Genomic DNA, 65,326 nt, shown 5'->3' on the forward strand with positions numbered 1-65,326 from the left:
AGAAAGCCATTAAAGAGTGGCAAATTTTTTCATCATTGTCGCAAGGACAATTGATAAAAAAATATGGTATAATTAATTTTAACAAAAATAAAGACGAATTAAATGCTTCCATCTTTTCGTTTTCTGTATTTGATTGAACAAGAGAAACTTGGTAATACAAGCAGAATGGCCAACATGTTTCAAGAATCGATTGTTCCTTTCAAAGAATTACTGAATCAAGGTTAAAAAACATGTCTTCAATTCCTTTTGCCCTTGATCTTTTCATTGATCTGAATGAGGACTGAATGCAAATACAATGTAAATAAAACGTCAAGGAAAACTAGTATATCATAAAAGCTTTTATAATAATTTTGTGTCCATTTGCACAAAAAAGTGATGAAAACAAAATGAACAAGGTCTTCGTTTCGATTTTTCTGACATCACCTTTGTCTTAATAGGTTAAAAGAGAATATTAGAATTTTTCTCTAGAGTGTACGCCTCGTTTCACAGTAAAAGGATGTCAACAGAAGTGCAAAAATCCCAATTATGGTGTAAAATGTCAGTCAGAATGTAATTGCTTGGAAGAAAAATGTGATTACGGTACTTGGTTGTGAAGGTCAGGTAAAGGAAATGGGGTGTTGTAAATGAAGAACTATCAAATAAGAAAAATGGGGTGTCGTAAATGAAAGACTATCAAAGAAGGGAAATGGGGTGTTGTTAATGGAGGACTATCGAATAAGGGAAATGGGATGTTGTAAATGAAGGACTATAGAATAAGAAAAATGTGATATTGTAAATGAAGGACTATTGTATAAGAAAAATAGGGTGTTGTAAATGAAGGACTAAATTTTTTTCCCGGATTGTAAAGCGTAAACTGACCTAAACCAGGTTATACTCGAAAAATTTGACCAAGAATTAGAGTCATTCCTAAAGTAAATCTAAAGTAAAATTATGTTATATAATTAAAAATAATTTGTGTTAAAATGTGTCCGTAGTACGACACGTGTTACTTTTCCCGTCAGGGAGGGCAAAACTTAATTTTTGATATTGGGGATATGCCAGGTTGCCGGCTGCCCCACTGTTATATTGACCACTGTTGATAATATCTGCCAACTCAATTAAACCAATCAATAAACAATCAAGATATTTGTTTTGAAATATTGAATATATTTAGGACTTTGATAACAATTTTAAATATGAACGAAGAGATTTATTTTTTAAAAAAGATATGACTACAGATATTATCAAAAGCATTGTTTGTCAATTACTAAACTTTGACTCGCTCTGCGATCCCATTTTCGCAGTTTAAAATGTTGGATGTTTAAAATATATATAGTGATATATTTAAACTTTTAGATTTAAACCTTTGAATTTATTGTTAAAACATGTCTACCAAATCTGGATATAATGTGACGTTAAATAAAAATGTCATGACAGAAATCCTCTAACAGCCCTTATATACCGTATAGTTGGTTTTCATGTTACCTTGCTTATTTTACGTTTCAATTTCAGAAAGAAAAAAACGCATTTTTCTTCCATTTGCATAAGGGAAAAGTATTTTCTTTCTGGTTTGTCAAATTTATTATTAGTCCCCTACCGGTGAAACTGGAGGGGACTATAGGTTTCCTCTGAGTCTGTCCGTCTGTCTGTCTGTCTGTCTATCCGTCTGTCCCTCTGTCCCTCTGTCTGTCTGTCAGCCTGTCCCACTTGGTTTTCCGCACTTTTTTCCTAAACGCTTGCAGATATCGTGCTGATTTTTGGTATGTGAGTGTATCTTGGTGAGTTACAGATCAAGTTTGCATTTCGTTCCGCTTTAATGATTTTTGAAGGAATTACGGCCTTTTCAATTTTTAAGGGTTTTCCACAATTTTCTTCTAAATGCTTTCAGATATTGAGCTGATTTTTGGTGTGTGACTTTACCTTGATTAGTTATAGATCAAGTTTGCATTTCGTCCCGCTTCATTGATTTTTGACGGAATTATGGCATTTTCAATTCTTAACGGGAACCAGATTACACATGCCGGTAGGGGACTAGTATTGCTAATGCAATACTCTCAGAATGCTTGTTGAATATATTAAACTCCAATCTTTTATCAGATGTTACAATTGAGAACATTTGGTCCATTGCAAAGTTTCTCGGCATGATCTCTATCATTTTTTGATAGCCAGTAACACTTCTAATTTTGTGTTTGAAAATTTTTTTTATTATCTTATTTTGTCTGATCTAGAAATTCAATGTTTATTGAAAGACATTTGGTGCTAAATTCTTTAATCTATAAAGGATTTAAATCCTCTAAACAGCAAGTTTTCATCACTACCACAGGACAAAGCAATACTGTATCACTCATGAGTTTTGCATAGAGGAAAATTATAGAAACTAAATATCGTCTGTTTCGTTTCTAAGTTGAACTGGAATTTCAATCTAATGTTCATATGCAACATAAATTTCTTTAAAGAACAAACATTTGTCAGATTTGTAATGTCATAAGAGAGATTTATATTTTAATGCCTTAGAACTCTTTTATCTTTTCTCTTCTGCGGAAGTCTATATAAATCGAATTCGAAATATGAAGTTACAGGAAAAATAGGACGGGTTCACCAAACTGCTCTTAAGATATTTTGTATGTAACTAAGTAAATCTTTCACAATGCATATTCCAATTCCGTTTAGCATTACCACTTTATTGTTTTTGATTAATACTGGAGAAGGTTTCGCATTGCTAATGCATGGAAATTCTAACGAAACAATCCTTTCGTCTGGTTTGCATACTTCCGATCCAGCAGAAATCAAGCAAATGTTTCTGAACCTAACAGCAGAGTTGGAAAATCTCAAGAGACAAATAGATGTACTTGGTGATGAAAAAAAGTTGCTTCAAAACAGAGTATTCTTCTTGGAAGTGGAATTGAATAAACTAAATTCGTCTAAGACCCCTTCCAGTAATGAATTAATGGCGTATCTAAGAAGCACGAAGCACATAATTCAAACTTTGGCGGCAAATGAAGAATACGACAAAAATCTAACTCTCCGACTTAATGAAGCGGAGAATAATTTGGCGATATGTGTTAAGCAAAACAAAAACTTAACTCAGCAACTTAACGAAGTAGTGAATAACATGGCTGCAAATGAAGTGTATGACAAAAACGTAAGTCAATGGCTCGGTGTTGCAATGGACAACTTAAATGACTTAAAGATTCAAATGCGATATACAAGCTTATCACTACTAGACGTTCATTCTAAGACGGAAGAACTAAATACAACGGTAACCAGAAATTATGACGATCGAATAAAGGATCTCCATGGGCGAATAACAAGTATGTATTCAGGCATTGCCGATTCTTAAATATTAAGTATCTAGTACATTTTATTACGATTTAATGTCAATGTCATAGATAGCTCCTCATGCATTTAAGGATATTTCTCAGTTTTGTGTGAGTTATTGGTATGTAAATCACACAGACTTGTCACGTAGGCATATTTCATGAAGCTCGCTAGCTCTTCATGAAAAATATGCCTACGTGCAAGTCTCTGTGATTTACACACAACAATAATTTACACAAAACTGAAATGAACATTCCTTATATATATATATATATATATATATATATATATATATATATATATATATATATATATATATATATATATATATATATATATATATATATATATATCACATGTTTAAAAGCAGCAAAAATGCACTCAGTGTTTGAATTTTCCGATGCCCTATATCGTTATATTTTCACTAACGTCTCTGTAGCCCCATTGTGACGTACTTAAGTGTGAATTTATCCTTGCATATTTCTGCGCGTGAGTATACATGCAAATGGCATTCAAATCAATTTTTAGTTGGTTAAGGACAAAAACACTGTAAATGTTAATATAAAAAAAAATGTGCTGTTTTTTTTTTTTTTTTTTCGAAATTGTTTGTTGTTGTTGAAGCTATTTCAATTTCAGCTCAATCAATTTAAACCATAGGCTTAAAGTGCTGATTTGATTTTTAATAACAATAACATATGTGAAGTACTTCAAGTAATATTTATTTCACGATTAGTTGTTTTTTTTTTTTTTTTTTTTTTTTTTTTTTTTTTTTTTTTTTTTTCATTTCAGTGATTTACGCCATATAGAAAGTTGTTTCATAAACTCAAATAAACCTTGCAGATTTAACCAAAAAGGTAGCCTTTACGGTCGGCATGAGGTCAGCCAGCAGCTCCTGGAACAGCGGTACATTGGTGTTCGATAGGATTGTTTACAACATAGGTGGAGGGTACGACTCAGGCACTGGTGTCTTCACAGCTCCTGTCAATGGACACTTTGTTTTTTTCGTGAATGTACAAGCTTATAGTTCCAATGCAGTATACACACATCTAGTACTAAATGGCTCGAATAAAGTCACAACTATGGCAGAAAATGGTTCTTACATGCCAGGACCAAATTTGGCGGTATTAGGACTTCAAAAAGGAGATCGAGTATGGGTCAAATATTACGCCGGGACTGGTTATTACAGCGACAGTACAGCTCCTGCTACCACGTTCTCTGGATTCCTTATTTAAGCTAAATTTTATAATGGACATAAAAAAATGTTTGGTTAAAATCTATTTCAAAACTATAATAATGATTAATAACTTTTCATGCAATTTAGTCTATTGTAGAACTCAATATATGATAGCTTTTGGTTCTCTTTGGATGGTGAAGTGAATGATGTTTTGTGAATAAATGACTTGAAATGAAGGTAAAGAAGTACACAGACTAGATCTTGTTATATGAAATATTATATTCCTTTTTTAAAAGAAATACTAAAAGAATAGACAGTGGCAAACTATAATGCGATTGAGGATAGTTTGCCAAGAGCAACATTAGAGAGGTTAAGCGTTTGACCGCGTGCGTCTACGTGTACGTGTAAACCTAGAAGTGTTTTTACAAGTACGCGTAACTAACATCGTGTTCTGTTTAACAAACAGCACGTGTACGGGTACGTGTAAAACATTTTGTAATAAAATATTCCATTGGATAAAAAAAATCGAAATAAACAAATCAAAATAAGTTTTCCTTCTATGTGATTGTAAATTAAAATGGCGCAAAATATGATGTTACTTGCATCTTTGGAGGATGATGATGACCTTTTACTGTTGGCGAGTGTGGGCGATAAAAAAAATTCCTCAGTTTATCGGCAGTTAAAGTTTGATGAAATAAGCAATGAACAGTTCCTTAATTTGTTTACAATAAAAAAAGGGGAGATATGAATGGTTTGTGTGAAGCGTTAGATTTACCAAGAAAGATTGTGTGCCAAAACAGGACTGTATGTTCTGGAATAGAAGGTTTGTGTATTCTTATTCGCCGATTAGCGTACCCAAGTAGATTACAAGACCTTTCGCATATATTTGGGAGATCAACTGCTGAATTATCATACATTTTTAACACTGTCCTTAATTTCATTGATACAAGCCACGGACACAGACTAGAGAGTTTAAATCAGCCTTGGTTGTCGCACGCAAAGTTGGATGAAATGGCCACAGCCATAAGTAACTGCGAAGTCCCGCTGTTAAATTGCTGGGGTTTTATAGACGGAACGGTGAGGCCAATATGCAGACCCTAATCACATCAGCAGTTGGTGTTTGATGACCATAAGAGAGTCCATGGTCTTAAGTTTCAGTGTATTACGACACCTGATGATGGTAAAAATATTTTCAAAAATACCCCGTACACCGCGATATACATAGAGAATAATATATACCCTTTAATTTCCGTATCACATCCTGTATCAGCTCGAGACGCAGCCAGTGGGCCGAAGGGCCGAGGGCTGACATTGGTCGAGGGCATGTTTTATTATGTTTATTACATACATGTAATAAAACACAGCACACATGAACTTGAGAAAAATACAAATAAATAATCATGTGTGCCCCCCCCCCAACTGAATAATTTTGCCGATATATAGAATACTATAAAAAAAACATGGCTAATATATGCTTGTGCCCCTTCAATTAAAAGGTCTGATGATTTTTTGCTTATCAAGGAATTTTTGGTAGTTGAAAGTGCCCCCCCCCCCCAAAAAAAAAATAAACTGAAAATGTATGGCTGTGTCCCCCGAACTAAAATTACTTCCTACGGGGTCATGCACTGACAAATGACATGTAGCCTATTATATCAAAACAGTAATTTAAAATTAAGAGAATATGAACAATTTTTTTTTAAAAAATAGATGTATTATCGTATGTACTGTTTTTTAAGGTTTAATCTACAAGGAGATATAAATCTGTATCAGCCCTGCAATTCTGCAATTATGACATCAGGTAAATCGCATAAGCAAGAACCCTGTTTTTATTACTAAGTATGTTGTAAATGTATGCAGTGTAATACATGTGCATACCTTTCTTTGGTGTCAGACACTCTAAGGCTCTCTTTCTTATTTCTTACCCAATGTTCTCGGATTTTTCTTTCTTTTCTTTTTCTTCTTTCTTTCCCCTTTCTTCCTCTTCTTTCAACCCCAGTACTTCATCAAGTAAAGTGGTTTTTTCTGTTATTTCTTCACCAACACCAGATCTTAAAAATAGTACTTAATAATGAGTTTTCAAACTGTCTGAATTTATTATAAAATCAGATTTTTGGTCCACCCGCAATGTTGTGTAACTAAAAACATAAACAAAGAGAGGATTCAGCTAAAATATAATTATGTGTAGTATTTATTCAGAAAGAGAAATAGAGAGATGTGTACTTTTTGAGATTCTCTCGGTTTTCTCTCTTATGCTGTTCAATGAGTAGATGTGTCCGCTCTCTCACTCTCCTAGCATCTAGAAAAAAATCAGGTGATGACAGGGTTGCAGCGATTTCTGCCCATTTGCTCTTGTTTTTCAAGGGATTACTGGCGACAATTTCCCTCAAAAGCCCGATGTCATCCTCACTTTTAAACCGAATTTGTTTTTTCCTCTCGATATTCATTTCCCCCCTAATTTTAAAAGAAGATTGAAAGAAATACAAGTATTAAAATAAATATAGAAATTGTATTAGTGATTGAGGATTTGGGTTCTACAGAGGGGGTGGGGGCATATTGTGTAAATAAATATTCTGGACCATCACCCCCATCTTCCGGAAATAAAGTTTGGAATTTAAGCCGTCAACTCAACCGGTGCTAACCCAGAGTTTAATAGACCTTTTTGTACAGGGTTCTGTACCCTTTCAATGGGGAATTTTTAATCGAAAAAGTGGCAAACCTTGGAAATACTGATGTCTGAAATCAAGTTAAAATGTTGATTAAAGAATATCTTTTAAGGCTTATGCCTTAATCAATATTCAAATCTTCATTTCTATTTTCTAATCATCAAAATCTCAAAATTCATGTCTTATTTAATTAAACAAAAAGCACTAATTAATGCAATGTGCATGTTATTTGGGAAATTTTAAAATTGGGAAAGGGCCCTTTTACAGGATCTGAATGCAAGGGTTATTAAACCCTACCCCCCCCCCAAAAAAAAAAAGAATGTTGGAGGGCAATTCCTTTTTTTTTCGCTTGTCAATTTCACATGGATTAAAATAAATAATATACTTCTGAGCATTTGGGAAAACATGAAAATAAATAAAAATAGATAATGTGTCTCACCCCCCCCCCCCCCGTCCCTTAAATATGCGTGAATCGACATAATTCAACAAGACGGGTACCAACAATAAAAAAACAATAATAATTAGTTCTTTGAGTAATGAATGTATAAACATATATCATATTGATTCTTCAACACACGTTGGAATTTTTCTCAGGTCATTCGAAATGACGTCATTTCAACATGTCACTTTACAATCCATTTTTATCTAATATTTCTATGACTTTGATCAAAAAAGGTACACAGATGTACGTAATAAATTCTCAACATCACAACAAACACCACATGAAAAAAAAAATCCATTATTTGAGTTTAAGAAGCTACAAGTTCTTACCTCCGTGTACTTGTGAATTCACGCGTTGTGCACAACTTGTAGAATTACGCGGTATGCAAAACTGATGACGTAAATCGCAGTAAATTAGGGGATTTCCCTAGCTACACGTACACGTAGACGTAGACGGTCATTTGCTTAACCACTCTATTGTCTCTGATTTATTGGTTACTATGTTTCTTAATTTTTTTTTATCAGTTTTCAATGTTTTTATTTTTTATAGTAGGCATTTTGGAAGAGCTGTCTCCTATTTTTTTACTGGTCAGAATACCAATTATAACAAGAGGCCCAAGGGCTTAACTTGAGTATAATACAACACTGTGAAGGATCCATAGAAGTCTTAATAAAATAAACTCTGACTTGTTTGCTAACAATTGTTTCGTTCGATTGTCATCATTTTTACTTTTGTTTTCATCGGTTAACACTGCTTTTATAAGATCCTCAACAATGAAGCGCTTATCTCTCTTTCCATGACGTTACTAACTCTGTTAAGGATCCATAGCTATCTTTTAAAAAATAGATTTTTGTGTGATGATGTTTTTCATTATTGAATTAATTAAACTAAAGAATGGTTTCTTTAAACTTGGTTATCACAATTTTATTGGAAGTTTATGACTAAGTAACAATCATTGTTTATTAACATTATTGCAGGTGCAACGTTGAATATTGACCCGTGTTGAAAATTGACCCGGGGTTCATTTTTCAACGATGGATACTGAACCTGATGTGCTTTTTCTCCGTTAAAATTTAGACCAAAAGTCGTGGAATGGAATACATACCCGGTGTCATTTTTCAACATCTTTGTAATTTATTTTTTCGGCACTTATGACCTAAACGCGTTGAAAATTAACCCTATTGAATATTGACCCCCGACTACAGCGTTTTGTCCTCTGTTCGATCTGGAAGTTGTTATACATGATTTATATGTATGTGTAACTACTAATATATTTATTAATTTCATAATTTGAATTTCTTCTAACATAATAATTAGATCGGGCTGAAATCATCCCTAAAATACAGGTGTTGTTCAATACACCTCATATCTTTTTTCATTGTTGTCTTTGACATAAGTTATTAAAAGATGAACTACGTATTGTACTAAAATGACCATCTAGAGGGCCCTTTTATCGCCCCCTCTCCTTCAGGTGTCTATTATGATATACAATTCATTATTAATTGCCGCCTAGGATAAAAATGCATGAATTTATTTTTTTTTTTCAAATTTGGGACAGTCACAAGATGAAACACTTCCTTTAAACTTGGCTCAATGTTGGCTTATAGGTCCTTAATGATGGCTTAATGGTTGCCTTTAAGTCACCATCAAGCACCATAAAACTAGCTTTAAGTATAACACCACCATTTAGTTACCATTAAGCTATTTCAAAGTCCTTAATGGGTACTTAAAGGTAGCTTAATTATGGCATAATGGTGGCTTATAGGTCCTTAATGGTATAGACAATCTTTAAGTCACCATTAAGCGAATTGCAAACTTATAGGTGCTTAATGTACATACTCCATTAAGCTACCATTAAACCACCTTTAAGCCACCATTAAGTCACCATCACGCAGTCGATAAAACTGCTTTTATGGGTAAAATATTATTTTTATAAAGATTTATCATCACAAATTATAAATGTCGAGTTTACACTTTTGTTAATTTGGCAAAAATAATGTAAAAGAAAGAAAAGTTTAAAACAAAAAAAATCAAATATTAAATTTTAAAAAACGGTTCCGTCAGGATTCGATCCCAGGATCTTTGGTTTATGGGGCGAACGCGTTAACCTTTAGGCTATAGGAGCTGCTGAGATATGATGGAAATATAAAACCTTTATTTTTAACAAAATTTGTGGACTCGAACGTGTATTTTTAATGTTTATATATATTATATTTATATCTTTATAATCAATAATATAAGTAATATATTTATATATATATATATAAAAAACTTTTATATTACGTTCAAATGTCCTACCGTGAGTTCGGTGTAAAATAACATTTTGATTTATGCTATGATTTCCTCGCTCTGTTATTGGAGTTTTTATTAGCATGACAAGATTGAAATTCAACAGATATAACCCAATTTGTTATTAAAAAGGAATATATCCTCAAAAGAGAACGATGGAAAAACATATTATAATTCTTTTTAAATACATGTATGCTGCGGATAATAATTGACAATCTTTGCGTAACACTTACGTTTATAAAATATTTTTTTCATCTTCAGTTTGAATTCTTTTTATTTCACAATGGGTATCAAAATTATTGTCTTTTCGTCTAGAATCATAATCTTTAATTTGTTAATGCTTGCGTTTAATTTTAAGTTTTGTAAAAATAATTCATCATTAAAATCTGTCATTGTACGTTGTGTATAGTAACATGTTAGCTGACCAGGGACTGGTGGGGACACCTAAATAAGGTATATTGTCTAATTAAGTCGATATATTGTACGCTGTATATTTTTCCCCGCTTCCCAATGTGTATGTCTGGTCGGTTGTCATGTTTAATCTGATCGACTGTTCTTCTGAAAATCGATTTTGAAATAACAATCATTGAAGATCGACTATATTTTGATAAATTCTTACTTCTGCATTATTTTAAAAGGGAAAAAAAAATAATGGCATTTAACCATGGATTATTTCAAATTATTCATGATAGAATTCAATGATCGGCAATATAAACCATACCTATATATTTGTTTTCATATCTTAAACATTTCTCTACCCAAAGAAAAATTAAGAGACAGAGATAATATAACTTTTTTTTTACAAAAGAAAATGACTCTATATTACAATATTTCCTATGAATTCGGCAGCGGAACGTGGCTCTCCAAACACGAAAGAAAAATACAACGTGATTTTTTATTTAAAAAAAATCAATATATATTATGTGCTCAAACTGAATTTTGGTAGCTAAAATTTTAAGGCATTTGCTGAATCTGTTTTCAGTGTCGAGTTTATACGCATTGACAAAAATGTTAGAAATAGCGAAACAAAATTTTGAATTTAATTGAATAAGATTTTGCGTAAATGATATTGAGACAACTTAAACCTTAACAAGTTAGTGTATAGACTTAATAAAGGATGCATTCAGGTGGTTTAATTAAGTTTGGACATTAAGCCACCATTAAGCTGCAGCTTAAAGGTGGCTTTATGGTAGCTTAATGAAGTTTGGACATTAAGCACCTAGAAGCTGCAGCTTAATGGTGGCTTAAAGGAATTAAGTTCTATAAGCCATCATTAAGGAGGGATTCTTCTCATAAGAACACTTATTTCTTATATTTAAAAATCAATGAAATTTTCACAGAATCAAGAACACAATATCACTAAGTGATGGTATCAGTTAGATTAAATTTGACCGTTTTATATTAGAGGCAAGGTCAGGTCAAGGTCAGTACCTTTTCCGTGGACATTAAGAATAAAAAATTACTGCATCATGCGATAAATACTTCTATTTCAATAAATTAAATGTTTTTCTTTTTGCATAAAGAGATATTACCATATAGGATCTATAAGATGATATTACCAAATTGACATTAATAATTTAACGTAGGTCGCGGGGTTAGTGACCTTTTAAAATTGCTCGAAAACATATTACGAAAATTTGTTATTTGAATCTCCTATTTCTGTTGTACATTCCCTGAAAATTTTATAAAATTCGTCTGCATCGTTTTTGCGTTATTAAATCCCAAACATGCAATCGTTGTCATACCATTTTCGACGCTATTCTATTGAATTCTATAGGAAAAACGTCATTTTGACTCGTTTTTAGGCAAGATTTCGTCTAAAAAAATCTCAGTAATTTTTAAATGGTGCAGACGAAATTGTTCCCCTTTTGGTCATTTCACACAGAGATGATTTCCTATAAATCTATGTAAAATAATTAATATGTCTTCGAGTTAGTTTTCTCGTAATTTAAATGCAATTATTGCTTTTACTTCGCAAAATTTAACATTTTAAGAATGACGCTATAAACTATCGCGACGTCACGTTTCCCGTCGAGAATGCGGTCTGGTATAAAATGCAGAAAACAAAATATAATAGATAAGAAATAAATTTATGTTTATATACATTTACTGTAAAATTAGCACAGATGTATGAGTTAGGTAACAGTGTATCTTGTCTGAAACACTTTACCGGTTTTAATTAATTGTTTATAAGCTGTAACTAAAGAGAGAGAGAGAGAGAGAGAGAGAGAGAGAGAGAGAGAAGGCTTGGCTTGCAAGTACATCCTGGCGTAATTCAAAGACCTTTTTTCTTACAAGATTGGGGGAGTGAATATTAATCAGAGAATTAGGAGCTAGTTCCTATATGAATGGATTTTTTGTATTTAATATGGATGGATTATATTTCGTATTCTTTAAAAAAGCTATACAAAACCCTTCTTTGTATACGGAATTTTTACATTGGTAATACTTGAGTACACACGCAGCATACGACTGCTCCTTTAACAGGACATGTTTAACGCTGTCGTATTACCACATGTCGTCAGCGTTTTTTCCAAATTAATCCCATTCCGTTGGTATATTAAAAAATACCAAGAACTACTCTGTCTGAATATTTCACAATTTTTCACCGAACTTTGTACATTTTTTGAACGTCCGATTTTTCATTCTCGACGCCGTTGGATATTGTCAAAGTATTTGCAAAACATGGTGTCAAAATATTCTAAAGAATTTTTGGCCTTTGATGAGCTTTCTTTTAAGATACTAAGATAGACAGGAACAAAGAATGCAAGTTTTAGTTGGGGGGGGGGGGGGGACAACCCAACAGATATAAACAAGCTTAGGCCCGTAGAAACGGTTTCAATTTTTTTCTTTTTATTGGGGGGTTGGGGGGTTGGGGGGTTGGAGCCAGCTCAAAAAACACCCCAAACAAACAAACCTAATTAGCTGTCCGAATCCTGGATGTGCCAGTGCTCGACCTTACAGGAACAAAAAGTGCCCCCATCCCCCCCCCCCCCCGCTGCGTTTTACGGGCCTGAAGCAGGCGTTCTTGAGGGGGCAGGCACAACCGCAAATTAGTTCTGTTTTCTAATTAATATTTTCATGAACTGGCAAAATTATTGAGGGGGTCAACAACTGTAAATTAGCTTGATTTCTAAAGTAATTCATATACATTGAAAAAATTATGGGGACACGCCCATCCTCCGATTCCTACCGCACTAATATCCCTTTCTTCTTTAGCACGAATTCCTCACAAGTCTGGCAGCGATCTTTTAATTAAATCAGGCGAAATAACACACAAGTGCCGCTAGCTCCGAGACGTTGTAATTTTGGACCTTTCATTTCTTCGACGCAATACTTTTACTTTGTTCAATTCCAAAGTTATTAGTTATTTTTTATTTGCTTCAGTATATACTTTAAATGCCTTTGCAAATTCCGGGGGGGAGGGGGGTCTGCCCCCAATACCCCCCTCCCCCCACTAGATCCGCGCATGAACAGTATTGTAAGGCGTTACTTATTGAAGGTCTGTTATCGTTTTTTTTTTTTTTTTTTTTTTTTTTTTTTTTTTTTGCTTTATGCTTCATAGCACCTGAGCAGTTTTTCAATTGTAATATAAATATACAAGTATTTTAAAAATTTCCTTTTAAAAAATTAAGTTTAAGCTTTTGATGTAACAGCTGTAATTGCTGTTGATTATATCATGACAGTTTATCAGCGTAACAAACTTTATTTTTTTATTAAAATACGTCAAAGGGAAAAAAAATCATTCAGTTAACACTTGTTTAGTTGTTCCATATCTTTTCGTGACACTGTTGTTGTCTCAATGTGATGATAAATAAACGCTTTCTAACGCTTTCGATTTTCCAACATTTAAATGTAAAAAAGTTTTTCTATTTGTGATAACTTCAATTTGTTTGTATTGAAGAATTAAAAAAATCTTACTCATTGTGACGTCATAATCAATTTTGCACAAGAAAGTCATTCAAATCATATAAATTGCGTACCCAGTTTTAACGACGTCAGCAAACCCGCAACCTACGTTAACTAAAATGGATATTGGCTAATCTGAATTTTCTCTATTTTTCTTAAAATTTTAAGATATTTTAGTTGTTTTTATATGCTTCCTATATTTATTTTTTTCTTATTTTCACGTATGGTAAAGTTGTCACATAAAGATACAAAATGATATAAAAACAAAAATTTTGACGGTTTACTACGAGAGAAAAAACACTTTTTACAGATTTTTGGCTCAATTCTGAACTTAGATTGGAAGCTTTTAAAAAGTTAATATAATTGTAGTTTGTTTTGAAAATCATATTTATTTGATATATTTTAAAACTTTAGTCCCTTATTATTAATTTAACTTACATTTAAAACTTTTCTCCAATCTTTGATTGTGTAAAAATTATAACTGAATTCATTGTTCTATAAATATTTTGAGAGGCAAAAAGAAGATAGTTTCATACGCCGCCATTCCACCAAAAATATAGTCCCTGCTAGATTTCAAACTTAGTTTACCATTTCTATTTAAAGTTGTACAATTGTGATGAGGAAAGAAAAAAATGATCTTTTAAATCCCTTACATCTAAATACATAAGACATACAAGCAAATATACTTTGAATATTTCATCTAGTCAGAAACCAGACAAGAATCCCTCCTTAAGCTACCATATGCATTAAACCACCATTAAGCGATTGCTTAAAGATGGTCTTTCGTCCTGTGTCTGGTAGAATTTTTTTCCTGTATTGATTATACAATTGTATGTATACTATCATGTTGTAAATTTTGAATTTACCGGATGGCAGTACATACAAAATTTTCAACATGATGTAGTTGTCATGTAAATTTTGTATTTACTGCCACCCGGTAAATTCAAAATTTACATGACAATATACATGTATATCGACATTAGAACAGCAAACTTGTTTGAAAAAATAACCAGTTTTATAATATATTTACCTGTATGTATTTGATACCTAAATTTTAATATACCTTCATCACCTGCATACGGGGTATATATCTCTCAGTTGATTCGATACGTAAGAGCATGCTCTACGTATGTACAATTTCTAAAACGAGGTAAATTATTGACAAATAAGTTGATGAAACAAGAATATCAGCTGTCTCGTTTAAAGTCATAATTTCGTAAGTTCTATGGTCGATACAATGACCTTGTCAGCAAATACAATTTATCATTGAGTCAAACACTGACCGACGTTTTTCATACTAATTGTTAGGCCATTATTTACACACTGAATTGTCGACAGATTTTTCCGTTATTTCCCGATCATGACAAGGAGCACACGGCTGGTGTGACCGGTCGGCAGGGGATGCTCACTCCTCCATGGCACCTTATCCCACCTCTGATGTTTGGAGGTCCGTGTCTGCTCTGCTCCTATTTTGTATTGTTTAATGGACTTTTGAGCTTAAATACTGTTCGTTATCTCCATATATTTAATTTGTATAACAGCAGAATTCATATCCATGCACAACTTGGATTACCTACACATTTCAAGAACATCTAATTAGCGATCTGCTAGAAGAACTTGTATTTGATTTTTATTTTCGGATATTCAACTTATACTCAAAGGTTTACTCTATAAGGCTGAAATTCCTCGAAATCACGCTTCAATCTTTAAATAGTCTTTATGTTTCAGTAAAGGAAAAAGAATTGGATTATTCTATCTATACTGGATTCTTAAACTTCAGGAAAATCCTAAAAAAAAAAAAAAAGATACATACAGGTTGCAGCAAATGCTCTACCAATCCCCTGTTTTTAACTTCTCACTAAAATATTTACTCCTTAGAAGGAGAAAATTAAGACGCACTATGCTTCAATCTATTCATAAAATTGTGTAAATTATATAGATGATGGATTTTAAAATCTCTTACAAACTTACATTTTAGAAACATTTAAAATCACTTTTTTCAAAGTCAATAACAACAAAATGCATGATTTTACAACACTTCATATTCCTCACGATGAATTAAAGATTAGGTGTTTTGATAACTTAGAACACCTTCTTCAAGAAAAATGGAACTTGGAACTTTCCTGTCTCGTGACCAGTCATTAAACAATTAATTGTTTTAAAAAATCAGTCTGCTTCTACAAACAAGTACTCTGAGCTAGATATTAGAAATATGCCTCTTTCACAAGATCTATATAATCTTTGGAGACCAAGCCTTCCAACAGGCTGTTAGAATTTTGATAGGACATAATATCTTCTTTATTACCAGACATGTATGTTTTTATAATCCTAAGAAGCAAACTATTCGATTACTACTACATGACAACAAGAAAAATTATGTTGTGGGCTTTCACAGGGATATATTAACGACGTTTTATCAATATTTACAAGAATTACTTTCATTCATATGTTGACTCGATATATCCAAGTGAACTCGAAATAAATATATCTGTTTCAATATCCGTTTTATATTGGGTGTTTTACACAGACGATGATGCCCACTTAACGACGACGGGCCTAATTCATTTCTGCAATAGATTTTTATTCAAATTCTAATATGAGGTAAAGTGACTTTTATTGAGTTAACATCAATAAAAAAAAATCATATGGTCATCGATGTAGATTTTTTAAAGGAGAGCGTTTCAAAAGTTGGCGATGGAAATCGATAATTACTATAGGAAGTACTGTAAGTCAACTATTATTCGCGACATCTTGTGTTCGCGATTCTTCAGTAAAGAATCTATCCTGCGACTACTAATATTCGCAACCTAGGCAACATTCTACAATAAATACGTAGGTAAAGAAAGTGATTCGCGACGAGAAATGTTTGCGAGTTAAAGAAGGTCGCGAAACTCGTGGATATTTCTCGCTCGCGAATAAAAGTTGGTTTACAGTAATCGAAAATTGCCAGTGTAGGGTAGAAGAGTGATCATTGAAAAAAAATCTGCAATAGAATTTTTATTCATATTAAAGGACAATGCTAACAAGACAATTTACCAGCAAATTATACCAAAAAATAAATGGGTCATCGGCTTCGATTTTTTCAGGGGGCCTGTCAAACTCAGGTGTAGGGCACATTTTGAGGGAAATTTTCAATAAAAATACCTTGGCCAACTAAATCATTTATTTATAAAATTAACAAATGAATATAAATCGAAATATTTAAAATATTTTTAAATGGAGAGGAATCGTTTGAATATCTTTAAAAGAATTAAAAAGGTATATATTTTTATCTTTTGCAATACATAATTAAGTCAATTTGATTCAAGGCATATGAGCAGTTTTCTGTGCAGTGGCGCGAAATTTCGAATTAGGTCCGTTGTCCTTAACGACTAATCTGCATGACAAACGAGATGACAACTTTTCCATGAAAATTGAAGACAACGAACTGTGATCATATTGAAGGGTAAATTAAACAATACAAATTGTGAGCAAACTTTTACAACATCAGAGGTGGGATCAGATGCCATGGAGGAGTAAGCTTTCCCTGTCATGAGGTCACACCCGACATGTGTCCTTTGTCATGAAGGTGTAAATGATGGAGAAATACGCAGTCAATTCAGTATGAAAAAATGGTCCGTAAATTTGAATGAAAGACGTTTATTTGGTTATATTATTGCTTACATTTTTTCATACCTATTGTTAGGCCATTGTTTAGTACTAAAATGCTCCGTCTACCTGATCAATACATAGAGCTCATGGTGGGTGTGACCGATCAACAGGGAATGCTTACTGCTCTTAGGCATCTGACTCAATCTCTGGAGTTTCAAGGGGTCCGTGTTTTGTGTCTTGTTCACAAATTTGTATTGTTTTTAAGAATTTTGAGGCCATTCACTGTTCGTTATTTCTACCTTTTTAATTTTGGTTGAAAATATCGTGTACCGGTATATGTTGTAAAGAAAATTCACTCGGTGATTTAATCCGTGCCTCAACTTATAAACTATCGTGGAAAAGGCTACTTCTTTTTTCAATTATTTCATTTCATAGAGAAAGATTGCCGAATTTCAGATCTATAGTATTTTAATTAGGCCATATGCCCTTGTCATTTCCGATTTCGTTTTATATGTTTTAGCAGTCGTCAACCCAGCGTGTTACTTTTCCCGTCAGGGAGGGCAAAACTTAATTTTTGATATTGGGGATATGCCAGGTTGCCGGCTGCCCCACTGTTATATTGACCACTGTTGATAATATCTGCCAACTCAATTAAACCATTATAAACAATCAAGATATTTGTTTTGAAATATTGAATATATTTAGGTCTTTGATAACAATTTTAAATATGAACGAAGAGATTTATTTTTAAAAAAAAGATATGACTACAGATATTATCAAAAGCATTGTTTGTCAATTACTAAACTTTGACCCGCTCTGCGATCCCATTTTCGCAGTTTAAAATTTTGGATGTTTAAAATATATATAGTGATATATTTAAACTTTTAGATTCAAACCTTTGAATTTATTGTTAAAACATGTCTACCAAATCTGGATATAATGTGACGTTAAATAAAAATGTTATGACAGAAATCCTCTAACAGCCCTTATATACCGTATAGTTGGTTTTCATGTTACCTTGCTTATTTTACGTTTCAATTTCAGAAAGAAAAAAACGCATTTTTCTTCCATTTGCATAAGGGAAAAGTATTTTCTTTCTGGTTTGTCAAATTTATTATTGAATATATTAAACTCCAATCTTTTATCAGATGTTACAATTGAGAACATTTGGTCCATTGCAAAGTTTCTCGGCATGATCTCTATCATTTTTTGATAGCCAGTAACACTTCTAATTTTGTGTTTGAAAATTTTTTTTATTATCTTATTTTGTCTGATCTAGAAATTCAATGTTTATTGAAAGACATTTGGTGCTAAATTCTTTAATCTATAAAGGATTTAAATCCTCTAAACAGCAAGTTTTCATCACTACCACAGGACAAAGCAATACTGTATCACTCATGAGTTTTGCATAGAGGAAAATTATAGAAACTAAATATCGTCTGTTTCGTTTCTAAGTTGAACTGGAATTTCAATCTAATGTTCATATGCAACATAAATTTCTTTAAAGAACAAACATTTGTCAGATTTGTAATGTCATAAGAGAGATATATATTTTAATGCCTTAGAACTCTTTTATCTTTTCTCTTCTGGGGAAGTCTATATAAATCGAATTCGAAATATGAAGTTACAGGAAAAATAGGACGGGTTCACCAAACTGCTCTTAAGATATTTTGTATGTAACTAAGTAAATCTTTCACAATGCATATTCCAATTCCGTTTAGCATTACCACTTTATTGTTTTTGATTAATACTGGAGAAGGTTTCGCATTGCTAATGCATGGAAATTCTAACGAAACAATCCTTTTGTCTGGTTTGCATACTTCCGATCCAGCAGAAATCAAGCAAATGTTTCTGAACCTAACAGCAGAGTTGGAAAATCTCAAGAGACAAATAGATGTACTTGGTGATGAAAAAAAGTTGCTTCAAAACAGAGTATTCTTCTTGGAAGTGGAATTGAATAAACTAAATTCGTCTAAGACCCCTTCCAGTAATGAATTAATGGCGTATCTAAGAAGCACGAAGCACATAATTCAAACTTTGGCGGCAAATGAAGAATACGACAAAAATCTAACTCTCCGACTTAATGAAGCGGAGAATAATTTGGCGATATGTGTTAAGCAAAACAAAAACTTAACTCAGCAACTTAACGAAGTAGTGAATAACATGGCTGCAAATGAAGTGTATGACAAAAACGTAAGTCAATGGCTCGGTGTTGCAATGGACAACTTAAATGACTTAAAGATTCCAATGCGATATACAAGCTTATCACTACTAGACGTTCATTCTAAGATGGAAGAACTAAATACAACGGTAACCAGAAATTATGACGATCGAATAAAGGATCTCCATGGGCGAATAACAAGTATGTATTCAAGCATTGCCGATTCTTAAATATTAAGTATCTAGTACATTTTTTACGATTTAATGTCAATGTCATAGATAGCTCCTCATGCATTTAAGGATATTTCTCAGTTTTGTGTGAGATATTGGTATGTAAATCACACAGACTTGTCACGTAGGCATATTTCATGAAGCTCGCTAGCTCTTCATGAAAAATATGCCTACGTGCAAGTCTCTGTGATTTACACACAACAATAATTTACACAAAACTGAAATGAACATTCCTTATATATATATATATATATATATATATATATATATATATATATATATATATATATATATATATATATATATATATATATATATATATATATATATATATATATATGTATATATATATATATATATATATATATATATATATATATATATCACATGTTTAAAAGCAGCAAAAATGCACTCAGTGTTTGGATTTTCCGATGCCCTATATCGTTATATTTTCACTAACGTCTCTGTAGCCCCATTGTGACGTACTTAAGTGTGAATTTATCCTTGCATATTTCTGCGCGTGAGTATACATGCAAATGGCATTCAAATCAATTTTTAGTTGGTTAAGGACAAAAACACTGTAAATGTTAATATAAAAAAAAATGTGCTGTTTTTTTTTTTTTTCGAAATTGTTTGTTGTTGTTGAAGCTATTTCAATTTCAGCTCAATCAATTTAAACCATAGGCTTAAAGTGCTGATTTGATTTTTAATAACAATAACATATGTGCAGTACTTCAAGTAATATTTATTTCACGATTAGTTGTTTTTTTTTTTTTTTTTTTTTTTTTTTTTTTTTTTTTTTTTCATTTCAGTGATTTACGCCATATAGAAAGTTGTTTCATAAACTCAAATAAACCTTGCAGATTTAACCAAAAAGGTAGCCTTTACGGTCGGCATGAGGTCAGCCAGCAGCTCCTGGAACAGCGGTACATTGGTGTTCGATAGGATTGTTTACAACATAGGTGGAGGGTACGACTCAGGCACTGGTGTCTTCACAGCTCCTGTCAATGGACACTTTGTTTTTTTCGTGAATGTACAAGCTTATAGTTCCAATGCAGTATACACACATCTAGTACTAAATGGCTCGAATAAAGTCACAACTATGGCAGAAAATGGTTCTTACATGCCAGGACCAAATTTGGCGGTATTAGGACTTCAAAAAGGAGATCGAGTATGGGTCAAATATTACGCCGGGACTGGTTATTACAGCGACAGTACAGCTCCTGCTACCACGTTCTCTGGATTCCTTATTTAAGCTAAATTTTATAATGGACATAAAAAAATGTTTGGTTAAAATCTATTTCAAAACTATAATAATGATTAATAACTTTTCATGCAATTTAGTCTATTGTAGAACTCAATATATGATAGCTTTTGGTTCTCTTTGGATGGTGAAGTGAATGATGTTTTGTGAATAAATGACTTGAAATGAAGGTAAAGAAGTACACAGACTAGATCTTGTTATATGAAATATTATATTCCTTTTTTAAAAGAAATACTAAAAGAATAGACAGTGGCAAACTATAATGCGATTGAGGATAGTTTGCCAAGAGCAACATTAGAGAGGTTAAGCGTTTGACCGCGTGCGTCTACGTGTACGTGTAAACCTAGAAGTGTTTTTACAAGTACGCGTAACTAACATCGTGTTCTGTTTAACAAACAGCACGTGTACGGGTACGTGTAAAACATTTTGTAATAAAATATTCCATTGGATAAAAAAATCGAAATAAACAAATCAAAATAAGTTTTCCTTCTATGTGATTGTAAATTAAAATGGCGCAAAATATGATGTTACTTGCATCTTTGGAGGATGATGATGACCTTTTACTGTTGGCGAGTGTGGGCGATAAAAAAAATTCCTCAGTTTATCGGCAGTTAAAGTTTGATGAAATAAGCAATGAACAGTTCCTTAATTTGTTTACAATAAAAAAAGGGGAGATATGAATGGTTTGTGTGAAGCGTTAGATTTACCAAGAAAGATTGTGTGCCAAAACAGGACTGTATGTTCTGGAATAGAAGGTTTGTGTATTCTTATTCGCCGATTAGCGTACCCAAGTAGATTACAAGACCTTTCGCATATATTTGGGAGATCAACTGCTGAATTATCATACATTTTTAACACTGTCCTTAATTTCATTGATACAAGCCACGGACACAGACTAGAGAGTTTAAATCAGCCTTGGTTGTCGCACGCAAAGTTGGATGAAATGGCCACAGCCATAAGTAACTGCGAAGTCCCGCTGTTAAATTGCTGGGGTTTTATAGACGGAACGGTGAGGCCAATATGCAGACCCTAATCACATCAGCAGTTGGTGTTTGATGACCATAAGAGAGTCCATGGTCTTAAGTTTCAGTGTATTACGACACCTGATGATGGTAAAAATATTTTCAAAAATACCCCGTACACCGCGATATACATAGAGAATAATATATACCCTTTAATTTCCGTATCACATCCTGTATCAGCTCGAGACGCAGCCAGTGGGCCGAAGGGCCGAGGGCTGACATTGGTCGAGGGCATGTTTTATTATGTTTATTACATACATGTAATAAAACACAGCACACATGAACTTGAGAAAAATACAAATAAATAATCATGTGTGCCCCCCCCCCAACTGAATAATTTTGCCGATATATAGAATACTATAAAAAAAACATGGCTAATATATGCTTGTGCCCCTTCAATTAAAAGGTCTGATGATTTTTTGCTTGTCAAGGAATTTTTGGTAGTTGAAAGTGCCCCCCCCCAAAAAAATAAACTGAAAATGTATGGCTGTGTCCCCCGAACTAAAATTACTTCCTACGGGGTCATGCACTGACAAATGACATGTAGCCTATTATATCAAAACAGTAATTTAAAATTAAGAGAATATGAACAATTTTTTTTAAAAAAATAGATGTATTATCGTATGTACTGTTTTTTAAGGTTTAATCTACAAGGAGATATAAATCTGTATCAGCCCTGCAATTCTGCAATTATGACATCAGGTAAATCGCATAAGCAAGAACCCTGTTTTTATTACTAAGTATGTTGTAAATGTATGCAGTGTAATACATGTGCATACCTTTCTTTGGTGTCAGACACTCTAAGGCTCTCTTTCTTATTTCTTACCCAATGTTCTCGGATTTTTCTTTCTTTTCTTTTTCTTCTTTCTTTCCCCTTTCTTCCTCTTCTTTCAACCCCAGTACTTCATCAAGTAAAGTGGTTTTTTTCTGTTATTTCTTCACCAACACCAGATCTTAAAAATAGTACTTAATAATGAGTTTTCAAACTGTCTGAATTTATTATAAAATCAGATTTTTGGTCCACCCGCAATGTTGTGTAACTAAAAACATAAACAAAGAGAGGATTCAGCTAAAATATAATTATGTGTAGTATTTATTCAGAAAGAGAAATAGAGAGATGTGTACTTTTTGAGATTCTCTCGGTTTTCTCTCTTATGCTGTTCAATGAGTAGACGTGTCCGCTCTCTCACTCTCCTAGCATCTAGAAAAAAATCAGGTGATGACAGGGTTGCAGCGATTTCTGCCCATTTGCTCTTGTTTTTCAAGGGATTACTGGCGACAATTTCCCTCAAAAGCCCGATGTCATCCTCACTTTTAAACCGAATTTGTTTTTTCCTCTCGATATTCATTTCCCCCTAATTTTAAAAGAAGATTGAAAGAAATACAAGTATTAAAATAAATATAGAAATTCTATTAGTGATTGAGGATTTTGGCTCTACAGAGGGGGTGGGGGCATATATTTTTTTAATCGAAAAAGTGGCAAACCTTGGAAATACTGATGTCTGAAACCAAGTTAAAATGTTGATTAAAGAATATCTTTTAAGGCTTATGCTTTAATCAATATTCAAATCTTCATTTCTATTTTCTAATCATCAAAATCTCAAAATTCATGTCTTATTTAATAAAAAAAAAAAAAAAAAAAAAAAAAAAAAAAAAAAAAAAACACTAATTAATGCAATGTGCATGTTATTTGGGAAATTTTAAAATTGGGAAAGGGTCCTTTTACAATATCTGAATGCAAGGGTTATTAAACCCTACCCCCCCCCCCCCCCAAAGAATATTGGAGGGCAATTCCTCTTTTTTCGCTTGTCAATATCACATGGATTAAAATAAATAATATACTTCTGAGCATTTAAGAAAACATGAAAATAAATAAAAATAGATAATGTGTCTCAGCCCCCCCCCCCCCGTCCCTTAAATATGCGTGAATCGACATAATTCAACAAGACGGGTACCAACAATAAAAAAAACAATAATAATTAGTTCTTTGAGTAATGAATGTATAAACATATATCATATTGATTCTTCAACACACGTTGGAATTTTTCTCAGGTCATTCGAAATGACGTCATTTCAACATGTCACTTTACAATCCATTTTTATCAAATATTTCTATGACTTTGATCAAAAAAGGTACACAGATGTACGTAATAAATTCTCAACATCACAACAAACACCACATGAAAAAAAAAATCCATTATTTGAGTTTATGAAGCTACAAGTTCTTACCTCCGTGTACTTGTGAATTCACGCGTTGTGCACAACTTGTAGAATTACGCGGTATGCAAAACTGATGACGTAAATCGCAGTAAATTAGGGGACTTCCCTAGCTATACGTACACGTAGACGTACACGGTCATTTGCTTAACCACTCTATTGTCTCTGATTTATTGATTACTATGTTTCTTAATTTTTTTTGATAAGTTTTCAATGTTTTTATTTTTTATAGTAGGCATTTTGGAAGAGCTGTCTCCTATTTTTTTACTGGTCAGAATACCAATTATAACAAGAGGCCCAAGGGCTTAACTTGAGTATAATACAACACTGTTAAGGATCCATAGAAGTCTTAATAAAATAAACTCTGACTTGTTTGCTAACAATTGTTTCGTTCGATTGTCATCATTTTTACTTTTGTTTTCATCGGCTAACACTGCTTTTATAAGATCCACAACAATGAAGCGCTTATCTCTCTTTCCATGACGTTATTAACTCTGTTAAGGATCCATAGCTATCTTTTAAAATATAGATTTTTGTGTGATGATGTTTTTCATTATTGAATTAATTAAACTAAAGAATAGTTTCTTTGAACTTGGTTATCACAATTTTATTGGAAGTTTATGACTAAGTAACAATCATTGTTTATTAACATTATTGCAGGTGCAACATTGAATATTGACCCGTGTTGAAAATTGACCCGGGGTTCATTTTTCAACGATGAATACTGAACCTGATGTGCTTTTTCTCCGTTAAAATTTAGACCAAAAGTCGTGGAATGGAATACATACCCGGTGTCATTTTTCAACATCTTTGTAATTTATTTTTTTCGGCACTTATGACCTAAACGCGTTGAAAATTAACCCTATTGAATATTAACCCCCGACTACAGCGTTTTGTCCTCTGTTCGATCTGGAAGTTGTTATACTTGATTTATATGTATGTGTAACTACTAATATATTTTTCAATTTCATAATTTGAATTTCTTCTCACATAATAATTAGATCGGGCTGAAATCATCCCTAAAATACAGGTGTTGTTCAATACACCTCATATCTTTTTTCATTGTTGTCTTTGACATAAGTTATTAAAAGATGAACTACGTATTGTACTAAAATGACCATGTAGAGGGCCCTTTTATCGCCCCCTCTCCTTCAGGTGTCTATTATGATATACAACTCATTATTAATTGCCGCCCAGGATAAAAATGCATGAGTTTATTTTTTTTATTATTTTTTTTTTCAAATTTGGGACAGTCACAAGATGAAACACTTCCTTTAAACTTGGCTCAATGTTGGCTTATAGGTCCTTAATGATGGCTTAATGGTTGCCTTTAAGTCACCATTAAGCACCATTAAACTAGCTTTAAGTATAACACCACCATTAAGTTACCATTAAGCTATTTCAAAGTCCTTAATGGGTACTTAAAGGTAGCTTAATTATGGCATAATGGTGGCTTATAGGTCCTTAATGGTATAGTCAATCTTTAAGTCACCATTAAGCGAATTACAAACTTATAGGTGCTTAATGTCCATACTCCATTAAGCTACCATTAAACCACCTTTAAGCCACCATTAAGTCACCATCACGCAGTCGATAAAACTGCTTTTATGGGTAAAATATTATTTTTATAAAGATTTATCATCACAAATTATAAATGTCGAGTTTACACTTTTGTTAATTTGGCAAAAATAATGTAAAAGAAAGAAAAGTTTAAAACAAAAAAATTAAATATTAAATTGAAAAAGAAAACGGTTCCGTCAGGATTCGATCCCAGGATCTTTGGTTTATGGGGCGAACGCGTTAACCTTTAGGCTATAGGAGCTACTGAGATATGATGGAAATGTAAAACCTTTATTTCTAACAAAATTTGTGGACTGGAACGTGTATTTTTAATGTTTATATATATTATATTTATATCTTTATAATCAATAATATAAGTAATATATTTATATATAAAAAAACTTTTATATTACGTTCAAATGTCCTACCGTGAGTTCGGTGTAAAATAACATTTTGATTTATGCTATGATTCCCTCGCTCTGTTATTCGAGTTTTTATTAGCATGACAAGATTGAAATTCAACAGATATAACCCAGTTTGTTATGAAAAAGGAATATATCCTCAAAAGAGAACGATGGAAAAACAAATTATAGTTCTTTTTAAATGTATGCTGCGGATAACTGTTTTTTTTTTTTTTTTTTTTTTTTTTTTTTTTTTGTTTGTTTTTTTTTTTTTGTATCTAAATAATTGACAATCTTTGCGTAACACTTACGTTTATAAAATATTTTTTTCATCTTCAGTTTGAATTCTTTTTATTTCACAATGGGTATCAAAATTTTGTAAAAATAATTCATCATTAAAATCTGTCATTGTACGTTGTGTATAGTTACATGTTTGCTGACCAGGGACTGGTGGGGACACCTAAATAAGGTCTATTGTCTAAATAAGTCGATATATTGTACGCTGTATATTTTTCCCCGCTTCCCAATGTGTATGTCTGGTCGGATGGCATGTTTAATCTGATCGACTGTTCTTCTGAAAATCGATTTTGAAATAACGATCATTGAAGATCGACTATATTTTGATAAATTCTTACTTCTGCATTATTTTAAAAGGGAAAAAAAATAATGGCATTTAACCATGGACTATTTCAAATTATTCATAATAGATTTCAATGATCGGCAATATAAACTATACCTATATATTTGTTTTCATATCTTAAACATTTCTCTACCCAAAGAAAAATTAAGAGACAGAGATAATATATCTTTTTTTTACAAAAGAAAATGACTCTATATTACAATATTTCCTATGAATTCGGCAGCGGAACTTGGCTCTCCAAACACGAAAGAAAAATACAACGTGATTTTTAAAAAAAAAAAAAAAAATAATATGTATTATGTGCTCATGGATAAGAATAATTTTAAAACAAGCTTTAAACAAACTGATTTTTGGTAGCTAAAATTTTAAGGCATTTGCTGAATCTGTTTTCAGTGTCGAGTTTATACGCATTGACAAAAATGTTAGAAATAGCGAGATAAAATTATGAATTTAATTGAATAAGATTTTGCGTAAATGATATTGTGACAACTTAAACCTTAAAAAGTTAGTGTATAGACTTAATAAATGATGCGTTCAGGTGGTTTAATTAAGTTTGGACATTAAGCCACCATTAAGCTGCAGCTTAAAGGTGGCTTTATGGTAGCTTAATGAAGTTTGGACATTAAGCACCTAGAAGCTGCAGTTTAATGGTGGCTTAATGGTGGCTTAAAGGAATTAAGTTCTATAAGCCATCATTAAGCTACCATATGCATTAAACCACCATTAAGCGATTGCTTGAAGATGGTCTTTCGTCCTGTGTGTGGTAGAATTTTTTTCCCTGTATTGATTATACAGCTGCATATATACTGTCATGCTGTAAATTTTGAATTTACCGATGGCAGTACATACAAAATTTTCAATATGATGTAGTTGTCATGTAAATTTTGTATTTACTGCCACCTGGAAAATTCAAAATTTACAACATGACAATATACATGTATATCGACATTAGAACAGCAAACTTGTTTGAAAAAATAACCAGTTTTATAATATATTTACCTGTATGTATTTGATACCTAAATTTTAATACACCTTCATCACCTGCATAAGGGGTATATATCTCTCAGTTGATTCGATACGTAAGAGCATGCTCTATGTATGTACAATTTCTAAAACGAGGTAAATTATTGACAAATAAGTTGATGAAACAAGAATATCAGCTGTCTCGTTTAAATTCATCATTTCGTAAGTTCTATGGTCGATACAATGACCTTGTCAGCAAATACAATTTATCATTGAGTCAAATGCTGACCGACGTTTTTAATACTAATTGTTAGGCCATTATTTACACACTGAATTGTCGACAGATTTTCCGTTATTTCCCGATCATGACAAGGAGCACACGGCTGGTGTGACCGTTCGGCAGGGGATGCTCACTCCTCCATGGCACCTTATCCCACCTCTGATGTTTGGAGGTCCGTGTTTACTCTGCTCCTATTTTGTATTGTCTAATGGACTTTCGAGCTTGAATTCTGTTCGTTATCTCCATATATTTAATTTGTAAAACAGCAGAATTCATATCCAAGCACAACTTGGATTACCTACACATTTCAAGAACATCTAATTAGCGATCTGCTAGAAGAACTTGTATTTGATTTTTTTCCCGGAAATTCAACTTATACTCAAAGGTTTACTCTATAAGGCTGGAATTCCTCGAAATCACGCTTCAGTCTTTAAATAGTCTTTATGTTTCAGTAAAGGAAAAAGAATTGGATTATTCTATCTATGCTGGATTCTTAAACTTCAGGAAAATCCTTACAAAAAAAGATACATACAGGTTCCAGCAAATGCTCTACCAATCCCCTGTTTTTAACTTCTCACTAAAATATTTACTGCTTAGAAGGAGAAACTTAAGACGCACTATGCTTCAGTCTATTCATAAAATTGTGTAAATTATATGGATGATGGATTTTAAAATCTCTTACAAACTTACATTTTAGAAACATTTAAAATCACTTTTCAAAGTCAATAACAACAAAATGCATGATTTTACAACACTTCATATAACCATTCCTCACGATGAATTAAAGATTAGGTGTTTTGATAACTTAGAGCACCTTCTTCAAGAAAAATGGAACTTGGGAACTTTCCTGTCTCGTGACCATTCATTAAACAATCAATTGTTTACAAAAAACAGTCTGCTTCTACAAACAAGTACTCTGAGATAGATATTAGAAATATGCCTCTTTCACAAGATCTATATAATCTTTGGAGACCAAGCCTTCCAACAGGCTGTTAGAATTTTGATAGGACATAATATCTTCTTTATTAGCAGACATGTATGTGTTTATAATCCTAAGAAGCAAACTATCCGAATACTGCTACATGACAACAAGAAAAATTATGTTGTGGGCTTTAACAGAGATATATCAACGACGTTTTATCAATATTTACAAGAATTACTTTCATTCATATGTTGACTCGATATATCCAAGTGAACTCGAAATAAATATATCTGTTTCAATATCCGTTTTATATTGGGTGTTTTACAGAGACGATAATGGCTACTTAACGACGACGGGCCTAATTCATTTCTGCAATAGATTTTTATTCAAATTCTAATATGAGGTGCAGTGACTTTTAATGAGTTAACATCAATAAAAAAAAATCATATGGTCATCGATGTAGGAGCGTTTCAAAAGTTGGCGATGGAAATCGATAATTACTATAGGAAGTACTGTAAGTCAACTATTATTCGCGACATCTTGTATTCGCGATTCTTCAGTAAAGAATCTATCCTGCGACTACTAATATTCGCAACCTAGGCAACATTCTACAATAAATACGTAGGTAAAGAAAGTGATTCGCGACGAGAAATGTTTGTGAGTTAAAGAAGGTCGCGAAACTCGTGGATATTTCTCGCTCGCGAATAAAAGTTGGTTTACAGTAATCGAAAATTGCCAGTGTAGGGTAGAAGAGTGATCATTGAAAAAAAATCTGCAATAGAATTTTTATTCATATTAAAGGACAATGCTAATAAGACAATTTACCAGCAAATTATACCAAAAAATAAATGGGTCATCGGCTTCGATTTTTTCAGGGGGCCTGTCAAACTCAGGTGTAGGGCACATTTTGAGGGAAATTTTCAATAAAAATACCTTGGCCAACTAAATCATTTATTTATAAAATTAACAAATGAATATAAATCGAAATATTTAAAATATTTTTAAATGGAGAGGAAACGTTTGAATATCTTTAAAAGAATTAAAAAGTATATATTTTTATCTTTTGCAATACATAATTAAGTCAATTTGATTCAAGGCATATGAGCAGTTTTCTGTGCAGTGGCGCGAAATTTCGAATTAGGTCCGTTGTCCTTAACGACTTATCTGCATGACAAACGAGATGACAACATTTTTCTATGAAAATTGAAGACAACGAACTGTAATCATATTGAAGGGTAAATTAAACAATACAAATTGTGAGCAAACTTTTACAACATCAGAGGTAAGATCAGATGCCATGGAGGAGTAAGCTTTCCCTGTCATGAGGTCACACCCGACATGTGTCCTTTGTCATGAACGTGTAAATGATGGAGAAATACGCAGTCAATTCAGTATGAAAAAAATGGTCCGTCAATTTGAATGAAAGACGTTTATTGGGTTATATTATTGCTTACATTTTTTCATACCTATTGTTAGGCCATTGTTTAGTACTAAAATACTCCGTCTACCTGATCAATACATAGAGCTCATGGTGGGTGTGACCGATCGACAGGGAATGCTTACTGCTCTTAGGCATCTGACTCAGTCTCTGGAGTTTCAAGGGGTCCGTGTTTTGTGTCTTGTTCACAAATGTGTATTGTTTTAAAGAATTTTGAGGCCATTCCTGTTTGTTATTTCCACCTTTTTAATTTTGGTTGAAAATATCGTGTACCGGTATATGTTGTAAAGAAAATTCACTCGGTGATCTAATCCGTGCCTCAACTTATAAGCTATAGTGGAAAGGGCTACTTCTTTTTTCAATTATTTCATTTCATAGAGAAAGATTGCCGAATTTCAGATCTATAGTATTTTAATTAGGCCATATGCCCTTGTCATTTCCGATTTCGTTTTATATGTTTTAGCAGTCGTAGGACATCAAAAAATTTTGCATAATGAATTAATGAAAAGTAAACGAGAAAGGGTTGAAATTATTGAATAACGATACCAAAAAGATTTTGGTGTCGCGTTTTTTAACTCTGAGGTGTATTAGGTATGGAAAGTCTTAAAATTTACAAGGGTTAAAGCTGTTGTGTATTATTAAAATAGCTCTCAATTTTCAAGCTGGATATAGTATTCACTAGTAAGAATCTTATTATATTTCTCCTTTTTGCTTAAGTTTTGTAGATTGTCCCTTCACCGGTATATAAAAATATAAGTATTGCCTATGTATGCGAATCGTTCGCTATATTAAAGTGAAAAATAATACATTTAAGGAATGTTTTTAAGTTTGGTGTGAGTTATTGGCGTGTAAATCACACAGACTTGTCACGTAGGCATATTTCATGAAGCGCGCTAGCCTTTCATGAAAAATATGCCTACGTGCAACTCTGTGTGATTTACACACCAATAATTCACACTAAACTTAAAAAAAAACATTCCTTATATTTACATTTTACAAATTTAAAAGCACCAATAATATACTCAATATTTGTATTTCTTGCTGACTTATATCGTTACATTTTTATTTTCGTCTCTGTAGCCTCATTGTGACGTCACTTTAGCACGAGTTTCACCGTGTATATTTCTATGTGTGAGTATACACAAAAATGACTTTCAAATCGATTTCACAGTTGGCTTAGTAGAAAAACACAGCAAATGTAAATATTATTGATTGCATATTAAAGCCTACTTTGTGCAGATTAGAATTGAAATAAAATAATGCGATTTTTTGCCATTGTCTTTAAAAAATTCGAGATCTTCCTGTCTAAAGTGCTACATGTTTAGTATAAATTGACCATTACCTATTGAAATTGTATCAGTATTCATGTTAATCTAAAGAATGAAAATATATTCAGTGAACAGCTCAGTAGAAAGAAAAATGGGTTTAAGTTTTTGTTTGTTTTGTTTGTTTGTTTTTGTTTGTTTGTTTGTTTGGGTTTTTTTTTTTTTTTTTGGGGGGGGGGGGGTGTTGAACGAAATTTCATTGAAAAGCAAAAAGACCAAAGAAAGATCAACAGAGTGACGTTTTTAAGCTTTGTTTCCTATTGTATACTAAACGATCGCATGTATTAAAGGTAACAGTCACCCCATGCCCCCCTCCCCTCGCCTGGTTTCTACGGACATGGTGAAATATATAGAGGATATTCAATGTTTTGTAGATGAATATGGAATTTATTTCACGAGTGGGACATGATTTTTTTTATATTTTCACGAGTGCGATGCACGAGTGAAAATATAAAAAAAAATCATGTCTCTCGAGTGAAATAAATTCCATATTCATCTACAAAACATGGAATTTTCTGCTTATTACATTTTCTTAGATTTCCTCTTTCCCTCTGTCTTTTCGTAACACAGTGTCACAGGCTGTGACTTCATAGTTGAGAGGTTGTGACGTCGCAGCTTAGCGATTGCCAGATTGAAAAACGTTGTAAACATGGATTTTTAACGACATATTTGGGAAAAAAAACTTTGGCAGAATAACTATTTGCCTCTGTCAGGTTGGCTCATCTTATAACAGGCCAGGGATTTATTTAAAAACACTCTTCATGAAGGGGACAAAAATCGTAAGTTTTGCCGCACTTCTTATATTCTCACACTGTGAGAATACCACTGTGTCAGAATATAACTTTTGTTCAGTAAATAGATTACAGAATTTCACTGTTAAAAATGTAATAAAAATATATGTTATATACATGAGTAATTTTTCATCAATCAATCATAATTGCAAACGTCAATTTAATTTATATGTGTTTTTATGCTGTTGAATTTTCACCCGATTTTATGATCAAGATTCAATGATCCGGCTCAATTTTCAACAGGCTAGGGTCTGAATTCAACGTTGATGGTCAAAATTCAACGTTACACAGGCACTTAAAACTAAACAAATGATTGTAAATTATTAATTGAAAAATGAAATTTATTGAAATTTATCTACTAGGGTATAAACACTTGGAATGATTCAGCAGCGTGAATGTGAAACATACTCCCTGCAATTTTAAAATACCATCGCCGGCACATGTATATTTTGAAATACAATTGTTTAATGATGCATGTAAGTTTGAGACTGAAATTTTAAGCTACAAAATGCATTAATTTGTTTTAAATGTTAATTAAAATATACTGGAAATACTGACTAAGTAACTGATTATATGGCAAATAAAGGGGGGGGGGGGGGTCTTAAACATATCGAATTTCAAACATTTAAAGTTACGATGATTATGAAGGAAGGAATTTTTTCTCTGTAACTATAGACTTTATATATATGTAAAGTAGGAAAATAAATTTTGTAGTGTATTATATTTTTAAATATTTTTTTTTTAAACCACACTATCAATTTTATTTGCTCCAAAGATATTTAATTAACTGGATATCCGCAGTACTATTTATAATTCTCAGAACTAGTACTAATATTTATTTCTATAGTTATAGAACAAAATTGGTAGAAATAAATTTTTTTGTTATTTTGCTGCAGTTGGTAAATTAATTGACTTGGATTATTATTTCTCCATTAACGATTTGTCGTCTTTGACATAACAAAAAATGCAGTGCTTGAAGTATCTGTATATCGCCGTATTAAAATTTAATTTTTCAGCATCGTTCTACATAGGTACATACTTATAACAACATTTATTTTCCAGAGTAACTTAATAAATAACCTAAAAGCTAAGTTATAATAATAAAAAAAAATAATGTAGATAATTTTTCCCATGAAATAATACTTTTAAAAGTGAAATGATAATTATTAAATTGCAAAAGCTGTAAATCCGTACTTACACTCTACAAAACGATAAATCCTTTCACTTCGAAGTTCCGAATGACAGTGAATACTGAACGATAAGTGAATGCTGAACGCAAGGTGAACGCAAAGTGAACAAACGAAGAACGCTGAACGCTTCGTGAACGGTGAACGCGAGCGCACGGTGAACGCTAAACACAAAACTGTGAACGGAAAGCGAACGGTGAACGCACGTTGAACGCACGCTGAACGAACGGTGAGTGACCGGAAAAATGGGAAAGTAGAACGTTTCAGGGACTGTAAGTTCTGAAAGAGATCTTTATATATTTCTTTAAACATTATTTTAAACATTAATTATCTCTATTTTAGGAATAAATTCATGATAAATAATAATGTAACAATTATACGTGTCCTTTACTTGAGTGTCTATGCTGATAACCGTTTTGAAGAATCTTCGCTATGTTTTATCATCGCTAAAGTTTTTTTTTCTCATGATTTGTATTAATACTTCCATAGTAGTCAGGGTCCTGTAGCATATTCAAAATCTTACGTTCGTAATATGTTTTAATCATGATGACTACTCCGCCTCCTTTGTCGGTTTCTTTGATAACGATACCATCGTCATTATATAGGTCATTTGAAGCTTTTCTTTTCCTCTTTGGTGAGATTAGATTTAAAATTTTTGTTAATATTAGGTAGTTTAATATTATCTAGGGTTTCACATACCGTATCTAGAGTTCGATTTCTACCTCGTTTTGGAATAAAGTGGCATTTATTTCTAACAAGGTCCTCTGGTTCATAATGTTGACTATCTTCTGTTGCTTCGTTGCCATCCTCGTAGAAGTATTCCCTTAGTCGTAGTCGCCTTGTATATTCCTTTACGTCCGTTTTAAGTTAGTAATTCATACTTGGGGTGGGTGTATGTTTCAAGCCTTTAGATAATAATTTTATCTCTGCTTTAGTTAATACCCTGTCTGAAAGATTAAACACTTTAGGGTCAACTTGTATTGATTCCTTGGTTTCATTTGTTTCGTCAACATCAACTAAATTTGCTTGTCTCTTGATATAATTGTGGTATGTGTCTCTGTCCTTGGTTGGGCTTGCCGCCTCCTAAAAATAGTGCCCCACACCACGTCCGATAAACGTTCTTTTTTCATTTCTATAGATGTTTGAGGGTTTATATCGCTTAATAATCTGTTAGGTATGGTGGTAATTTCTTTGAAGGTGGTTATTTCTTTGTTGGTAATTCCTCTTAAACTTTTGGTTTTTCGGATAAGTCGTCTCGCATTATTGAACATTGTCCATCGAGTGTAATGGCGATTTAGACTTTGTTTTTGGGGCAATGATTGACTTGCTTTGCGAATTCTCGTAGGATTAGGCTTTGATCCAGTCCGCAAGGTATTATTGCTGACAACAGATGCAAAGCTACCTCTTGTTGTATCCTTCTTAACAGAGGTTTTTTGTCCTGGTTTTCTTATCGCCTGTTTTACTTGTGACTGTTTAGTGGACTCTTTGCCATACTTTTTCGCGTAGTCTAATAGCCAGGTTTCAGTGAATCGTCATCTGTTAAATGATTTGTCCTCATCTTTTTGACAATCAGATTTCCATAGTTTTGGAGCATTTCTAAAATTAGTCCAGTGGCGGTATTCTTCAATTCTAGATCCATCTCTTCGTCTAACCTCAAAACATTTCTCTGGTTATTATATGCTCTGCTCTCATCCGCAGTAACTCTATTTCACCTCTTACTCGATTTTTAGCAACCTCTATACGGACTGCAGTTTGATCTTCAGGTTCTCCACGGATTTCCTTTATCCTGAATTTTCTAGGTATGATAGGCCTTTCCTGGGTTTTCCATTTTTCAAAGTAAACCGCATGGTTAGCATTGTTTATTTGCTTCCAATATGTTTGTTTCCTGAAGTTGAGGATCCTGCTCCATTCCCTTTTTTATTCTTTGCTTAATTCGGTATGTTTCCTTCTGCAAAACCAGCTCATTCATTCCTCTTTGTAATATCAAAGTTGGCGATTGATATTTACCTCTGCTCCGATGGTTTTTGCAATTGTTTCCTCAGTATCCTCAAAGTTGTTAGGGAAAACATTTTGTAATTCTCGCTCTGTGCCTGAAGAACGCTTCACAACATAAATCAATTCTTCCAAAAGTTTGTTTGTAGCATCCGTTTTCTTCAGAAGTTCTGCTATTAAATTATCTATGTCCATTTCTTTCTCTTTGTTTGTTGATCTCCGTGTTTTCATCTCGTTCACTGGTTATAATACATTGAAACAGGAAAAAAAATCCACAGTGCTCGCTAAATTACAGGTAATTTTTTTTATGACGTTATGTTGCTATGCTACTTATTGTAAAGCTTCTGAAGATTGGAAATGAAAGCGCTTAAGCTTTACTAAAGGTTTTCGTGTTTCTTTTTTAAAAAAATTATCTGTAACTTTCTGTTTCAATATATATATATATATATATATATATATATATATATATATATATATATATATATATATATATATATATATATATATATATATATATATATAATTGGTTTGACGCATATATGAACTTAACTTATTTTTTTTTTTTTTATTTTCTTTGAGAGGATATGCAATTTATTGCCATTTAAACCGTTTATCAACAATTGTCACTCTCTCCTGTTCCGGGATAGTGATTTTAAAAATCTTGAATCTTAACTATCTCGTAATACCTGTAAATTGATGTTATCCCGTATCCCTTGAAACTATGACTTTTTGCAATTGGGAATCAACATTATGATCGGGAGCTTTCAAGTAAGTTTCATCTTTCAGGTGCAGTCGTTCACGATAAAAAGATTTAAATGACAAGTCCATTTTTCCCTTTTCTTGATTTTTTTTTCTCTTGGAATGGACAAATAAGCTTTTATATCATTTCCTTTCTTACTGCATGGAATTAAGTAAAGAAGATTTTTTTTTAATTTTTGATCCTTCTAGTCATTACGATACATCTTATTAGTTAAAATCAAAAGACAGTTAAACTCTTTGCTTTAATCAACATTTTTCTCTCATTGCAAGAACACAAAAACGAGCCATTGGCTAGATATAATGATCTGGCTATTCAACACGGGTTTTTTTCGTCATAAGTCGAATCATCCAACGCATTGCGCATACTTTTAGGAGGCTATCCAATGCTTCGACCAGGTGTTTTGAAAAAGATTCCAAGGGGATCCTCGGTGAAGATAGTGGGGTTAAATTATATTATCGTCAATGCGAATGTACAACAGTCTTCTGCATAGGTTTTCATTTTAATGTTAATTTTAATGTTATATAGTAATTACTAGTATTTTTCCTTGAAATTGAGGAACAGAAGGGACTTCAATATAATATTATTATTTTTTGCAAACTGTAGCTATAGAAAAGAATATCGCTCTTATTCGCATCGAATGATTGCAAATTATTGACTGAAAAAAATGAAATTTATGTACGTGATAAGTAAGCTGAAAGAGGTCCTAACATTTTTTTTTTTAATTATTATTTATCTCACTTTTAAAGATAGGTTCGTGATAAATAGTACTGCTACAACTATAGTTTGTTTTTGTTGTTTTCCATTTTGAAGGAAATTGACTTTATTAATTTTAAAAATCGTCTTAGTACTTTTATAAAATAACTTTATTTCTTGCTTTATATGTAATATATATTCATTTTGATATTTAAGGAACTTACATTCCTGAGCACAATTTAGCGGCTCTTGTCACACACTTAATACTGAACAGCTTTTGTATTTCATAGAATTGAATATTTATATGTCTATTTTATCTTTTATTAGCCAGGGTCAAAAGCACTGCAGACTATGGTAACAGGTTTGTCTTTACCTCTGACAATAAAATACAAAAACTGAATATATTTAGCCTAATGTTTTGTTGGGGTTTTTTTTCGGAAGTGGCCGCTATCATGATTTCCTATAATTTTGCAAGTCAATAAAATAGGAATAGCCAGATTATCTTAAAAAGACTTTCGTGTAAATAATATACGGTTCCAATTTTGATTCACCTGATGTGCATTTCGACAAATTGTCTCTTCAGTGATACCCATGCTGAAACGTTGGAAATCCGAAATATTTGAATTAAAAAACTTTGAAGAGCGAAAAAAGGGATGCCAAATACTGGAGCCAAATATGTAATGAATATAAACTGTTTGCAGTTCTTTGCAAAATTAATGATTTTTTTTTTTACAATTAGGATATAACATTGATATGGGTAACGAATACTGTCTGCCATGAACTTCTATAATATTTGTTGAAAGGAAGTTCCATTTACCAATCCTAAATATCCTACATAAGTGTCATTTTGTATTTTTCTTTAATTAGTTTTCATTCCCTTGTCATCAGCATAATTTTTATAAAGATTAATTTGTATTCTGATGATATGATTTAAGGATGCGATTGCAATGCGTCAAGTGATCGACTCATGTGATGTTCAAAAAAAGAAAGTTTACGGTAACAATTTCCGGAATAATTGGGAGAGTCAAATGATTGCGCCCATGACAAAAGGTCTTCGTGGCAATATTTCTAGAACAAAGAAAAAAAATAGAGAAAGATGTGAAGTTGCAGATTGTTGGTGAGCGTCGACGCAGATTTTTTTTACCAGCGTGTTTTACGTTTTGACACGTCTAGGTTTTGTCGTAGTTCTGAAAATTGAAATCTATTTCTTTAATTTAATAAGTTTTATTTACATCTGGATCTTTATGTCCTCTAGTTGTATATAAAATATAAGCATTTTATTCGAGATCGGTTTCTTTTCTATAGGATCTACATCTATGTATTGATATTCATTTCTTAGAAGCATCAGACCGGCGGCGTGAATATGGATGAACAGAGATGAACGAATGCGGTTTTGATACATACGCGTATAGGCCAATTTGAGGTTGCATGAATATATTTTTCAAAATATTGCAGAGGAATTTTTTTTTTCCTCTGTAAGATCTTCTCTAGAATTTTCAACACTTACATTGACAATGTAAACATTGAATCATCGGTGCATATAATGCGCTAAAATTTGCTGTAAAATGTTTTGAGTGTCGTATTTGGTCAAAAATTGAATCTCAACACATTTCTTCTGACAGAAAAAAGCTTTTATTTTTGCAAGTTTTCACAAATCTAATAAAAAATACGTGTAACAAAAAATACACGTGCAAGATCTAGAACGACAGACAAAATATTAATTTTCTTTAAATAAAGAAATGTTACTCTGACATGTATATCAATCTGTTGGCACATTTTAAATAACTTTAATATCAGGGGAAAATGCATGTATTTTTTCAGGCAGTCAATTACATTGATATGTAAAAGGAAAATAGTTTCAACTGTGCCATTGTCAGTGATGTAAATTATTATACATCTGAGAACTGCATTGATAGTTTCCTTATTTTATTTCACTCTGTACCATAAAAGACCTAACTCTTATTTCTTGGGCATCTGTGCAGTTACTCTGATTGCAGATAAAGAAATATGAAGTTAATGAACAGTAATCTTGCTCAAAAGTCTAATTAAACAATACAAATTGTGAGTAGAGCAAACACGGACCTCTGAAAACAGAGATGGGATCAGATGCTCATGAAGGAGTACGCATCCCGTCGATCGTTCACACCTGTCGTATGTCTCTTGTCCTGATCGGGTAACGGGAAAATCCGTAAGCACTTGTTTGTCGTAATGATTAATATCTCTTATTTCCTCCTTTTCATTATCTTTATTTATAAAAATGAAATATGTAATAGTTTGATACCATTTACAGTGCTAAATGAAAACAGGAAATTAAAATAGATGTATAACAACATTATATAAGAACCCCGTAACCATTAGCACATGTTATGTTTCTAAAGTTCGAGTTAACAAAATCAATCTATTTCAGAAACAGATAAAGCAACATGTTTAAAGGATATTTCAAGACCTTTGACATATTATTGTTCCTTATTTGGCAGAAATTGTTTGTTTATGAAACAATAGAAAAAGTACCTTTGAATGGATTGTTTGGTGTACTCTCTCTCTCTCTCTCTCTCTCTCTCTCTCTCAATTGGTCGATCAATGGATGGATCGATGACTCGATTGAAGGCGGAGTACCTTTGAATGGATTGTTTGGTGTACTCTCTCTCTCTCTCTCTCTCTCTCTCTCTCTCAATTGGTCGATCAATGGATGGATCGATGACTCGATTGAAGGCGGGGAGAACACAATTCAGGGCACATGAGTTCATTGCATTGAAATGCAATTAATGTATAGATGAATATAAAGTTGTCCTCAATAACATTCCTTAAAAGTATATAGAATATTCTATGAAAATAGGTTAAATAGATATTTCTCAAACATGTCTGAAATCAAACATTTCCTAATAGAGGCACTGCGTTATAGAAGTATGGTAAAAGGCTATCCTTGGATTGGAGTTATTCCTGTAAATAAATAACGTAATAAATTGAAATAATCTAACCATTTCATAAAAGATAACATATGTTTATGTTTATTCTTATTATTTCATAATTTTGTATCTTATATTGTCAATCTGGATATAATGCTGTATATATTGGATATAACTGGATATAATACTGTATATGTTGTATATATTGGATATAACTGTATATAATGCTGTATATATTGTATATATTGGATATAACTGGATATAATACTGTATATGTTGTATATATTGGATATAACTGGATATAATACTGTATATATTGTCTATATTGGATATAACTGTATATAATGCTGTATATATTGGATATAACTGGATATGATGCTGTATATATTGTATATATTGGATATAACTGGATATAATGCTGTATATATTGGATATGACTGAATATATTGGTGATAATTATACCCTACCCTGTCGTTACCAAAGCTATGGGGAGAACTATCAGGCTAAATGTGATTATGGAGGACAGTACTGTCAGCACTCTTACGGGTGTCAACGTATGCTAATTCAAATGCTATAAGGACAGTAATATTCTAATTATTTTTAAAAAAGAAATAAAATACTGGTAATCAAATGAAAAACTGATGGTTCGTCCTCCTGATCATTGTAAATTTCTGAATAAATGGTATTTGTTGATATTCAAATTGGGCGAACTTTGAGACAAATTGGAGATCACAACAGAGGAAAGCCACAAATATATATATATATATATATATATATATATATATATATATATATATATATATATATATATATATATATATATATATATATATATATATATATATATATATATATATATATATATATATATATATATATATATGAATATATTCTATTGGAAGTGGGGTTTCTTGCTTGTCGGCAAAATATAGACGTATCCTTAAAAAATGTTATTTTGCTGAGAATGGAGTTTTTATGACATTTCAACATAACAGGAAACTAAAATATATTTTGTTACTTAGTACTGCAGTTTCATTTAAAGCACGTTCAAAGGACTATATGTTATCACTAAAAGTGAACATATTCTATTGGAAGTGGTGTTTCTTGCTTGTCGGCAAAATATAGACGTATCCTTAAAAATGGTTATATTGCTGAGAATGGAGTTTTTACGACATTTCAACATAACAGGAAACTAAAATATATTTTGTTACCTAGTACTACAGCTTCATTTAAAACAAATTTAAAGGACTACATGTTTCTTTTATCTTTTTAATTTAATTGTCACGGTAGCTTAGTGGGTAGATGGCTTAGATTGTGGGTTCAAGCTCCGGTGTAACGAAGAAAAGTGACCTCACTTTTAACTTATTGGCACCCACATGTTGAATTAATGTCAAAAATACTGGTCTCTTGATGGACGTTTTAAGATGATTTTCAATATCCTCTACATGAAGGGTACAGTTTTTAGCTCACCTGAGCTGAAAGCTGAAGTGAGCTTTTCTGATCACATTTTGTCTGTAGTCCGTCTGTCTGTCTGTCCGTCCGTCTGTAAACTTTTCACATTTTCGACTTCTTCTCCAGAACCACTGGGCCAATTTCAACCAAACTTGCCACAAAGCATCCTTGGGTGAAGGGGGTTCAAGTTTGTTCAAATGAAGGGCCATGCCCTCTTCCAAGGGGAGAAAATTATGAATTGGTGAAAATTTGGTGTCATCTTTTAAAAATCTTCTTCTCAAGAACCATGTAGCCAGAAAAGTTTATACTTATGTGAAACCTTCATTACATAGTGTAGATTCAAGTTTGTTCAAATCATGACACCCGGGGGTGGGGTGGGGCCACAATGGGGGATCAAAGTCATATTGATATGGAAGCATCCTCAGTTAGTGTACATTCAAGTTTGTTCAAATCATGAACCCCCCCCCCCAGGGTAGGGTGTTAGACATATTTTAAAATTCTGTTTTAAAGAACAGCAAAATCATGATTAGTTATATGACGATAGAAGCATCCTCAGAAGGTTTATATTCAATTTCATTCAAACATGGCACTTAGGTGAGCGTTGTGCCTGGGTATGGCCTAGAAGGCGACAAAGCTTTATATATTAATATATATGGAGAATATAGGAGAAGAAATCTACTGACGAAGAACAGCAGGGCCATATTGACTCAGGTGAGCGTGTGTGGCCTTTTTATTTATGCATACATAATCTACTTACTAATTATCAAATTTTTCTATGCATTGTAAAAAGGTTATAAGGAATTTTTATATCAAGAGAAAAAAAATTAAAGGTACATAAAAATAATATAATGTTACGTGAACGTCCCTGTCATTTTTCACTTACAAATTATGAATCTATTTCATATTATGTAAATTGAAACAGATATTGTATACACACGTACTAAAAAGTGGTTTCTGATACATTTGTAAATTGCGACATGTAAAATCTTAAATAAAAGCTTGTTAATATACAATTAAATTATGTCTAAAATAAAACATCAAACCACGGTTTTTCTCTAACTCAGAAAATTTAAATAAAAACCTGTGATCAAACAACATAGTGTTTACAGTGAAACATTGAGTAAAAGACCAAATAAGCGGGGGAAAGTAATAAGTTTTCAATGTATACGATAAATTGATATAATTTGTTGTACGACCTTTAGACGGTAGTTCATGTAATTTTTCTTTTAAAATGATATTCCTCAATTTCTTTAATTTAATCAGACACCCGAGACATATCCATTATACCTTTTTCCTAAAAGTAGACGTTATATGCGTGCATTTGCCTATGTTTTGAATGTTCCGTGATTGTCCTTGATTGTCGGCTTCTGGAAAGCTAAAATGTGATTAAAGCAACGAAATGGTATATCAGTGAAATTGAAAATTATTGAAATAAAAAAAGCTATAACATGTAACTAAATGGAATTTGGCGCTGACTTTTCATTGTAAAACGTTTTACGTTTTATTAACAAATTAACGTACATTGTGCATATTCAAGGAATGTCTTTAAAGTTATATTTATTTTTAACCAGTATGATTTTGTTACAATTTTTGTAGTCAAGGTTGAGAAAAAAGGTATATTTTAAGTGGCTAGAGGAAGTACAGACTGCAATTCTTTGCTTAGTGATAATTATATCTAGGGAAGTTTATGCACCAATCTTATGCAAATCAATTGATTTAAATTGCAATCTATAATTTTCCTTCCTAATTTCTTTAATGTGACCGAGTGATATAAAGATGGAAATGATGATGGTTTCTATATTTTTATCTACATATCAACAAGGTGATTCTACAAAAAAATATAAATACATGTAAATATATACACTTTATACATAGTTGTGCATTACATATGACAAGTAAATATATATTAAACTTTATTACTCATAATCTTAGTCGTTTATTTACTAAGAAAAATTGTAAACCAAAGTTATTGACAATTAACATTGAATAAAATACCTTGTGCGAGATGGTACAGTCAGAATCACCGGATCTGCAGTAATTTGAATTTAGATTTGGCTCGCTTTTATTACAAAAGAAACGATCTGATTTGATAGTTCATTATGACACTAGCCAATGAGAAGTCATAGCCAATAGTAAAGCAAAGAAAGTGTTTACCAACTCAATCCATCTGCGCACACAAACTAGCTTAACTTTTATTCTCAACGACATCGTTTATTTATTTGAAATAGAAAAATTTATTCAAAATGAGAAATTGTAATAAATATATTTCATATATATAAATCTGCCCACATTAATTACAGTCGAATTTTCTGAATAGCTTTTAACTTTTTAAATGGGGTTATCTTCAGGGTTGTTACATAGAAACCTACTCATGAACATATATAATTTTTTTGATGAGAAACTTGTCCTCTATCCCTCGGTATCTATTTTGTTTTATATTGTTTTATTATCTTTATGTCAGGTTCCCTAATACTTATAAAGTTCGGAAGAAATAGTCGATGAATAATTATAAGAAATGCATGATATGGACTTAAACTTAGTGATTAAGAATATAAGTAATATAAACTGCATCGATTCCTTTTTTGTAAAAATTAAGTTTAAGGAACATCCATGTTACTTGAGCAGTATTCCCATCCGTAAAAACTTTTAAACAGTTTAAACGGCCTTTATTTTCAAGATCCATAATTATCAAATCCAAGCCTATACTCTGGTATCGAAGAATCTAAATATGCAATATCCTTTGCCTTTTTTATGAAAACCATTTAAAACTATCAAAGGGGCACAGTAAAATTTGTTGAGACTCTGATGAAGATTTAACTGTTCTTTTACATAAAGTAGTAACTAGTGCGTCAAAAGAGACTTCGTATAAAATAGGTTTATTGTATTACCGATGTATATGAATACGCTTAACTCTCTGTGTGTTGATAAAAAAAAATCTCATCACATTCATATTGTTACACTGTGGACTTCAAAGTTTTGACATTTTCATTGCTACCATGAGGATAAGCCGTTCCTAGTTTCCAGTAAGATTTTTGTTGTCTACGGAAAGGTGTACTCAGTGATGGGCTATGAGTATGACGGTTAATCTTTTCTATATTAATTTTAACTTTCATTAACAAAAAAGAATGATTAATAAATTAAAGTGCTTATAGAGAAGCTGATGGTTCCCATTGTTGAAATATATGCCCCGATATTCTTTATTGAGTGGAATCTTGGTTTCATCGATATAAACAGAGCCACAGCGGGTACTCATGTATTCTATTAAGATACAATTTCATACTTTTATTATAAAAAGCGTATTTTTAGCAAATAAGGAAAAGCTAAACATTTGGGATAGCAAACGCCTTCATTTAATTGACTAAAATAATTACTTCCTGTAAATACATTTGAGAAAGGTTAATTTAACATGTGTACGGAACATGAAGGAAAATAATTGTTTTTAAGTAAAGGTCAAGTTATACTATTTCCTAATTTAAAGACTGTTTATATAAAATCTTTTCTCTTGCAATGTTGTTTTCATTACAAAATTTATTCGAGTTTTATATCTGGCCCTTCTAGATTTCATCCTTGTCACAAAAAATATAAATTAGTTCAGGTGCCCAAATTGACATTACAGCGGAATGTAACTGTATATTTTGATTGATTCTATGTAGTTTTACGTCCCAGTTTTTCACTCATATAGAGACGGCACCAAACACCGGTGAAGGACTCAAATCTAGACCTTTACTCAGCACTCAGAGCCATTGAGCAGTGAGGGATCTTCATCGTGCCAACGCCTGTCGTGACACGGAGCCTCGGTTTTTAAGGTCTCATCCAAATGCAACTTTCACTTCAAAGTGCGAGCGCACTAGATTAGATTATATGTCAGACCTGCAACTTCACAAATTAAACTTTTTTTATGAAACTCAAAAAATTTTATCATACAAAAATGGAGACATAGAGGTATTTGACACCAACTGGAATCAATGGAATCAATTGTTTTTTTTTAATAAATCTGTTATAAGATAAGAATAAGTCTTATTCATGTATTAAATGAAATATGTGATAACATGCCAACTCTCTCACTCTCTCTCTCTCTCAACAATTTTAAGGATATAGAGTATATATGTATTCATATAAGTAATAATTTATTTTTGAAAAAGGACAAAAATTCATTTTGCTAAAGATAATGTCTTTTTGTAGAAATAGTGCAAAAAATGTCTAATGTTTAAATCAAGAATTGTAAGTATACATGCAGCTGACAATTTTAGCTAAGAAAACATATATTTAAACCTCATCTCATGAAAGTATGGTATGTAACATATTTTAATGAACTCACAAACATTCATTTTAGATATCGATTGTAACGTAGTATATATAGTTGGACGTTGTGAATTACCCTGTAGTTATCCAAGCTAGGAAAGTATTGTGAGTCAAGGTGCTATTGTGAAAAGGAATACTGTGATCACGTGAACGGGTGTCGAGGTATGATAATTCAATACATGCAGTCTATATACAGATATAGTATAACAAAGAATTTATTTAATGAGAGAGAAGGAAGTGGTTCCCTAGTCAGTATTCTTGATGATCATGTAGTACATTGGATTTATTCTGGTGGGATGTCATCTTCATTAAGAATGTGAAAGGTCGCTAAAAATGTTGACAAGGGAACACTTGACTTTACAATTGCAACCATGTAAGTTTGGTCATGTTTCAAGATCCATTATGTTCTATCCTGAACATGTGGGACAGTGGGATGTCAAGTAAAGAAATTTAATGAAAATGATATTGCACTGTTTACTATTTTCCTTCCAAGAGAATGATTTAAAATGCATATATTATTAATCATGAGTATCCTATTTAAATTTCATTTTAATTTTCCTTCCTTGACAATCCATACATTTTCAGGACAGAACATATAAGGATCTTGAAACATTGCTGCAATTTTAAAGTCAAGGTCAATGTGGTCATTTGAACGGAGAAAATAAAAAAAACTTTTTCATACATATAGAGTGTCCACCGGATTCCAGAGGAAAATGATGTGAACATAATGGCACATATTCATATCATGATGTTAAATGTCAGTCAAAATTAACTGTTTGGAAGAAAAGTGTGATTATATTACTGGTTGTAAAGGTGAGAGAAAGAAAATAGGGTACAGTAAATGTAAGATTATAACAAAGGAAAAAATTATGTTTCGTTTTTTTCCGGAAATATTACGTATAATTTGCAACATAGGCACTCCCCAGCTTAATTGTTAAAAAATATATATCTACTATACTATAAACATAACAAGGCATGAAACTAGCCACCATGTTTGATTCCGCTTAGGGGCACTTTCCGACTAATAGTGAGAATTTCTCGCTCAAGTCGGACTTTTCTCAGACATCGGAAGCTGTCATTTATTGAAATAAAATCAAATCAGGTTGAATCTTGCAGTATATTCGTCGCATTCACGCGTTTTCTAACATTTCTCTGCAAACAAGGTCTCCTCTGCCGGACCTTAAAGGTTTATGGGGGTATAGATAATTTGATCGTCGTTTACCTTTAAAGTACCAGAACGACATTTCACGGAAAACTAACATTTAATTTTCAAAAATAAACAAAATGTATTGTGACATATATGTATTCGTATAAGACATACGATTTTTTTTTTTTTTTTTTTTTTTTTTTTTTTTTTTTTTTTGCATTTTAATTACTTTTATTGATAAAAAGAAGTCTAGCAGATACTAGAACTTATGAACTTATGAAAAAATATTTTGTCACCCGGTTAGTCTATAAGTCGGCAGTGCCAATAGATAGTTTTCATATGACGTATTTTCTCTCCGAGTTATTTTCCTTGGCCGCCATCTTGGTGTTCAACCTGGTAATTTTTCCCCTTTGTCTTACCAAATCTAAGAGGGTGTAGCATAAATATTTGGGGGAAAGTCTTTATAGAATAAAAATAATGAAATAAAGGAGACTTAAGCAAATGTACATTTTTCAGAAAAACAATGTTTCCTACGCACACAATGACCAGTATAAAAAGTTAAAGTTGGTTGAATAATGAAGGAATATAAGCATGTTGACCTCCAATATGGCGGCCAACGGGAAATAACTCTTGATAATTTGGGTCTACTGAAAACTATCTATGGGTTATATATATATATATATATATATATATATATATATATATATATATATATATATATATATATATATATATATATATATATATATATATATATATATATATATATATATATATAAGCATTCTTGAAGCCAGTCGCAGATTTATCGGGGGAGGGGGGGGGGGAGTCACCCCCTATCAAATTTTTAAGAAAAAAAGGAACTGGGGGAAAAATATTCAATATAAAAGAAAGTCTTGATAAAACTTACGCTTTAATACTAATTTTAACTACAAGTATTATGAGTTTCTGTTGCACTTAATCTTTTTGCGACCCCCCCCCCCCCCCCTGAAATCCCGGATTCGTCTCTGGAAAGTGTGTTACTTACAAACATGTATAGTATTAAGTATTACTTTTATTGCAAAATAAATAAATATACAAGTACATGTATATTTTATCCTGATAGCGGGACTTATTTCTTATAGATGGATTCATACAGATAGACTATAATAAAATGGGACAGTTCTAAAGTTTAATACAAGTTCAAAAATTTCACTAAAATATTATATAAGTGGTTTGGATGTTTTAAATATTTTGTAAGGTTAATTATTTCTAAACATATATTTTGGCATGTTCACATCACCGTTAATATTTACAAAGCTGAAACTAACTTCATGAGCTCACTCTTTTACAGCGTTCCATTGAGAATGATAGACGTATGGCATTAGTTTTGACCAAAAACCAGCTTCAGTCCAGTTAACAAATGCAAAGGCAGCTTGATTAAGAGTCATTTAATAGACTAGTTTACTCTGTATATGACATTACAATGAAGTTCCTGAGCCCCGCCCCGCGCTGATTTCACTGCAACAACCACATATAAACACAAACATATACACAAAGTGCTAAACTATTAATTTTTTCATGTGCAAGATTATAAAGTGTGAATTTGCACATGACAACTACAGTAAAGGATTCAATTCGTGATGCATAATTCTGAGTGGACAACTATTTGATTCTGATAGGTGCTGGCAGATTTGGGGAGGGGGGGGGATCTGTCCTCGAAAATGTTGGGAAAAAAATCTATTTTCCACTAAGAAGAAAATCAATTATTTGACTTTGAGTGATGGTAACCCCAACCCATATATCCGTTGTCTGAGAAAAGTCCGACTTGGGCGAGAAATTCTCGCTATTAGTCAGAAAGTGCCCCTAAGCGGAATCCAACATGGAGGCTAGTTTCATGCCTTGTTATGTTTATAGTATAGTAGATATATATTTTTTTAACAATTAAGCTGGGGAGTGCCTATGATTTGCAATACTAATTAATGTCAACATAATCAGAAGAGATTTCTAAGCAAAATATTTAAACATTTACAATTAAAAAAATTCTAATAATAGGATTTCACCACTAAAGGTTAAATTCATTTGTCAAAGTTATAAAACTATTAATTTTCGTGAATTTACGGTTATTTTGGATGTCTTATTTTGGTCCTGCGCCAGTTAGTCTATACCTCAACACATTTTGTTTAAGTAATCAGTGCACAGATTCATCTTCAGTCGAAGCAGAAGTTTTCAAAGGTAAGGACAGAATTTCACACGGTTGTAATTCTTCGATTGTTTTTAGTTAATACGTTTACTTTTGTTAAACATTCGTTATCTTATTGCATATTTATTCAAATTTAATCATCGATGCCGGCAATTTTCGTAGATATTTTTTTTTTATTTTAACAGACCTGCATGTATATATGCTAGGTACACACGTGCATTCAAAGTAGTCATATTACATTAACGTTTGATGACAGTCCGTGATAAACAATTTTTTTCTTGTTTATATTTCGAAATGCCTAAGTGAAAGACGGCGAGTCAGACCAAGGCTCAGCCAAGAAAACGAGCAGGGAGACGAGAGTCTCGTCTGGAAACTATACTTCCGAATTTCCTCCGTCGGCGAGCAACACGGACGGAACAGTCCAGCCTATCAGTTGCCCTCTGATGCTCTAGATGTACAAGCTTCTACACCCTCAATAATGCATACCAACGTTATGCCATCCTATCAACTTTAGGATCTGGCTCAGTGCATTTCCACAATTTTGAGTGAGCGAGAAGACCCAGCCCCACTTCAGGGGACAAAAGGTACACCTTCATCTAATGCGAACATAGGTGTTTCTAGTTATGACAATGATTTGGGGTGCAATGTACCCAATAACATTAAACTCAAAATTGCCAACGGCGAATATGTTAATTTAGCTTCATTGATCAACAATAAGCTTGAAACTGACCCCCATGATGATACTAGATATTTCTCACTGCAAAATGGAATTTGGCTTTATCATCAAAATCTAAACTAAAACCCATTACTGACATTTAAATGTGGACAGATGCATTTCTTATCAATGCATCTATTTATGTGCTAGCTAACCCCATGGAAAACACTGCCCTCGCAGCTCTGTTAAGGCTGCATAAAGGGGGCGGGGCCTAATTTATACGGGAAAAGTTTACTGTGACATCACACAAATATAGCAATTCCTCACAATAACAGAAAATGAAATAATTTGCGAATCTAAACTGCATAACAGTAATGAACTACATCAAAACTTACCACTGCATTCATTTTTGACGCTAGTTAAATCCCACACAGCAAGATATAAACAAGTCACTGATCGCAATGCACTTGTCGACATGACGTCATCATGGTAAAGTTTGACGCATTTTATGTGCAGTGAGAGGCGGATCAAGTAATTTTTTCACAGTGAAAAATGTATTTTATTATTAAACAGAATATTATCTTCGGTAGACCATTCATACAAATCTGAAACATTTGTTTAGTGTTATTATTTAAGAACTATCGAGAGAATGTATTGAAGTAATTCTACCGTGTTTTTGTCTTCAGGGTGTGCATGTTTCACGCCGAGGTGCCCCATTAAATCGCCCTTTCGCAAGGGCATACACTAATTAGACCTTGATCATTTTTTGAATACATATAATGGACATATTCCTTAACTTGAAAAGTGCTGCTGCTTTCCTGAAATCCATAGCATAACTTAATAAATACATAAAATATTTGGTAAAGGTCACACATATTTCGACATTAGCAAGATAACATGAAATTTAAACTAATAAAATGCGAATTCTATTTAAAGCTGCAGCACATTCCATAAACTACAAGTCATGTAGAAACAATCTATTACTTTAATTTTTAATTTTAACTAGGGTATGCCCTTGCGATATTGAAATTTGTTTGTGACCTACATACAGTACACATTACATGCATTTATCACATGACTGTCAAATAACGTGACCAAACCAAATTCAGTACGGAGCGAGTATACAATGCTCTTTAAAAGAATGTTAAAGTCATAAGATAATATAGTACCTTTACAAAATTAAAATTCATTTTAAAAAGGTATGTATTTATGCATGTTTATATTCTGTTGATTTCTTCGAAGTACGCCTTAACAGTGCTGCGCTGTTTAAATATGTCCACACAATACGTCTCGGGGCAAGTCGGGTTAATGGTCTGGGTTTGCGTGAAGATGACATTTTATTCATATTGAAGAAAGAGTGCAACCCTTCAATGTCATTTGCGTCAGTTGATCAGGAGCTTTGGCTCCTTTATATGTATAACAATACCCCTCACCGACAGCCTTCCATTCAACCATCCCAACCCTTGAAATGTTATAATTTCAATTACAAGGGTTATTGTTCATGGCAAACCTGCCAATATAGGCACTGGTACATCCTATGCTCACAACCTCATCCCCTCTCAAAGTGTAGAAGCACTACTAGAAATTCATTGAATTTTAGATCTGGGAACTCTCAGTCAACCTGGCGGCCCAATGAACAGTCAAACCAGCCAACAGCAGTTACAGAGCCCCCGCCTCAACAACAGTTAAGCATCAGTAGCTAGTATTGCATACAGTCCCATCAAGACTTCATTTTTATCAGAATGTTTGACCAATTATCCATACACGAAAAATGCATATGAACTATTGCAAGGGTTTTATTTTGGTTTTCAATTAAATTATCAAGGTCCTAGACAGCCATATGACTGTAAAAATCTTAAGTCTTTGAATTCACTTACTACAGAAGCCATACAGTTAGTCAATAAAGAAATAAGTTTAGGTCGGTTCGCTGGTCCCTTTTTCTACTCTCCATTTCTCAACCTTAGACTGTCCCCCATTAGTATGATACCTAATGAAGATAGTACTTTTCGTATTATTCACCATTTGTCCCACCCAGTTGGTAAAAGTGTGAATGATTTCATTGATCTTCAGTATTGATCAGTTAAATACACACTATTCGTTGAAGCTTTGAGAATGTTGGAAAGGATAGGTCCGGGAACTTTTATGGCTCGTTTAGACATTAAGAATGCTTTTCGTTTGTTACCAGTTCATCCCTCTGATTTTGAAAATTAACAACCATATTTATATTGACAAGTGTATGCCTTTTGACTGTTCTGTGAGTTGTGCTAAATTTGAAAAGTTTGCTTCCTCTTTTGAATGGTGTTTAAAACACAAGAGTCTATCAGATAATTTAGTCCACTATTTGGATGATTTTTTAATAGCAGGTGCATCTGGGACGAAGCAATGTCATTATTTTGTTTCAACATTTACCAATCTATGCAACGATTTGGGGTCCCATTAACCCCCGACAAAACCTAAGGCCCTACAATAAAATTGGAATTTTTAGACTTGGAAATTGATACAGTCACAGAGACTGTTATTATCCAAAAAGGAGAAGCAGTGTCAGTTTATGATCACCTCAAGTTGATCACTTCAATATCGTAAAAACGTTACACTTTAGGAAATTCAGTCCCTTACAGGACATGTATATTCTGGTATCGAAGAATCTAAATACGTATTATCCTTTACCTTTTTATGTAGACCATTTAAAACTATCAAAGGGGCACAGTAAATTTTGTTGCGACTCTGATGAAGATTTAACTGTTCTTTCATTATAGTGCATCAAAAGCGGAATGTAATTGTATAGGTTGATTGATTGTATGTAGTTTTACGTTCCATTCGAGAAATGTTCACTCATATGGAGACGTCACCATATACCGGTGAAGGGCTTCAAATTTAGACCTTTACTCGGCACTCAGGGCCATTAAGCAGTGAGGGATCTTTATCGTGCCAACGCCTGCCGTAACAGGGGTACTCGGTTTTTAAGGTCTCATCCGAAGGACCTGCACTTTTCACTTCAAAGTGCCGAGCGCTTGATGAAGAAACAGTTGCTTCCTATTTTTTATCGACTTAGGTCAGTCGCGGCCGAGATACGAACTCACGACCTCCCGATCACGGAGCGAGCGCTCTACCGACTGAGCTACAGTGACGGTATGTACTTGTATAGAAGATATATCTATAAGCTTGATCCTATAGTAAGGTGTCCGTCGTCCGTCCGTCTCTCTGTCTGTCTGCTCTAGAGTCGCGGAGTAAGGAGCTGATCCTTACGTTACGGGTTCAAATCCCACTGTGGGACATGGAGACCGGTCCATCGGATGAAACTGTATAAACCAAGGTCCTGTGTAGCAGTAAGTGCTGGCACGAAAAAGATCCCTAACTGCTCAATGGTCATGAGTGATGAGCATAGGTCAAAATTCGCAACCCTCCACCGGCAAGTGGTGGCGTCTCCATATGAGTGAAAAATTCTCGAGAGGGACGTTAAACAACAAACAAACAAAAAAACAAAACATTGCTTCGCCTACAGTTTGGCCTGATTTTAATATAACATGGCATGCAAGTAGACTACACTGAGATACATAATTGTCTTTATTGTTTTTCAAGAAATGTTTACTCATATAGAGACGTCACTATATACCGGTGAAGGGCTTCAAATTTAGACCTTTACTCGGCACTCAGAGCCATTAAGCAGTGAGGGATCTTTATCGTGCCAACGCCTGCAGAACATCATACTAATTGTAAGATGACTTTTACTCTTTAGTTTTTTCCCTGACTGTCTAAAGAAGTATATACATGTAGGGTTGATCAATCTAATAGTAATAGACGGCGAGGCAGATCATAGTGTGAGAGACACAAACACAAGACAGGCCCGTAGCAACATTAATCAAAGGGGGTAGCAGCTACACACACTCCACAAACAATAACAAGCTTAAAAAACATTAAATACTAATAGTCGTCTCGAGGGCGTTAAGAAAATAAACAAACAAATAAATAAAAATGTCCTCTCTACAGTACAGGTTACAGTATAAGTATATGATGATTGTGTATGCTATGCTAAGAATCCATTTCTCTAATACAGTGTTACGGATATTTTAGGCAACAATCTACTAATTTCTTTGCAATGATCATGGCCACGGTAAAAGTAGATGTAACATATAATTCAATCACAGGTACAACATAAGACAAAGTTTTCCCTTAAATTATCAAAAATTGATTACGCTAATGACGCCTTTGCAAGAATTGCTGTTTACTATATAAGATGGAATTGAGAGACTCTCCACATGGATATGCGGTGATAGAACCTAAGTGGCACAGAGGGGTGTTTACTGAGCAGAAAGGAATAAAATCTAGTTTTTTACATTATATTAATTATTTGGGTTTTCAGATTTCCAGATAAACAGGAAATTAAAATGTTTGTCGAACGACATGTAACAACCCATAAGGATCTCGTCATCATTTGCAGTTGTTATGGTTCTAGATATAGCTTTGAATATTAAAAGAACAGAAATTGCAATATGTGTAAAGTATTATTTAGAAGCCGTTACGTATTATTGAGATTTATTTATTTGGCTGAAGTCGTTTTTTTGAAAAACACATCTAACAGTAAGTAGCTTTATTGGTTGTTGTAGTTTCAAGATCGCTCTCTCTCTCTCTCTCTCTCTCTCTCTCTCTCTCTCTCTCTCAACAATTTTAAATGATATAGAGTATATGTGTATTCATATAAGAAATAATTTATTGCTGAAAAAAGACAAAAATTCATTGCTTAAAATAAATGTCTTTATGTAGAAATAGTGCAAATTAATGTCTAATGATTAAATCAAAAATTGTAAGTATACATGCAGCTGACAATTTTAGCTAAGAAAACATAAAATTAAACCTCATCTCATGAAAGTATGGTATGTAACATATTTTAATGAACTCACTTTCATTTTAGATATCGATTGTAATATAGGATATATAGGTGAAAGTTGTGAATTACCTTGTCGATACCCAGCCTACGGAAAGTCTTGTCAATTAAGGTGCTTTTGTGAAAAGGAATACTGTGATCACGTGAACGGGTGTCGAGGTATGCTAATTCAAATACTAGTACATGCAGCCTATATAGTTTAACAAAGAATTTATTTAATAGGAGAGAAGGAAGGGGTTCCCTACTACGCATTCTTGATGATCATGTAGTACACTGGAATTAAACTGATGGAGATCCATTTTCATTAAGAATGTAAAAGGTCGCTTAAAATGTTGATAAGGGAACACTTTTTTCTCTCTGAATCGTACAAATGACCACCTTGACTTTACAATTCCAACTATGCATGTTCGGTCATGTTTCAAGATCCATTATGTTCTATCCTGAACATGTGGGACAGTGGAATGTCAAAGAAAGAAAATTAATGAAAATGATATTGCACTGTTTACTATTTTCCTCCAAGGAGAATGATTAAAAATACATATATTATTAAACATGAGTATCCTATTTCAATTTCATTTTTTTTTCCTTGACATTCCACATTTTCAGGAGAGAACATAAAGGATCTTGAAACATGATTCTACATGGTTGCAATTTTAAAGTCAAGGTCAATGTGGTCATTTGAACAGAGAAAATAAAGAACTTTTTCATACATACAGAATGTCCACCGGGTTCCAGAGGAAAAGGGTGCGAACATAATTGCACATATCCAAATTATGGTGTAAAATGTCAATCAAAATGTAACTGTTTGGAAGAAAAGTGTGATTATATCACTGGTTGTAAAGGTGAGAGAAAGAAAATAGGGTACAATAAATGTAAGATTATAACAAAGGAAAAAATTATATTTCGTCTTTTTCCGTAAATATTACGTATAACTTGCAATACTGATTAATGTTAACATAATCAGAAGAGATTGCTAAGCAAAATATTTTAACATTTACAATTAGAAAAATTATAATAATAGAATTTCACCACTAAAGGTTAAATCCATTTATCAAAATGAAAAACTGTTAATTTACGCAAAATACGGTTATTTGGGATGTTTTATTTTGGTCCTGCGTCAGTTAGTCTATACATCAACACATTTTGTTTACGTCATAAGTGCATAGAATCAGAGTCGAAGCAGACGTTTTCAAAGGTAAGTACGGAATTTCACATGGTGGTACTTTTTTGATTGTTAGCTCTACTGGTAAGAGACAAGAAGAGCTTATCCTATAGTAAGGTGTCCGTCGTCCGTCCGTCTCTCTGTCTGTCTACTCTAGAGTCGCGGAGTAAGGAGTTGATCCTTACGTCACAGGTTCAAATCCCACTGTGGGACATGGAGACCGGTCCATCGGATGAAACCGTATAAACCGAGGTCCTGTGTCACAGTAGGTGCTGGCACGAAAAAGATCCCTCACTGCTCAATGGTCATGAGTGATGAGCATAGGTCAAAATTTGCAGCTCTCCACCGGCAAGTGGTGGCGTCTCCATATGAGTGAAAAATTCTTGAGAGTGACGTTAAACAACAAAAAAACAAAACATTGCTTCGCCTACAGTTTGGCCTGATTTTAATATAACATGGCATGCAAGTAGACTACACTGAGATACATAATTGTCTTTATTGTTTTTTGATTTTGATAAATGATGTTGCCATGGTAACTAAAATCGAAATTTCTCTAAAATTCTTTTAAAAGGCTACTCCTTCTACAGTTTTAGTCTGATTGCAATACATCCTGCAACAAAAAGAGAGCAAAACAAGGATTATTATATATTTATTGCTGTTGCAAAGTTTGAAGTCCAAGTCCTACTTTTCTCTTCCTTTGTTATAAGTACAAACCAGTAGAGCTACAGACTCGACAGAGACTTCTGGTTTTTAGTTAATACGTTTACTTTTGTCAGAAAATTGTTGCAATGAAATATTAAACGCTATTTTATTTCAAATTTCTTCAAATTTAAGCATCGATGCCAACAATTTTCGTAGATATTTTTTTTCTATTTTAACAAACCTGCATGTATATATATGCTCATATAACATTAACGTTTGATGACAGCCCATGATAAACAATTTTTTTCTTTGTTTATATTTCGAAATGTCTAAGTGAAAGACGGCGAGTCAGACCCAGGCTCAGCCACGAAAACGAGCAGGGAGACGAGTGCCTCATCTGGAGACTACTTCCGAATTTCCTCCGTCGGCGAGCATCACGGGCAGAACAGTCCAGCCTATCAGTTGCCCTCTGATGCTCTAGATGTACAGGCTTCTACACCCTCAATAGTGCATACCAACGTTATGCCATCCTACCAACTTCAGGATCTGGCTCAACGCATTTCCACAATTTTGAGTGAGCGAGAAGACCCAGTCACACTTCAGGGGACAAAAGGTACACCTTCATCTAATGCGAATATAGGTATTTCTAGTTATGACAATGATTTGGGGTGCAATGTACCCAACAACATTGAACTGAAAATTGCAAATTGCGAATATGTTAAAGCTTCAATGATCAACAGTAAGCTTGAAACTGAACCCTATGATGATACTAGATATTTCTCACTGCAAAATGGCAATTTGGCTTTATCATCAAAATCTAAATTAAAACCCATTACTGACATTTAAATGTGGACAGATGCATTTCTTATCAATGCAACTATTTATGTGCTTGCTCGCCCCATGGAAAACGCTGCCCTGTTTAAATATTTCCACACAATACGTCTCGGGGCAAGTCGGGTTAATGGTCTGGGTTTGCGTGACTATGACGTTCAATTAATATTGAAGAGAGAGTGCAACCCTTCAATGTCATTTGCGTCAGTTGATCAGGAGCTTTGGCTCCTTTTTATGTATAACAATACCCCTCACCGACAGCCTTCCATTCAACCATCCCAACCCTTGAAATGTTATGATTTCAATTGCAAGGGTTATTGTTCTTTGCAAAACTGGCACTGGTGCATTCTATGCTCATAACCTCATCCCTTCTCAACGTGTAGATACACTACTAGAAATTCATTGAATTTTAGATCTGGGAACTCTCAGTCAACCTGGCGGCCCAATCAACAGTCAAACCAGCCAACAGCAGTTACATTGCCCCCGCCTCAACGTCAGTTAAACATCAGTAGTATTGCATACAGTCACATCAAGACTTCATTTTTATCAGAATGTTTGACCAATTATCCATACACGAAAAATGCATATGAACTATTTCAAGGGTTTCATTTTGGTTTTCAATTAAATTATCAAGATCCTAGACAGCCATATGACTGTAAAAATCTTAAGTCTTTGAATTCACTTACTACAGAAGCCATACAGTTAGTCAATAAAGAAATAAGTTTAGGTCGGTTCGCTGGTCAATTTTTCTACTCTCAATTTCTCAACCTTAGACTGTCCTCCATAGGTATGATACCTAATGAAGATAGTACCTTTCGTATTATTCACCATTTGTCCCACCCAGTTGGTAATAGTGTGAATGACTTCATTGATCCTTAGTATTGTTCCGTTAAATACACACTATTCGATGAAGATTTGAGAATGTTGGAAAGGATAGGTCCGGGAACTTTTATGGCTCGTTTAGACATTAAGAATGCTTTTCGTTTGCTACCAGTTCATCCCTCTGATTTTGAGTTGCTGGGGTACAAAATTAACAACCATATTTATATTGACAAGTGTATGTAATTTGGCTGTTCTGTGAGTTGTGCCGAATTCGAAAAGTTTTCTTCCTTTGGAAGAATGGAATTGTGTTTAAAACACAAGAGTCTATCTGATAATTTAGTCCACTATTTGGATGATGTTATACTAGAAGGTGCATCTGTGACGAAGCAATGTCATTATTTAGTTTCAACATTTACCAATCTATGCAACGATTTGGGGTCCCATTAACCATCGGCAAATCCTTAGGCTCTACAACAAAATTGGAAATTTTAGGTTTAGAAATTGATACAGTCACAGAGACTGTTAATATCCCATCAGAGAAGTTGCGTCAGCTTTCTGATCACCTCAATTATTTTCAATATCGTAAAAACGTTACACTTAAGGAAATTCAGTCCCTTACAGAACATGTATATTCTGGTATCGAAGAATCTAAATATGCATTATCCTTTACCTTTTTATGTAGACCATTTAAAACTATCAAAGGGGCACAGTGAATTTTGTCGCGACTCTGATGAAGATTTAACTGTTCTTTTATATAAAGTAGTAACTATAGTGCATCAAAAGCGGAATGTAATTGTATAGATTGATTGATTGTATGTAGTTTACGTCCCATTCGAGAAATTTTCACTCATACCGATACGTCACCATATACCGGTGAAGGGCTTCAAATTTAGACCTTTGCTCGGCACTCAGGGCCATTGAGCACTGAAGGATCTTTATGGTGCCAACGCCTGCCGTGACAGTGGGACTCGGTTTTTAAGGTCTCATCCGAAGGACCCGCAACTTTCACTTCAAAGTGCCGAGCGCTTGATGAAGGAACAGTTGCTTCCTATTTTTTATCGACTTAGGTCAGTCTCGGCCGAGATGCGAACTCACGACCTTCCGATCACGGAGCGAGCGCTCTACCGACAGAGCTACCGTGACAGTGTGTACTTTTCGCAGCACAGTTAAGGCTGCAGTAAGGAGGCGGGGCCTAATTTTTACGGGAAATGCTTACTATGACATCACACAAATGTATATGTTCTTCAAATTACCAGAAAATAAAATGATTTGCTATTTTAAACTGTTGGATAGCTTTAAACTACACTAATACTTACTATTGCATGTATTTTTGTCGTTGGTTTAATCCCACAGAGCAATATATAAACAATTCACTGATCGCAATGCACTTGTCAATGTGACGTCATATCGCAAAATTTGACGCAGTTTGTATGCAGAGAGAGGCGGATCAAGTTATATTTTATACAATGAAAAATGTATTTTGTAAGTAAATAAAATATATTTGCAGATATATGAGAGGCCATTAACTTGAATGCGATGTATATTTTATGATTTTAATCATATACTTCCCGTACATTTCCTATACAAGCGATACTGCCGTATATTTGTATGCAGATTCATTGAAGGGTAACAGAAGGGTCGTAATAAATCGATATATTGCAAGGGCATACCCTCAATGAATTATGACAAGCTTTTACACATAAACCCAAGAGGTATGAAGATATTTGAAAAGTGCTGCGAACCTGATGAAATCTTGCAAATGAATCAATTATATCTATATTTAATGTACTTGACCAGCAAATTATTCAGCATACGGTCTAACAAACGTAATTTTAGCAGTCATATAGTAGAATATATATAGGTTCGCAGCACTTTTCACAAACTACAAAGAGTGTTGAAAATAATTATAAATTAAACTTAGATTTTCAACGTGGTTATGCCCTTGCAATATTGGAATTTATAGATGACCTCAATACTGCAGGTATATTTGCTAAAATCACGTGACTGCCACATTACGTCACGAGTCTATGTAAGAAATCTAATCGTCCCCAACATGTAGTTTTCAACCACATTACATTTGTCTGATAATAGTTAAGTCCTAAAAAGAATTGCCCATCCTTGAAAAGAATGTATTTTCTATATAAAAAAATCGCCGATATTTCCATTTGTCACCTTAACTGTACTGCGTTATAGAAGATATCTGTATAAGCTTGATCCAATGCCTGTAGTACATCAGCCACATGTAGTAACTATTAGCATCTATTTGTGTATACCAAAATAGATGCCTTTATTTTACGAGAAAAGTATATGTGCAGGGTCCTATATACTAGTATATAGGTCCCTTGTACGTTGGCTTTTAAGAGTCGGGCTTGGATGACACAGCAAGTGTTGTCTTTATAAAGGGTCGGGTTTGTTCTTCACATTCCTTTCTGCCGAACTTTTCAAAGGTAAAGACGCATATCAAAAGCTTGCAAAGAATACATCTAATTTTTGCTTTGTAATTTTAAAAAATCGTATAATTTTCCATTTATGAATTATTTTTCAACCATTTTAAAGCTTTTATTACTGTTGATGTTTATTAAATAAGGCGGATGATGTTGGATTCAAATTTTTACGAAGCAGACGACGCACATGCGGTTATGCAAAAAAAATAATTAATTTACCTTTGTATTGTTATTGAATGATCAAATATTGGTTATCAACATTAATTATTGTCTTTTTGTTTCATACCGCGTCGAAATCGGAAAATGCAAACCCAGAATAGGGGAACAACAATATGGAAACTCGGTCGGACCTTTTTGTGGACACAGTGAGGATGGGCCCCAATATAAGTCAAAGAAAAGAATCGCAAATAGTCTGTGAACCAGTTGGAAAACCAGACATTGAATATATGTGTCATCACAATCCAATACATCAGGTACATCCACCACCTTTGAAATACATAAATCAGTTGAATGTGTACATGTATCGTGATTAATCTTTGCCATTGTAGAATGAGACCAAAATATAAGCAATAGACTGCTTATACAGTGTATAGATATTGCTTCTAAAAAAAATCATTGCTTAAAGTGTTACCTTTCAAGCTTATGGTGTAGAATTTATTTCTGTTTTTTTTCTAAAGAAAGGGGGGGGGGGCTTACAAAAAAAAACTATTAAGTTAAGCTTCAAACAAAAGTACCAGAAAGTCAAGTTGAAAACAAAATATATTTAGATATAACTAACCAGTTAATCCTACAAAATTATGTCACAATAAAATAATCTTTCAAAAATAAATTCAAATCATATTATAATTTTACCATAGAATTCTCTCAAAATAAGGACAAAAGACTTGCAGTTGCCTGGAATTGTTCAAAACTAAGGTCAAAATAATTCAATAGATTGATTTTGCATCGATGCTATTGTTAGGTGCACATTGTACAGCCGCCTTTGTCCGGTTGAACTTTGCCATCTTTCCGGTTATATTAGTAGAATGTTCTGGACCTATTATATATTTATATTAGCTGGTTTCTATTTGTGAGAGGATTAAATCTAGTTTTTGTATAAATTCAGGTACTAAGTAATATAATAGATACAATGTTCTGTGTCATTGTAAAAGTAGAACTTGGTGAATCTTTCAAATCCAACTATTAGGCACTACTCACAACAGGGCTCAGACTAAACAATGATTTGTTTGGAGAAAGAATTAATTTATGAAAGCATCAGAACCAAAGAAAAAAATCTTTAGTATGTGATGAATTTAAATAAAAGGGAGAATGAAACCACCTATCTTGCCCAGAGAAGAGTATTGTTATATTTATTCAAATGCTCCAGGGCTTTCCTGGATTTCAGTGCTTTGTATTCATGAAATTTTAGACTAATGTTGTGAAAATTTAGGAGGCTCTGGTATATAGGTAAGTCATAAGATCAGTTGCATATCATTAGTTATTACAGATTTACACAGCTTCCAACTCAATATATATGACTTGAAACAGGGGGAACTTAATTGTGTGGAGTCTGGGAGCAGTAAACCTCTAGAAAGGGCCTTTCTCAAATCTCGTATCTTTAGGTGCTCTCGTTGAGGATTCTATTTGCTAGCTATTAAATTGGAAAAAATGATCTTGTAGTACAAAAAAAAGGGGGGGATTTATCATTGTTTAACCACATAATTTATCAATCTCATTGATTAAGTTTGAATGAAAAGGAAAATGCAAAATATTTTTAGATAAACATCCATTTTTTATTACTGGAATTAGGATATCTTTGTTATGATCCTGTAGAGTGCAAATGAAATGTTGGAAATTGCAACATCTTGTACAAGAATGTTTTTGTGATCACTTATTTATGAATATATGTATACCTTAATGACCAATTATTAAATCAAAAAGTCAATACAGTCAAACCTCATTGTCTTGAACTTATGGGACAAGAAATAACTTTCAATTGAGATATCGGATATTTGAGATGTCAAGGGTAAAATGCTCGAGGAGTAGGTGTCAATCTGGAGTAACCATGTAATTTAAGATTTCAGTCTTCCAAATACCAGTTAAAATTACAATTACTTCTGTAAAGCAATTAAAACTTATAGAACATTCATCAGATTGTATGTGGCAAAATGAATATATGGCCTTATTTTAATTATATTTAGTTGTCTTTAGACATCAGAAGTGACCCAAAGAAAGATTTTGTCAAGTATATGTACCTTAAATTCTTAATGATGTAGCAATTATTTCTCATAAGTCCTAGAAGGATGCTTAAATTTTGTAATTTTATACAGATAATGCTGATTGTTTGACTTCGGGCATTGGGCTTACATTTTAAGGTGTTTGGATCTGAAAACTCCTAGCAGGGTGCTTATATTTTGTAATTTTGTACATGTATATAATGCTGATTCTAAGACTTCAGGTTGTGCATTTGGTTTACATTTTTAATGAGTTTGGTTTTGTTTTTAATCAGAACACCAGAAAAATATAATTTCCTTTTTTGGATCAAGTCCATATTGATAGCAGTACTAGTTATATTCAGGCTCATTGCATATGAAAATATATCTCCAATTGGTGTCATTAATAATCAAACATCTATACCTAAAAGAATTTTATACTTTGTTATGCATTTTGTACTACACTGGAACAATATGGGCATGCAGAGCTGTATAGAGTTCAGATGCACATACATGTGTCACAGGCATTAATAATGTTTATTGTAAGACTCTTTATCAGAGGTAAAGGAATTAGCACATAAATAAAGATTACTTGAGTATACTAGTATGACAAGCATCTGTAATAAAATTGCAGCCTAAAAATCACAGGTTCAAATTGGCACCGTCAAAGTGCCAGGTATCTTCATTGCAGCTAAACTGGTTATTGGTAAGTATAAATTTGAATAAACTTGTTACATGTATCAGGTAATGTATCTTTTTCTAGGAATATCATTAAGACCAGCATATGTTTTCAAAATATCATTATAATTGACAGTTCTACAACCATTGGTAACCATCACTAAGTAGTGTGATATATTCTTATAATTGTGTAATCCACATTTGTGTTGGGAATCTCCCAGAAACTACATATTTGGGTATCAATAGGAATATAGTAAGATTCAACCTTGAAACTGGAATTTTTGAAATGTAATTAAGGATTTCAAATAGCTCTGCTTAAATTTGCTAATTAGAGAGTGAATGTGTCATCTTCGGTGACATGAAACTTGGTTCATCAAATAGCAGCATATGCATTGGCTTTCCTAGCAATTTTCATGGGTTGAGAATTATGCTATATGTTATGATAATGAATGAAACTCCCCCTATTTGGTTATAAATCTCCAGATATTTGTTTTGATGAATTACAACCTATATATAAAACTTGCCTTGGCTAATGGACAATTCAAAACAAAATTGACAAGCAATGGTAAACTTCATGTAAATGCATTGCAAGGTGGCATATACATTTGTGAGGCAGGATAGTGGGGAAGTTTCTTTCTACAAGACCAAAGCTTTATTAGGCATTGAGGGAATAGGTGAGATACATGACATTATATATATATATATATATATATATATATATATATATATATATATATATATATATATATATATATATATATATATATATATATATATATATATATATATATATATATATATATACGATTTCATATCACAATATCAAGTCTCGTTTAAAGTTGTCATTTCGTAAGTTCTATGGTCGATACAATGACCTTGTCAGCAAATAAAATCTATCACTAAGTCAAATGCTGACTGATGTTTTTCATACTTCCTGGTAGTTGTTAGACCATTAATATTATTTACACACTAAATTATCGACAGTTTTTTCTGTTATTTTCCTGTCATGATAAGGACACGGCAGGTGTGACCGGTCGGCAGAGGATGCTCACTCCTCCATGGCACCTGATCCCACCTCTATGTTTCAGAGGTTTCAGAGATGTTTGCTCTGCTCTACATATTTCATTGGCAAGTTTTGATTACTTAATGTGTTATAGCACCTTTCTTAATAGAGGGAAATTCAAAATTAATTCCAAGTCTGCTGAAGGATGAACACATCCATACATCAAGATGTGTGCAAGTACCCATTGGGGAGGGTGGTCTTGGGCAGTGTTGGTCGTGGAACAGTTGACTTGTTTTGCTTCCCCCAATGTGTGGGATGACTGCAATCTGTGCCAGCTTGCAGCCATGTGGCGTCTGCGCACACCAAGTCAACTGATAACTGAATATTTGTGTGAAACTTTAGTGTACTGAACTGTCACCTTGTTGATATGCTAATGCTAGTGTAAACTAAGCTAATAAGCTTACTCTTGGTGACAGTGATATATACTTTAGAGCTGTAATATATAGTACAAGTTTGAAATATGAAAAAGTTTGATATTTGAAGTTTGAGATGTTTGATCTATGAAGTTTGAGATATTTGATATATATTACGCACAAGATTTCATATGTGAAGTTGATGTGATTGATATTTGAAGTTTGAGATATGACTTTGATTTTGAACAGTTTGTATGTTGATTTTGAACAGTTTGTATGTGTGCTGACCCTCCGCGGTAAACCCGGGACGGTTAGAATTTGAAACACACATGGTGTTTGAATTTGGTGGGATTGCCCAGTTGAAATGGCATCCCACAATGTTTGTATTTTCTTGTGCCACGGCC

General features: G+C 33.0%; 3 protein-coding genes and 4 pseudogenes across 3 annotated transcripts; 5 read left to right on the forward strand and 2 right to left on the reverse strand.

Annotated features, from left to right (window-relative positions):
* Positions 1 to 1,602: 1,602 nt before the first annotated feature.
* On the reverse strand, positions 1,603 to 6,915 carry LOC133203920 (uncharacterized; annotated as a pseudogene).
* Positions 4,161 to 4,529, forward strand: LOC133203835 (complement C1q tumor necrosis factor-related protein 6-like). Its single transcript, XM_061339625.1, has one exon. The coding sequence runs from the start codon at positions 4,170 to 4,172 to the stop codon at positions 4,527 to 4,529; it is 360 nt and encodes a 119-aa protein (XP_061195609.1). The 5' UTR covers positions 4,161 to 4,169.
* A 12,223-nt stretch (positions 6,916 to 19,138) lies between the features above and the next one.
* Positions 19,139 to 19,756, forward strand: LOC133204283 (uncharacterized). The gene has a single exon (XM_061340021.1). The coding sequence runs from the start codon at positions 19,139 to 19,141 to the stop codon at positions 19,754 to 19,756; it is 618 nt and encodes a 205-aa protein (XP_061196005.1).
* Positions 19,757 to 20,651: 895 nt separating this feature from the next.
* On the forward strand, positions 20,652 to 21,011 carry LOC133203931 (complement C1q tumor necrosis factor-related protein 6-like). The gene has a single exon (XM_061339727.1). It carries the CDS (start codon positions 20,652 to 20,654, stop codon positions 21,009 to 21,011), a length of 360 nt encoding a protein of 119 aa, XP_061195711.1.
* A 1,553-nt stretch (positions 21,012 to 22,564) lies between these two features.
* LOC133204284 (uncharacterized) lies at positions 22,565 to 23,391 on the reverse strand (annotated as a pseudogene).
* Positions 23,392 to 49,691: 26,300 nt separating this feature from the next.
* On the forward strand, positions 49,692 to 51,552 carry LOC133204285 (uncharacterized; annotated as a pseudogene).
* Positions 51,553 to 56,864: 5,312 nt separating this feature from the next.
* On the forward strand, positions 56,865 to 57,882 carry LOC133204287 (uncharacterized; annotated as a pseudogene).
* Positions 57,883 to 65,326: the final 7,444 nt, after the last annotated feature.

Source organism: Saccostrea echinata, unplaced genomic scaffold (assembly GCF_033153115.1).
Source record: "Saccostrea echinata isolate AGI-Se365-2 ecotype Australia unplaced genomic scaffold, CSIRO_AGI_Sech_v1 ptg000052l, whole genome shotgun sequence".
Lineage (NCBI taxonomy): Eukaryota > Metazoa > Mollusca > Bivalvia > Ostreida > Ostreidae > Saccostrea > Saccostrea echinata.

Bases quoted from the DNA above. Each gene is read 5' to 3' on its own strand.
- LOC133203835 (XM_061339625.1), top strand. From the start codon at position 4,170: ATGAGGTCAGCCAGCAGCTCCTGGAACAGCGGTACATTGGTGTTCGAT.
- LOC133204283 (XM_061340021.1), top strand. From the start codon at position 19,139: ATGCATGGAAATTCTAACGAAACAATCCTTTTGTCTGGTTTGCATACT.
- LOC133203931 (XM_061339727.1), top strand. From the start codon at position 20,652: ATGAGGTCAGCCAGCAGCTCCTGGAACAGCGGTACATTGGTGTTCGAT.